General features: G+C 44.2%; 7 protein-coding genes across 7 annotated transcripts in view; 5 read left to right on the forward strand and 2 right to left on the reverse strand.

The window, feature by feature from the left end:
• The first annotated feature begins 8,788 nt into the window (after positions 1-8,788).
• On the forward strand, positions 8,789-41,008 carry LOC131293592 (receptor-type tyrosine-protein phosphatase kappa). The gene is made up of 16 exons (XM_058321670.1): positions 8,789-8,936; positions 8,995-9,088; positions 27,972-28,096; positions 29,355-29,378; positions 29,614-29,894; positions 30,010-30,144; positions 33,557-33,697; positions 34,681-34,847; positions 35,769-35,904; positions 37,127-37,376; positions 37,691-37,767; positions 37,992-38,123; positions 38,222-38,443; positions 38,544-38,638; positions 40,715-40,850; positions 40,928-41,008. Exons 1-16 carry the CDS (start codon positions 8,789-8,791, stop codon positions 41,006-41,008), a joined length of 2,244 nt encoding a protein of 747 aa, XP_058177653.1.
• A 439-nt stretch (positions 41,009-41,447) lies between these two features.
• LOC131281202 (uncharacterized) lies at positions 41,448-45,503 on the forward strand. Its single transcript, XM_058310462.1, has 2 exons — positions 41,448-44,711; positions 44,754-45,503. Exons 1-2 carry the CDS (start codon positions 41,448-41,450, stop codon positions 45,501-45,503), a joined length of 4,014 nt encoding a protein of 1,337 aa, XP_058166445.1.
• A 7,623-nt stretch (positions 45,504-53,126) lies between these two features.
• Positions 53,127-57,374, forward strand: LOC131281203 (CCHC-type zinc finger nucleic acid binding protein). The gene is made up of 3 exons (XM_058310463.1): positions 53,127-53,262; positions 54,556-54,905; positions 56,978-57,374. Exons 2-3 carry the CDS (start codon positions 54,689-54,691, stop codon positions 57,226-57,228), a joined length of 468 nt encoding a protein of 155 aa, XP_058166446.1. The 5' UTR covers positions 53,127-53,262; positions 54,556-54,688; the 3' UTR covers positions 57,229-57,374.
• Positions 57,229-58,657, forward strand: LOC131293593 (GATA zinc finger domain-containing protein 10-like; the record flags this gene model as incomplete). Its single annotated transcript, XM_058321671.1, has 1 exon — positions 57,229-58,657. A coding segment is annotated over one exon (681 nt), but the record flags the coding sequence as incomplete, so codon positions are not given.
• A 4,926-nt stretch (positions 58,658-63,583) lies between these two features.
• LOC131291144 (phosphatidylinositol glycan anchor biosynthesis class U protein) lies at positions 63,584-65,466 on the reverse strand. Its single transcript, XM_058320339.1, has 5 exons — positions 65,177-65,466; positions 64,460-65,108; positions 64,121-64,392; positions 63,909-64,051; positions 63,584-63,842 (listed from the first exon to the last, which is right to left on the reverse strand). The coding sequence occupies exons 1-5, from the start codon at positions 65,298-65,300 to the stop codon at positions 63,729-63,731; spliced, it is 1,302 nt and encodes a 433-aa protein (XP_058176322.1). The 5' UTR covers positions 65,301-65,466; the 3' UTR covers positions 63,584-63,728.
• A 250-nt stretch (positions 65,467-65,716) lies between these two features.
• LOC131281343 (uncharacterized) lies at positions 65,717-66,209 on the forward strand. The gene has a single exon (XM_058310669.1). The coding sequence runs from the start codon at positions 65,742-65,744 to the stop codon at positions 66,102-66,104; it is 363 nt and encodes a 120-aa protein (XP_058166652.1). The 5' UTR covers positions 65,717-65,741; the 3' UTR covers positions 66,105-66,209.
• A 606-nt stretch (positions 66,210-66,815) lies between these two features.
• The window catches only part of LOC131287225 (uncharacterized), an 88,898-nt gene continuing 84,897 nt past the window's right edge, over positions 66,816-70,816 (reverse strand). The window contains exons 12-15 of the mRNA XM_058316261.1: positions 70,010-70,203; positions 69,775-69,896; positions 67,891-68,829; positions 66,816-67,821 (exon numbers count right to left, since the gene is read on the reverse strand). Of these exons, the coding sequence (XP_058172244.1) occupies positions 66,816-67,821; positions 67,891-68,829; positions 69,775-69,896; positions 70,010-70,203 (2,261 nt within the window). The remainder of the gene's footprint in view (positions 67,822-67,890; positions 68,830-69,774; positions 69,897-70,009; positions 70,204-70,816) is intronic.

Genomic DNA, 70,816 nt, shown 5'->3' on the forward strand with positions numbered 1-70,816 from the left:
TTTTATAATTGAAACTCAGTTTTGCTTGCACAAAAAATCAAGCAAGTACACTTGCATTACTTCTTGAAAAAAAACAGCACATCATACATAGTCACAAAATTTGCGTTATTTGTGTTGCACAAACCAGAGTATGTCTCCAACTTTCTTTATTTTTCAAGTAAAAGAATAATAATTTGCATCAATTTGTAGAGTTTTCATTAATATTGATCCAAACGTAGATTAATACACGGTTCTCATAAAAATAACCTTCAATTCGCGTATGTATGCTTCACTGGCCGCTACTGTAATCCAATGACAGGGACATATGTCAAGGTGTATTCCTCAAAGATTATACAGCAGGGCTCATACAGCCCCGGAAAGTTGACAAAATATCAATAATTTTGAATATGGTAAAATTGTAACTATTAACAATTTTATTATACGTGGACCTTTACTGTCATCTTTGTCCAGCTATTTAATTCTTGAATGGAACAACTGAATCAAATGTAACATTTGAGGGTATTATGATCCAGTTCCGCGTTATTGCTCGAAAGTTTCCGCATATTTGCTCGAATAGCAACCTGGGTATTTATACAAGTATTTCAAGGTATATAAATATATAGTTTTTAACAAGTTTCGAGCACTTTGATTTTTAATCAATTTTCAAAACGATCGAGTTATTGGTGTGTTTTATACTATGGCTAAATGGCTAAATAAATCAAAGTGACTTGTCTAAACACAACGTTGATATGAAAAGTGCATCCCGAATTATCATGTTCTTGGTAAATACCAAGATCCATAGAACCCACATATGCTTCGGACACATACGGTCTATAGAGATCCATCGACCAGGAGGTGCTTGAAACTGCTCGACGATAACGACGCGCGTCGTTTCGTATCCGCGCATCGTCTCGACACGCAGGTGGCGTCGTTTTGGATCGTCGAGACGCCCAGCCATTTTTTCGCTTTTTTCAAAGTGTTGTTTACCTTTTGTATGGGCCAGCGTCGAGAAGTTTATCGTTTCCGCGCTCCCAATCATAATACCCTCAATTTTCAAAATTATTTTTAAATGGGCTCAAGCATTGGGTAATTAAACTTTCTTTAGTTTTCTAATCTACCATGGAATGCTGTAGTTGTATCTTATAACTTCAGTTTAAATGTGATTCTTTTGATTGTATTTAAGTAAGTCCAATCAAGACCAACCCTTTATTTTGAACCTTAAGAAAGGAATTTTTTTTTATTTCACAAAAGGCATTGCATATGCATTTAAATTGAACAAACTCTTCGACAAATCAAACTCTCCCCATTATTTTCCAACTTTTTCTCTATTTTATCAACACTCTTCCGCCCCTGGTGACCTCAAGCAAAACGAAACCCCTCAAGCCGTTAGCACGGAAAACAAATAACCACTCCGACTGGGTGGCTTTCAACTAGTCTTACTTCAGTACGGGCAACATAACTCGCTGGGCGTGACTCTGGACGAATGGATCCTGTTGACGGATGGGGCGTTGGACTGCGAACATCTGCGAGGAATAAGCGCCTCGGAAGACCTCACGGAATTGGTAAATAAATGCACATTCCCGAGACAAGCTTTACGTGATCATGCGGACGAACGACGATCCGTACACGGCCTTGTTCGTCATTGGTGGTGATAAGGAATGCTTTCAACGAACGTGGAACTCTCGTCGTGCGGATTGATAAGATAGGAGTTTGAGAAGGTGGTTGGGACGCAGAATGCTCGGAATCAGAGAGTTCCACTGTCGTTTGCTTTTCCATTTGACTTTCTTTCCAAAGTCGGGCTTCAACGTCTTCGCTGTTCAGTTACGAACGCTTGCAAGGGAACACCAGAAGACGAAGTTTAATGCCGCTCGACAATCAGTTGTACGCGAGACGTGGAAACACCCTGGGGTGATACCTGCTCGATTCTCCATTTAAATGGCGACTGGAAGACAGAAACATCGATGTAGGACGAATTTGATCTGTACTACAAACGCCGTTTCGGTGATGAAGTTTCGTACTTGAGGGTATGGAATCCACCACGGAAGCAGCAGTCTTCTGTTTCCGGTGTGAGGCGACAGCGTGCAGATATTTCACCACAACAGACACACACCTACACGCAGCACTGCGGTGCAAAGTAGCTTCGAGGATCATGAAGCGTCGATGAAGGACGACAATTCCTACGGGTGTTACTGCGGTCAATAAAACCTCCCGTGGACCTTGCTTCATAATTTTGTTGGTGGAAAAATTGCTCCAAAACTTCCACCAGCCGTCCGTTAAATACGTCCGTTCCAGCGTGTGATAGGAAAGTTCACCGATTCAACCCTTGCAAGCAGTTCAAGCAGTTGCACACGCTGTCATGTTTTCACGGCGAAAGCCCATCGGGAATGAAAAGTTTTCCTTATCCAGCATTCGAGAAGAACTTCGGCAGCGGCCTCTCCAGCGTAAAATCAGAAGTCGCGTTGGGAATGAGAAAGTTCTACCGCGAAGCAGTTGGACACCTCTTTCACTCCACCCGTTGGCCAATGCCATTCATTCGTGCACCGACTTGCGGAGTACGGATCCTTATCCCTGTGTCGAACATCGTCGAATCAAAGGTGAGAGCTTATGGATTGCAGCTTCGGAAGATAAGTTGATAAACATTCCCTCACAGAACAGGGATGGAGCACGGAGAGAACTTCTCGCTCGTAAACTGGGTCAAATCAATATTCACACGACGTGTAAACGATACCCTCATTTGCCGACATTAAAGTCCAAGTCTTCCCCCCCAAAATGCTAAAAAAGCATTCCTCTCCTTTTGCGCACACAAAGTGAGGATCACCGGGAGGGATTCGCAATTGGCGTGATTGCTTTGCATTTTTATTATTTTATCATACACGCCAACCGTCTGAGACTGTTGGCCTGCGTCGGTATGCAAATGAATCCAATATACATTTACACACCTGCCCGTGTAAGCGTGCGCCCGGCGCCAGTCCGGTCTGCCTGTGCGAAGTTTATGTTCGGTGTGCCATTGGAAAGAGATTTATCAGAATACCTGCAGGAATAAAATGGTACCAGCTTCGTTGGTACTGTTCGCTTCAGGAGGTAACGAATGGAAGAGGGCTGGATGCTTGGATGGAAGAGGCTCGTCGGTTTCCTCTTTTTTGTGCTGTGTGTGTTTAAATGTAAGCTTTCGAACGAGAACGGGTCCCGCTTCTGTAAAACTGTCAGCTACAAAATGCACCCCCGCCGACAAAGGGTTTGGGACACGAAGGCGCTAGGCGACACGAAGAGGGCTGCCCGTGTGGTTACGCAATAAAACACTGAACACAGAATGATATACACACAGCATCGAACGGTTTTAAAGGACCTTCCGCTGGTGGACCATGTTTCCATCTCACCAAAAAAAAAAAAAAAGAAAAATCCGACCGACGCGTCCGCCCACAGACGAAACTGGCAGAATGATAAAGTGGTAACTGGCAGGACCGTTTCCATCATCGCGCCCGAAACGGGAAGGGTGGATCGGTACGTTATCCTACCGTAACCGGGCGCGTGTGTGCCGCCATTTGAAACATAATAACCGTACGGAAGCACTCGGCGCGTGAGTTGAGCCGGTCGTGGGTGGTTTTATGCTTTTGGCGAGTCTTTTGCATGCATACATTGATTCTTCGGTAATTGGACAATCGTGTGCGGTTTCATATTACCAGCTAGCACTCGTAGTTACGCTCTCAACAGCGTTATCATGGACAGTAATTTGTATCGTTGTTGCAGTTACTAATGAGTTGATAAACTAACTTATATAAATTATTTCGCATCACAGAGAGTTTATAATATTATTGTCAAACAATTATACAGTTTACTCGTTGATTCATCTACCTTTTTTTGATATATGATGATTCCCACGAACATCATCCTGCTCTGCTTTTTTCCTCATCAATGCCAACAATCGCGTTAGCTCCGATGGATTAAGTATACTTTGCATCGTATGAAACGGCGTGCAAACTTCGACACGGCGACACGCTGCCGATCAATTAAACAGTGCTCGGGCGTCATTTCCCCACGGATTACAACACTTTTCGTCGTGGTGGGTCGATAAATTTCCCAACGCCATAAGCATCCTCGAGGGAACAAAAAGCGCGTTGGAAATAAAAACACGGGACCATTAACCGATAAATGTTGAACCCGTTTTACCGCATGCTCTTGTTGTCCTATTTTTAACATAATTTTCACAGCGATAAGCCGCTACTCTATTGCGGAAGCTAAAATCCAAACCAACATTATCCCGGTGCTCATGCAAGCATTTCAAACCAAATCTGATTTTTAAAGTGTTTATCCTATAGTACTACTTTAAACTCGAGTTCTAATTGGTTTAGGTTTAGCTTTATTCAGTATCGCGAACGAGGGCAGGTTGTATAAGTTTCATATATTATTTTAAAAATACATGCAAGCTATATCAAAATATATGAGCTAAGCAAAAGAAGTTATAAATATTTGAAACTTTTCTTAGAACCAAGCTAAAGGTATATAAATTGGATTTTTGGATCCCATAAACTATAAATACTCTAGCACTATATAAACTCATCAGATAAGCAAAAATAAATAAATTTTATGTATCTTCTTAATTCAACGCTGTTGGTTATACAAATTGGTGCTAGAAACTGTGAATACTTTTAAACGCATGAAATTATCAAAAAGAAATATATGTTATGTTACATTCAATTCAACGCTATTGGTTATTTTTCTTAGGAACAGATTTAGTTTTCTATGTTTTGTCACAGTACGTTTTTTCGAACAATATTTTCTCAAAACAGAACTTACATAAACTACCCCTTTCGACTTTAAATCCACACTAAATTGTACTTTTACGACCACCGTTTCCTGCATCCGGGTTCAACATCGTTCACCATTTGGCAATTGGTCGAGCGTCAGCATGCACAACATTATAATGACGACATTGGGAAAATGTGTAAACAAAAATCCGCTTTCCGACTGTCGCTGATGGGGCGGGTGTAAACCGATGGTGGGGTGCGTACAAACGCCCGTCATCGGACCACAGTACACGCATCACACTTGGAAGTGATTTGAAGCACACTTGAACCCCAATGCGGGATGTTGGAAATTGAATCGAGCCGAGCGGATGGTCACAGCATCCACCCGAACCAGCAACCTTGGCTCCGAGCTGGTCGATGTTCGATTTATGACCTCCCATGGGGGGGGAGAAGTGAATCAGAATTTTGCTTCGGCTAATACCAGGCGAACGAACTGACCCGGGGCCGACGGTGGAGGAGGTGAGTAAATGTTTTATTTTACACCGAACACGTGTCGCGCTGTCGAACTGCGCAAAACCGCGCGTGCGAGGGAAATGGGGATGTTGCCCTGGTCCGTGTTTTCCACGGGGTCAGTTTGCTGATTTCCAGCGCTCAGCCAGCGCGAACGGTTGGCAGCGACGTGTAAACAACGGGCTCGTGCTTGAACCCGGATCTGCTTTAAGTAAACGCTTTCACCATCGACTCGTTTTCCAGCGTAGATCGGGTTCAGGGCCGACACTTGGTGTTCATTTTGAAAGAAGAAAATCATCCGCACCTAACAGCGCGTGTAGGAAAATTCCAGAAACATCATTTGCAAGAGAGTTACGGCATTATTATTTTACAATTTTGAATGGTGTTTATGACACACAGGTTCCAAACAATTTGGGCAAACAATAATCAATTCCCACAGAGAAACGATTCCGAGAAGGTCGAATGGATCTAATATTTGCTGCTAATGGTTTTGGGATCAAATATGAATGAATTGATTTTAAGAATGTCAAACAGATTTACAATGGTTTCATTGCAAAAAAAATGAAAAAGTTTCTTAAAAGTAAATTTCTTGGCTGAACAGCGTTGTTAGTTTTGTAAAATGAAGTCTCTGTACATAATACGAGAACAAATTAGTATTTAAATCTTCGACTCATCACGTTTTCAGACGTAAATATTCTTATTAATAAGCAAAAAATTTGCTAACTAAATAATAATTCGAAAATTGAATCTTCAGCAAAATCATTGTTTTAGTGATGTGAAATCATATAATTATCAAAAAAAAAAAAAAATAAATAAACTGGAGCAATACATATTGAGCTTTAAGGAAACAATTCTTAAATACTAACTAATGTTATCACACCATTGTTTGCTTCCTGACAAATCTTCGCTCATGCTCTACTGGACCATATTCTAATCGAGGAACATACCAGAATCCTAGAACAGGTTTCTAATTATGCCTAAGCCACGCATGATGCTTTATTACCTATTCAAATCCTAATACAATCGCTGGTCAATTGTTTACAGTTGTCCTTTGATCTGTGCCGATTAAACAAAGACCAATTAAGCTTTAGAGGTATCAATCGATTACAGACTTATGACCGATGTTGCTGTTTGCCCGTCGTAAATTACTCCGAGGAAATTAATGCCCAACAGCAAAACGTTAAAGGCCATTCCGGCGGTTCGGCGGTTTTCGCAATAGTTCTTGGCCACAGCTACCGCAAGGATTACATTCGGAACCCTTAACCCTAACCACTTCTAGCGCTTTCAAGCGTTCGTCCGCTCGCCCTAAACTGAGGTGACGGCGGTTGGCGTGGTTTTGACACCATCAATCATGGTTGTGAACAATAAAAATACGCCTTCCACTCAATCTACCCGCCTCTTTTCCATTTCACCTCTCCGTTGAAGAAGAATAACGCACTCTACGTTTGCATTTCTATTTCAATTCTCAATTGGAGTGTGAATCGAATTCGTAGCGTGTCACCAATTCTCCAGCCCAACTTGTCACCTCAGCTAGTGGCGTTTGCGTGTAGGAGTTCTGCGCCTTTTCTCTTCCTCTCACTTTCTCTCTCTTTCTCTCTCTCTCTCTGACCTTCTAAATGGACACTCTCGGTCAATCAATACAGCGATAAATCATTCACATCGTTTGTCTCGCGAAACCAGAAGGATTTCTCGGAGGGATTCGCACCACCTCCCCGTGGCGCCATCTGTAGGAAGTGGTACAAATCGTACCGCAAAACCAACTCATTTCCGTTCCGCCTCTTTCAGCCAGCCACCTCAAGCGGATCGTTGAGAAACTCTGACATTTATGGCAGTCGATGCCTCTTCCCAGAGCCTAATGCTAATTAACCACAATGGAATGCATTTTTCTTCCGGCGAAATTGCGAACGTAGGCGTAAGAAGGCGTATTCCGTCTGCATAGTTCCCTCGGTTCTTAGACTACTGAACCGGTGCACGAACGTCCTCCATGGCGCAGTGGGTTGAGTGATTTAATTGGGACGTTCCATTTAATGTGTGGACAATCACGAGCACAAGCCGCGACGAAGGTGGTGGGTGTGCTGTGTACGTGTGATGGATGTCAAATAAATGTCAACCGTGGGGCCAGACAACGGAAATGGACGGCCGGGGCACACCACTATCGGCAGCCATCTCCAAAGAGCTGCGACTGGGTTTGAAAAAAAGTAATAACTCAACCATGTGAGCCCTGTTTACATCGGACTGAGCTTGAGGAAGTGGGCACACCCAGCGACCCGGAATAAGGAGGCCAGAGTGCCGGAGCGGGTACAAAGGGGGATAACAATTGCCAGTTGAGTAGTGAACGCATGTGCATGCACCATTACGAGTGTAAAAGTAGGTCACCGTTCGTTCACTCGTCCGTTCGTTCGTTCGTTCGTTGGTTTGGCGCGAGAAGCCGGCGACCGGATGGCCCAAGTTGGCCAGTGGAAGTCTGGTGTTCTTCCTCAATCCCAGCCCTCACTGGTGGCTCTAGTGTTCTCTCTATCCTTCCCCCGTTGATGCCATATAACCCTGCTACTGCCGCCTGGTGCTGCTGATGATGATGAAATTTATCACGAAAGGAACAGAACAGCAGGAACCTTCCACCAAAAGCTCGCGATGGCAGGCTGCAGTTTTTGGGGGCACGAGATACTCAATCCACCCTGCGAGGCAGTCATACATTGTACACCGTTGGCAGGAATAGAGACTCCAACAGCTCCACCGCCACCATGTGTTGCCTTGCACCGATCGTTCAACATCGTGGTGTTAGTTGAAGTTTTCCAAAGTTTTTAAAAATTCATCACCCATCCAACACCGGGCTCGGGATCCGTTCCGGCCGTCGTTGTCCTCTCCGCATAACCAACCTCCCTTATCCCGGTTCCACTGTCACTGGAAAGTGGATTATAGTTAGATGAATATTTTATTGACCGATTTTTGGGGTGCGCTTTGCAAAAACACGATATTGGCTTGTTTGGAGAGGACTTTCCGGGTGAGAGGAGTGCCGGAGGCAGTGAAGAAGGGTACATGTTGGTGGTTGATGGAATGGAAAATTACTTCACAATGACATCGTCGTTATGTAACTTTAGGGATGGAGTGAAGTACGGCTGGCATTCAAACATTTATATAATGTGCTTCAGATTATTTAATGAATTTTGTATTAATCTTAGTTTAAAAAAACTATGTTTATCTCGAATCTACAAATTTCCTTTAATTTTCAATTTTTGGAAGAGTAGTATACGTTTCTCGCGTACGTCTATGTGTCTTTTTCGATCGCGGACAGACAAACGCTGGACGCAGGCTGGAAGAAACTAATGACAAGAAAAGCCGTTTTGGCACACCTTCGAGCCCTTTGCAATTCTTTGCACGTGTTCGCCACTTTTCCCGGCCGGCCATCCGCCTAATTGCTGTCCATAATTGAATCACATTGCTGTATCTTTCGTACGCAAAAAAGCCTCACCAGTATCGTCAACCAAGCAGGACTTCAGTGGGCCCCGGAACCGGATGGTCCAATTTGGATGAGTTTCAATTGCACACACTGTCCAATGGCGCTGGTGGAAGAAACGGTATCGACACTCGACACACCCAACGCAGCCTGGTGGCAGATGATGGCCGACGAGCTCACTTCCGGGCTGAGGATATTAAAGAGCACCGGGAAGCGGTCCAAGAATTTTGCGTCGCAGGAAATTGCAGGTGTGTGCGATGGGATGGGAGATTCGACGCTTTAATTCATTTATGTGACACTCGCTAGCAAACAAGCACGCGCCGACGTTTATTGGAGGTGTGGAAATTGTGGCTTCGTTTTCCCGCTTAAAGCCAATGGAGAAGCCGATCCTGCACGGCAGGTTTGGCTTGTTGCTTGGGAAACAACATTTTAAAGGGATGCTATTCCATGTTCTTCCGGAGTACAGTTACGACTGGTTGTGTTTGCATTGACTATTTTGATTGTTCCTAATATTTAGATGTTTCAGTTTCCTATTTAGATTTATAGATTGTAATATTTCGGTAGAAGTTTATATCGCTTTAAGTTTATTCATTTATTGAACAAAGAGATTATTAAAACATATTAAACATGTGGTTAAAATAATCGAGCAGTCTTGGTCACATTAATAACTTGACTTAGATAACAAGAACAAACATTAATTAATATAAAATGCAACAAAATTCTTTCAATTCATTATGCTTTTAAACCTATGATAAATTAAAAGAGTATGTTTAAAATTTTAATTATTATAAATCTTCCACTCGCGATAATAATTTTGCAATCAAATAGAAAGAATGTATTATACTGTGGATGCTTGCACACATCACTTTTTGTTTGCGGAATTATTCAACCTAGTTGTAGCTAGTTCCGGACGATGAAAGAACGTTTGGCAGATAAATCTTACCGGCTACATCAGCGGCTTCTCAATGCTCAATGCTCCACCTCCCCTTTTGAGTCCTTTTCTCCCCGTCCCCTCGGCTTATCGTTTGCTTCCACTAAGTTGACATCCTAATGCGATCACTTTACGACCGACCGACTGTGTACTCTGGGCCAAGAAGACTGCGTCGTAGGCGTTGCTCTAAACCCTGCCATTTCCAGCCTCACCTCTTCCATCGCTGTGCCACAACCCTTCGCGTAGTCGTTGTCCTTGGCAGACACAGCTGTAAAGTGGCCATCCTTGCGCAAAGTGCAAGTGCATCGTGCCTTCGCTCGATTTCAATCCCCTTCTTCAAGGGGAACGTGCTCGGCAAGCCTGAAGCTTTAATCACCCACGTCCATAACCATCACTCGTGGGAGGAGCTGTCCCTTCCAGTTGGCGCATCCGGCGGTGCGCAATCGGAAGGAAAAGATGGGCTGCCTGTGTGGTGGATTTCCCTTTCTTTCTTCGCTGCCGGACCATCAAACGATCGAATTCCTTTCAGGGGGGGAAACGTACAAGCACGCTTGTAATACCGACACACGAACAGGGACAACAACGTCGCATCGTACCGTACCCAGCCTTTCCCAGCGTTGTTCAATCGGTATCATTATTATGCGAATATATTTCCCGTGCCGGGGAATGGTCCGAGATGAAAAACGCCCACCGTGGAGCATGGAGCTCGTGGGGAAACCACCGGGCTACATGAACACAAGATTATCTTCTTAACCTACATTTTCTGCCCAGTGCTCCACTTGTCCCTACATCAGTCACCAGTACATCACCCTCCCGCCCTACAAGCGATTCCGTTTCGTGGACGATGATGTAACACACCGAGTGGTTGCACATACTTAAAATTACATTAGGGGTTTTGACAGAGAACTTGGAGCGTCGGCTCGGCTGTGGTGGTTTTGCGCCAAGAACTGTGACCTTGCACCAGCAAGCCCTCGTTCGGCACGTTAAAGGTCGGCGGCTGTTTGTGCGGAAGAATCGATTAAAAACCAGCTTACTTGGCGAATATCTATGCAAAGTGAGCTCCCATTAAATCCTGGCTTATCCCTTAAGCGGCTACCGGAGGTGAAAGGAACCGCAATTTCTTTTTACATAAAAGAGAAACGTTTTTCGTTGATTGATTTACTTTGTAAGCTCAGGCTGAGGAGAAACATTTCAAACGAGTGGTGTAGAATGCGATACAAAACTTGCCGTTAAAATTACTACTTCACAAGCGTCTGAATTTTAATGACGTTTGTATCTATTTCATAGCCTTGCTATTCACAATCATCCGTAAATCGCTGCGTCTCTGGCCCCGGAATCATTGCTCGACATTTACATTCGCTATTTATTTATCCAACTGGACGATATACCGCGCTGAGCGCGCGAAATGTGCCATTTATCGGTCGTAACTGCCTTTTGCTGCACTCTAACGTTGTCCCCGCTGAGTGCATGCGTAATTGGGAATGTGATGCTGCGGCGGTAGTATTGCAAAAAAAACATCACGCATATACACACATACACCCTCACGGAGTTGTGCAGTGCCTAGGATGGAAGAGCACGAGTTTCGATGCAATTTCAGCGTCATTTGCAATTCTATGCATGCCATAACGCGAACGCGCGAATGAACGAGCTTCTCGCCGGCGGAAACCCTCCACCCGCGTCGTGCTCCGTCGGTCGGTCGGTTTCGGTAAGTTTTCCCCCGAGGGAAACTACACCGCCACCGCGTGTCTCGTAGCCCGTTGAAGCATACATACAATGTAGCGGCGCATAGTGTTTACTATCCCTTTTCCTCGGAGTTAAAATATTTTTCCTCCATCACGGATCCACACGAAGCCGGTGGAAATCCAGCTCCCAGCAGAAACGGCACGTGTCAATAGCTTCTTTCTGTCCTGCGTCGACGTGCCGCTTCATTTTGCCCTACCCTAGGGATGGAAAATATGTACCGCACTCTGATTACATGCATAGGGTCACAGCTTTGCCACCAGATTTCCCGTGCACATCGAATGCGAAACCGATGGCTTCTGGTGCGGTCCCCGAAACACCAAGAAGACGGTTTCGGGCTAGTTTATTTTCCTTTTCGGAAAACTTTCCCCCCGTAACGAAATCGCTCGACTGATGGCATGCTTTCAATGCTGTTCGATACATACATAAAAAAAACCCCAAAACGACTAAAGTGGACCGGCCAGCGTTTCGGCGAACGAGTGCTTTTCATACGCCATACGGTTCGGCGAAATGGTTGCAACATTTTCGAGGTTACCGGATTTCGTAGCGGTAAAGTCAACCATAGGAAGTAAAACACCAGCACGTTGTTGGATGCACTTGCAGCGGGCGGTTAGTTCGAAAAATGCATTTACATCCAGTTTGTTCGGTTTGAAGCAAATCTCTTCTGTTTTCCAGCTGCAGCTTTCAGATTACTTATTCATGGGAAAATTGGGAGCAGTTCGATGAGGTGTGCATGATTGAATTTTCAAATCACATTAACTTCACGTTTTCGGTGGAAACAGTATTTTGTAGTTTTCATTTTGCCTAAAAGGCGAATTCATTTTTCCGGTCATATTCGTTGCGTGTTTTTTAACGAACAATATCGACAAACTGGTTTATGTGGATGCTTTTTTGAGCAAATTATGTTTTCTAGTATTTTGTTCGTCTAATACGGCTGCTGGTTTGCTTAGTTGTTCGGAACAATACCGACTGGTATTTTCTATCCACCTTGTATTTAGCACCTACCGCATGAAAAAGACAGCTGCCAAAGCGAGTTGAAAAAAATTAGATATCGAATTCGACTTTGTACAACGGTAATGTTGCCTACATTGCGAATTATTAGCCAGAACAAGGCGTTTGTAAGATACTTGATGGAATTAAGGTATTAAACGATGGAAAAGCTGTATATTAAGCGTTCACGATTTTATAGTACTGGTACAATATTGTTTGCGCATTTCTTGTGATTGTATCAACTTTTCATCGTCATCCACCTTGAAAAGCAATTAACATTCTTTCATACCCAAACGTATTAGATTTGAGGTACAATGTTTGAATAGAAATTCATAGATTTTTTTTCTATGTTCAATATAATACAAACAAGTTTTCCTAAATTTTTGGTAAGTGTTAGCATACATCTTTACCATCAACCACAAAACTAAGATTTGTTTAGTTTTTACGTTTTTTTACAATAACAAAATTGGGCTAGACAAAACGACTGGTTTGGCTAGTTAAAAAATATTTTCAATATCGAAAGAGAAATAGAAATGAACAATTCAATGTACAAACAAAACAAACTTTTTATAGAAATGAACAATTCAATATACAAAGAAAAGTTGCGCATAAACATTGGTAGAAGCGATTCACCGAAAAAATAATTGCGGTTGCCAGCCAGTAAGGCCAGTCAAAATAGCACGCCAACCAAGACCAGTTAAATGTCCGCTAGTTTTAAGGTTAGTGCAATATTGCGTTCTGAACGCTTCAGTTACAAATTAGGTTCCTTATCGATTTACCGATTTCAAGAAGAAAAAAGTTACATAAAATAATGTTCGCAGTCCATCTTATCTCAACGCAACTTTCGTTTATTTACGGTCAACCTTGGAACTCTAAACGACCATGAATAACTTTATCAGCGCGTTGGGGCAGATCGAAATCGATCTCGTGTTCTTTCTTGATGTTTTTTGACCTATTTTTACTGAACTCTCTACGCATTCGAAAAATCATACACGCTGAAGAAACCGATCTGAAATGATCCCCAGAACTTGGCTCAACATTTCTTTCTTCATTTTACGATTCCATCCATAGACATCACTCCCCCGAAATCAATCGTTTCCGAGCGAGTTTTGGAAATAATTTCTGTCCAGTTGTACCAGCGACGGTATATTTTTGTTTTCATTTTTTGTGTGCTTTTTTCTCTCTTCTTCTTTCGAGACGTATTTGTCTTTTATTTAACAACTTTACCAGCTTCAGGAGATGATTTTGAATCATGTTGGACAACAACTTAAGTAGAACGGATGCTTTCACTTCCTGCTAGCGAAGTTCGCCCAAGTAGTTAACCTTGGCGCTTCATCACCCGGACTTGGTGATTATGTTTTTATTTTCATCATTTTCAAAAACTAAACAAGGACCGGTGGAATGTTGAAAGAAGAAAATCCTTTAAGCAACGTACACCGTGTCATCGGTGGAAAATTTTCCTGCACTGTGTTTATTGTGTACCGGCTTGTTTGACTCTCTTTTCGCCTCGTTTCTGACCAGCTTGCTTGTTTTCTTGTCTTGTTTGTGTGCCTTTAAACAAAACCCGAGACAAACCGTCTCGAGACTGCACGGCGGATCCGAACAATCCGACGAGCATCAGACGGCCGTCCTTTGTTTCCATTTAGAAGTTCAAAACCAAATAGAATGGGTCAAGAAAAAGAAAGCACACCAAGGAAACCCCGCAAAATCTCGGAGTCGAATCTTGGCGTCTTGACAAGTGCCAGGCTATAGGAAGGAAGCAAAGTAAACAACGCTACAGCCGGAGCAAGGAGCTGATAACAATTTTTTGCTCCTGTTCTGCTCCTAACCGGTAGACATCAGTCACTCAGTCAGACCGTCAGCCTTTCCGGGCCCAGCTCAACGTTATACCCGCCCCACATCTACATCATCTTTGCCGGCACGTTGTTTTTCGCGTGGCACCGGGAAGAGTTATATCTCGGCGCAGATTGACTTCAGCAGGTTTGCGTGGCACTCCAGATGCCAAGAATTTTTTTTTTTTAAATTTTTGCCCCGGCATGACCCATCTATTTCTTTTTCAGAAAGCCACCTACCGTTTGTAATTTTTATTTCACTGTTTTTTTCGTACACTTATTTCAAGGCGGAAGTTCTCCGTTCTAACTGAAATGGAAAACATCACTTTAATGTACAAACAATAACGAAAGAGTAAGTGTTTCGAAATTGTACTCATGTATGTAAAAAAGCAGAGTTTATTCATTTTGTGTGAATACATTGTTCAGAATTTGTAAACAGAATCGAATACATTTTGGGTAAGAATTACGAAAGCATTATCCCTCAACATTTATTATAGCGAGAATTAAATGTTAGAAACATCACCATACCTTGGGAAAAATTATGTAATAATCACCAACATGTTTTAACCATTTCATTACCTAACGGTATGTTCCGCTCCCCCTGGAGGCTTTGCTAAATGGCAGTAATCGTAGATTGAGTTCCAAGTACCCTTTCACCTCCAATTGGGTAGAAATAAACTCCGTTATATAATTAAAATAGTTTAATTTCCCCCGGCTTGTATAAAAAAATGGCTCACTGATCGTGTCCATCCTGCTAACGATCCTTGTTTTACAGGCTGGTTTTTGAAACCTTCGAGTCCAACATTGCATAGCGTAAGCGTTCTCATCGATTGCCAACGCAATGTTATTGCAGATTATTTTACTTTTTTACGTTTTACTCAAGTGTAAGGCGCGGGAAAAGCAATTTAGCACGTTTGCACGATTTCGATTTGTGGGATTTACCGAAAAAAGAAAACGAGAAAGCGCGAAACCGCTGACTACATGCAAAAATGCGCTTCACGTGCCAGTTTCAACGGACGAACCTCGAGCCGCGTTGATTGGATGTAAAATGTGCCAAAATGTAGCGCGCTACACCGCTGACGACGTTCGTGCGATTAGCAATGCAGAGATAATTCGCAACGAAACCCACAAACTGCCAGCGAGAAAGAAAGAAAAGCAAACGCCAGGAAAATAGATACCGAAATTTTAATCCATGTGCCTTTTGCAACGGCCGGAGCGAAAGTTGCTGCCATTTGCAATCCGTTCGCGTGAAAGCGTCCGTTCGGTTCGTCCTAGGGAAAGGGGAGTGGGTAAACAGGTGCCCATTTGAGAAGGGGGAAAAAGGGGGTCGTTGAAGCCAGTGCTCAGCGTTGGGTCTCTAGTGCCACGAAGACAAATGAAAATGCATTTTCGCACACGCTGGTCTTGTTGAATGGATGGATGGATAGATGGATGCTTTCAGTAGATGGTTTATTCTCAGCTTAATTACGCCACGTCCATCCACTTGTCTCGCGAGTCTAAAATATCTCGAACTTCCGCCCAAGGCCTGTTGTGTAGATGAGCGAACAAGAAATACCAGACCGACGAAAGAGTGGCGAGTGCTTAAGGCCAGGCGCCATTTCGCAAGCATACTGCGTAACTTGTCTCCGTGGCTAGATGTGTGTACGACGCAATGGCGCATTTCGTCGTTCATCTGAACGGTGGAAGATTACCGTTTTCATTCGTCACTTTGATATAATGAGTTCAAATGATCACAATAGTGTGAATTGCAAATGCGAAGGATTTATGTGTACTTTTATTATTTTTAATTAAAAAATGTGGCGGATACAGTACCATCGCAATTAACTATGCTTGGCTGGTACTGATCATAAAGTATGTGCTCAATTACATCGCCCAGACGATAACATTACTCAATCAGGTCAAGTGATTTGATGTTGCTGTTCCTTGCCACTTGGTTTTATTGTCCCGTCATGCCGCCATCCCTTGGCGGTGCGGAGGACATTGCAAAAAAGCATCCCGTGCAAATAAACATTTAACACACACCACTTAACCTGTAAGCGTGATCGTAGATTGTTCCGCTCCCATTGCTCGCGTTTCAGCACCAGTTTCGTGCATTCGTCCCATCACGAGAGGATCATTCGAACTACGACGAATCCGCATAAAATTGCCGCTCGGTCAATCTTCCGTGACCCGGATCCATTTTCCCTCCTGTTTCCTGTTTTTTATTCTCTCCACTTTCCGCTCTTCTTCCATAGATTTGCACTTATTGTATCGATGAAATTGAGACGGTGCAAACAAGGAAAAATCGAGTAAGAGGATAGTTTCGCTGCAGCAAAACCAAACCGAACGGAACGACGTCCAAGCGTTTGCTTTGAGAAAACCGGGTGAATTGTTTCCATACAGAGCACCGCCCAACCGAGCGCGGATCCAAGAACAAAAACCATTAAGAAGCAAACCAGTTGAAAAAGGAACCCGGCAAGCTCTCGTTGAGTGTTGCGTACTGCTTTCACAAAAGGAAACCTGGTCGGGAAAAGGTGTAGCACACAATATAATTGTGCCTCGTGAACTTGCTAACAAGTGGTAGCAAAACATTTGAATAACTTTCAAAGTCGAGAGTCACATTTGTTTTCGTTGAAACCATAAACATCCCTTGGTGCTTTAATTAATGAACATTTCGTTTACCATTTTCGTTTCGAGAGCACTGCGAAGCCCAACTACGAACCATCTCCTTGAGTTTCCTTTCGGTTGAAAATTCCTCCAAATAATCATAGACATTCATTGAGGTTCCAGTATGCTCGAACATGAGAAACTAGTAAACTACCTGTTCCAAGCCGTGGACTGATTTGCCTTTGTGCTGCAGAAGATGAGGCAAAAGTTGTCCCACTCCAGCCTGACTGGTAAGCGAAAATATTTCCCCAAATTATCTCCACTCTGCCGAGACGCTAGACTCGAGACCGAAAGCGTCGTCAGGTTGCTGCACTGCAGCGATGGCAACGGTGGAAAATTGTTTGAAGTATTGGACCCAATTCTTTGAGGAAAACTTCGTCGAGACTGCATCGGCCACTTGGCTCTGTCGCTGTTTTTTTTTCGTTTCTTTGTCTCTTTTTCCCCTTATCGGAACAAGTGGTCATTTGTTGGGTTGGTGATATGCATCAGAACCGGTAGAATTTTCATTTCGTTTAAATTAACGTACTCTACTCTGGCTTCCGGCCGTGACCGAGATGGAGTTGAAGATTAATTTTGAGATTCCTTCGACCGTTCGAGGCAAACTATTCAAACTAGTATTATTTTTCGAAACTTTCGTTGTACGCTTTTCCTTACAAACATAACTTTCTTCCTGACCCAGTTGAACTATGTACAAAGTTTTGGAAAACGTTTACCCATACTTCCGCACGCTGTACACTGTGGTTCACAGAGTGGAATTAGAAGGATGAAGAGTTGTTTTGGCAAAACGTGTGTATTACATATTCCACAAATAATAAATAAATAGTTATTCATAACTTTTATAGATACGTTATTAAATTATAAAAGATTTTTCTATGTACTTTAAATGATATTTTATGTATTTGACCGTTTTTCAGTGATTGTTTTTGTACATTCTACAATAAAATTACTTCCACTGCTTTTGAAATTTTTGCAGATATATCTGATCCGTAGAACATATTGAAGATCTTTTTAGAACGCCCATTTTTTATTTTATACGACAAAATTAAATTTGAAACGTACCTGAAGTTAATAAAATTTATCATCAATCATGTGTGCTAAAACTAAAATATTACCTACTATTTATTGAAGTGTTTTCCTTCTATGCTTTTTGATGATACTAAAAAAGAACCTTCCAACACAATAAATTCAGCCCTTCAGATGTTGTTGAAGATTCCATAATTGTTTTTATTCATTAATAAAACCATCTAAATTTTACATTTGAAACTCAGTTTAACAAATACAAACAAAACAAGCCTAAACGCTCTCTAAAATTCTTTACAAAAAACATCACACCATAGAAATCGTTATTTGTGTTGCACAAACCAAACATTGTCTACAATTGTTTGTAGTGTTTATGTTAAACAGTGAACATTTGGTACAACTTCAATTTATTAATTACTATTTAACTAAATATAGACTAATACATAATTCTAATAAAAAAAAACATTTAGTTTCAATTTATTTTTTTCAATGAAATATCCATCGGAGCCTTTGCCAATGATAAAATATGATATTTAAAAAAAACTGTTTTGAGCTTTTATTCAACTTGAATGTTATGAAATTGTCGTGACAATTAATATATTGTAGACATAGATTCAAAAGAACAATCCATCAGCGAAATGTTTTCACCTTCTCTATGCACACGATAAACCAAATCGAATTGAACGTATATAAAGAACAGGACGATCAGAAGCAAATCATCGGTCTTATAACTTTTCTTCAACCATGTGCAATAAAAAAAAAGCTAAACCCAGCCGTTAAACTGCATGTAAGCTTGACTGCTTTTAAACAAATTTTGTTCTTTATCCAAAACAAACAAGACCATTGCTCCGTGAACCATTGTGTGCTGTTGTAAAAAAAGACGTTGACCACGTACATTCCAGACGTGAGAACCACAGTGTTCCTCGGCTCTTTTGTGCAGCTTTCTAACAGTGACGTTTTCTTTGCCTACCTTTCTGTCAAAAATTCCTCCAAATTTTTGCGATCCTTATCGGCAAACTTTATGGGGATGTTCCTTTTTATCCATTCTTCAACTTTCACCCTTTCGCAGTACACCCGGGAGCTTCACCCATGGCCATACTTTGGATACACTGTTTTCCTTCTCTTTTTCTCCTTCGCCGGTATGTTTTCGTGCCCCGTCCGAAGCGTGCACCGATTGGGTGGGAACAGCTTCGGCTCGGCTTTGGAAAATTGCCAATCATATCTCATGACTAATAGGGTCGTTGCTCGTTACGAAAGTACCCGTTTTGGCACGGGATACGTTGAGTTAGATGCACGAGTGAGAGGGTGGCAAGGAAGCATGGAGGAGGAGGCTGCGACCCGTTGCCCCCCTACGGTAAGTTGCCGGTGAATGGCAGCGCTTTCAAAAAAAAAAAAAAATGCGCGATCCATTGACTGCTCGGCTTCTCGGTTCGTTTCTAATGATGATAAAATGTTTTCACTCCAAAATGATACTCTCAGGACATTCCAAGCCCGATTGCGGTGGCGATTTGACGGAGGAAAGGGAAAGAAAAAACACGTACAAACACACATACATAGGCGTATCGCATACGACGTGAAGCTTTTTGAGTTATTGAATAATGGATTTTTGCGTCGGATCCGATGGGAAATTGAATTGATAAAAGAGCACAGGTGAATTTAGCTGAGTTTTTTTCTTGTTCCGCTAAAATCTTTGCATGGGTAGGTAAAGGTAAAAGGGCGAATTTGGCTTTGTTGAAAGCCATCAATGTAATGCATCTTTTGAATTAGCCTTCGCGCGTACCCCAAAGGTCAAAGGTGGTGGTAAAATTTGTGTGGATCCACTATTCCAATGGTCTTTGCATGCTGGTTTCTATTCTTGGAACATGTTTCTGGAAATAAAAAGCACCGCCATGCAGTGCCTTGCTGTCCACCGGAAATTTGGAAAATTAAATTTCCTTCTACACTCAGCCACATTCCGGTGGTGCATAACAAATAGGAAACCTCTCGGATACGAACGTTCGTACGTGGTTTCTGCAGTGTCACCGCCAGAGTATGATGCTGATGATGGTGATGGCCAAACCCGCTCGCCTTTCGCGTCATTGGCTGTAGAGCAGGGAAGGAAGGGGTCTAACAAATTAACTTCAACTACAAATCTACTTTCTCCCTCCGGCGGAAAACTACATTCGCCTCCGGTCGCAACCGGGAGATCATTCCCGATTCCCGTCAGTAATTAAGCATCAGCATGGTCCATATTTCATAAAAATCATAATCATTAGCAACAGTGGCCGGAGTCCGCCCGAGCGCGCCCGCAGGATGCCAGCAGGATGCTTTGTTTTTCCGGTTCTCATTTTTCTTCGCTTCACCTGACGATTCCGACTTCATGGTTCACGCTGTAGAAATACCACGATGCAGCATCCTGCTCGCTGCTGGAGGCGAAAATGTGTGACTACTTTGCTCCTTCTCCCCTTTAGGCCACCCCCTCTACTTCAGCTCACTTTTGCGTTTTTACCGCCATGTCGATGTCCTTGTTTCTTCATTTACAATCCTTACGGGCATTACGTTGGAATAAGAAATAACCACCCTCGTGTGGAGTGCAAGTCACCGGAGATGGGAGTGCACTGGACGGTGTGGGAGTGTACGACACAACGGGTTGGGGAAACAGGAACAGCAAACTAAAAAGCTTCCACAAAATAAAAAAAAAGCAGCTTGAGCGAAACACCCAAACAAACACCGGCCAACAACATCCGGCGCTCGGGGTGGACGGCCAGCATGAAATTAAAAATTAAAACGTGCAACGCCATCCATCTTTCCTGTGGCTACGAAACGAGCCAAGGCAAGGGAAAGCAGCCACCCCATTTTCATCCCGTTCTTAAGTTAGGATTGCCGCTTGCAAGCCGATGTACTATGGTAAAACATGGAGCTTTATGGAAAGAGCGTCACTACGGAAACTGGTGCCATCTGTGGCTAATAACTTGCTCGGGTCAAAATGATGACAGGGAGAGAATGAGCGATGTGTGTTTTGCTTCTGTCTAAATTAGCTCCTGATGATTCCTCCATCTATGTGGAACAGATCAGTCTATCCAGCTAAATAACCTTCACAACCCTACCGATGGCAATAAAACAACGTCACATACAAAACGAGCATGATACGGTGCATATTCAACGTAGATGGGAAAGTGATTCTGACCAGCCTAGTTCATTCAAAACAAATACACTGCTATGAATGGAACAACAGATAAGAGAGAAACGTGTTGAGCGTGTCTTAATGCCATGCGAATGGCTGATTAGGATGGAAAAACTATTCCAATCTCGACTGGCATGGCCTTTGTGATCGTTCCTCTCATTCTCCCTTGACTCTGTAATAGCATGAAGCCGGCAATAGGGCAAAGGGCATTATTTTAATCATGCGCCACCAGGCGTCTCCATCGGAGCGCACTGAAAATAATTTCGAACTCCACGCCAGCCATCCTTTTCACTCCAGTAAATTCCTTTACGAGTGATGCAATGCAAAAATTCCGTCTTGGAAGTCGAGTATCTTCACCACGAGTCTTCAATAAATTCGTGGCTAAGATCAACACGTTAGATCAAGAGTATTTGTGTAAAAATTTAAAACGCACTTAAAGCAGGTTATACAAATCCGACTCATTTATTCATGGCTTACCGGTTTCGAATCACGTACTCACCGTGTGCGCATCTAATGAATGTGTTTTCTTGACAAGAAACAAAAGAACGCCCAACCATTCCCACACATTACAGGCTGCCGGAGTCGGAGAGGCTTTCCCGGATCGTGCAGTTTGAACGTTCCGTCGCCGATTAAATCTTCCACCTAAGCCTGCGGTAAGCGCCGAAGCTCTGATGTTGAAGTAATTGTATAGCAGGACTTACGATAACGGCCCATGTGTGTGCTGACAAAGTGCAGGCGCACCGGTTTGTTGCCGGGCGCCTTTGTTGCTTCCATTTTGGAGCCCCTGTCCAATGTACGGCTTCCGTGGGGTGAGAGAAGTGAGCTTCAAAGCGGGCCACTGAGCGACCCCTTTTTGGCAGCAGGACACGGAAAGCTGGCGGAAAATGTCTGGGCTAGATGACGACTGTCCGATTGTCGCTAGCAGAAGCCGAAACTGGCAAAATATCCTCCATGCGTTTGTTGGCGGGGTAGAAAGAGGAGAAATGGGTTCAAGTTATGCCTTTTTGGTTTTTAGGATTGTCGTTTTGCCGTATGAAGAGGAAAAACGTTTAAAATAAGAATATTTTTAATCCATGGAATGGCGACCAAGAAAATGGGCTTTAGAGAAACGTTTTACGCAAAAAATGGTCAAGTAGTTTAATTTAACAAAGAGAGTTGTAACATTTACCTTCTGTGAAATTCGGGAAAACAAATTATGTGTTTATATAACATTTATTATCGGTAACTATTTATTCATTTTTCTTTGACACTAAGTTTCTTTAACTATTTATTATGTTTTTCTAACTTTAACTATTTATTATGTTCGCTGCCTGTTTGATTATTTTATGGTAACCCAAAGTATATTCGAAAAACTATTTGAAACACTTTAATTGTATGCATAGACTGCATTACGAAGATCCAAATGACATTTTATTTTTCGATGATCATTTAATATATCTCTTCACCGATATGAAGACAAATCATTTTGTTGGAAGTCTGAAAGAAAATACCTGGAAATCAATACCACAGTAAACTCTACAATCACACCAACTGAAGAAAATATTTTAAAAACTTTAAGTTCTGGTTCGGTATGAGTAGATAAATTAATATGTACGTCTATAAAACACAAACATACTCACAAAATTCCATTGAAAATCTTGTCGACTTGCCGGGTCTCCACTGTGGTAAGGAGGAAAATTTTAAACCCACCTCTAACAACAAATCGACCGACCGAACGAGCTGACAGAAACAGATACGATCCGTATACAAGACGTTACCATGGCGCAGAGCGTTTAATGTGCCGTCCATAAAAAGCCAACTACCCCCACACGCGCGCTCTCGCTTGAACCTCCCACAAGGGTGAGAAAGTGCCCACACCAACCAAAAGGCTGAGAGTCGAGAGTCATTTTGAAGTCGCCTGTAAAAAGGCTCCAGAGCAACGACATCATTAGTTTTAATGCGGTTAAATGCAGCATCAAAAACGGCGCTCGCGTCCAAGGTTGCACCTTGGAATGTACGAGACTATCGGGACACGGGTGGTATGTGTATTGGGAGCCATAGACAACGTGGGCCAGTTAAAACCATTAACTACAGCCACTACAATATCATCAATCAAGCTTTCCAACGAGGAAGGTGTTTGCAATGGAACGTGTGCTGTTTTCGATCCCATTTTCCTGTGCAACGAAAAGCTGCTGCATTTTTGTTGGCAGAGTTGGGTGGAAAAATATGGGTAACAACTTGTTCGAAAAGCAGCAACTCAACAACTGAATTATCAACGAACCGATTGTAAAAGGGTTTATTGATTCTAATGTCTTGCGCATTGATTGCTTAAGGGGGAAAGTTAAGAGGCGTTAATTACATTTTACTATCGATGTTTAATGTTAATGGATCCTCACCATCACTTTCTTTCTTTTAGCACTCCAAACGGAGTATGGCTTTGATTCTGGTCCCTTTTCTTGCTTGGTCCATCTTAATGATCGTCATAAATACGTTAGAGAAAAGGGCATTTAGCAGATAATTGCATCGGTGCAATAAAAAATCCATAATAACTTGTTGAACGACTTTTTCCCGGCAGGGCGTGTCGGGAGACGGAACGGGAGTCACGCTTCGCCATTGTTTTCCAATCGATTCCACACTCACGCCATCCGGTTCGAACAATCATCAGGGGCATAAACCATTCCGTTCCGAAAAGCGAGCCGAAAATGTGCTCTAACCATGATAGCAATCAAAGTACGGAGAGCGGAGTAATGATGGCTCGGAGCACGTAACCCGAAGAAGCTTCTGGCAATTAACACGCTCCACCCCACCGGTCCCGTCTTCGGAACTGCTCGACGGTTCCGTGCTCGAGCCTTCTCTCATCGTCACGTCAACCGATCAAAACCCTCGGGGTTGCGATGTTTTCCCAATCGAAAAGGGCGCTCAAATGCGCGTTAACCAAACGCCGATCGGAGATTTTCGACCCCTCGACAAGCACGCCAGGCGATGTTTGTTGAACCGAAAGTCCATGCTCGAAGGATTGTTATGCTTTCCCTTTCGCCTATTTGCGTGCCTCGCAGGGGATACTTGGGAGGATAGATTTCGGCCGAGCGCTTGGCAGCACTTGACCTGATTATCCGGGCGTAAACACTAGCATTAAGTGAAGTAGGTGAGAGCTGGCGCTCTACAGCAGAGTCGGTGTGCGAAGTTCATTGAATTACCCGCCAACACTTCCATTACTCTTTTCTCGTGCTCTGTCACTGTCCAAAGTACCGGAGCACGGCCAGAGGTCAGTAGGGAAAAAGTTTTGGGTTAAAGAAAAGCGAGCAAAATGCTACCGTCGAATGTTTACTAAAGCGTCAAGCTGAATGGATTCGTATGATGAGAAAAGTTTCCTTTCGCCACACACCCAAACCCGTGCAAGAGTGTGTACACTTTGCGGTGTGCAACAACGTCTCAATGGTGGAATCGATCGCCGGGAAAGTGGAGAGAAAATAGTCCCTGGATAACGGTGCAATCGAAATGGCTGTAGATTGCGGACTTGGCTTTGGATCGTGGTTCGTGGAGTCGCTTTCTTTCTCTCCTTTCCGACTACCTTTCTAAGGTCACTTCCGTCGGGACACACTCTGCTGCGTTCGGAGAGGGGAGTGTATTTGTGCTGTGTGCTACTCACCAACACGGGAAAAAATCACCCACAATTCCCTGTACTCAATCACTTTATTTCGAAAACTAAATTGATTCGTTTCGCTTCCGCTCCCTCGAGAAACTGGGCGATTGCTTTCTGAATATTGCATGCCCTCGTAGAGACAAAACCAGGCACGACGAAAAACGTTCCCTTTGCTGCTGGTTGAACGTCAATTCAAGTGGAAATAAAAATCGAATGAACACCGGAGAACAAAGAATGTTGAAGAAAGTAAAAACAAAACAGGCCCTAAAATACCTCACATCAATCGATGGATTGTGGTGCTGCAATCCTATTAGTGGCGTGCCATCGTTTGCACCTCGTCAACCATTCGTCAACGGTATTTCACGGCTCATTAGTGATCGGGGTTTTGCGGGGAAAATGGTTTCAGTCGTTGCGTTAATTTGTAAATTTCCCACACCCAGCTTGGAACGGCAGGTGGGAGAAGCCCAAGATCAAAAGCTAGCTACTTTTCTTGCCGATCGGAGGTCCAAGGAGTGTCCGAATTGTTTATGAACTTTGAAAGTTCCTTCGTTGTTTTTCGCCTTTCGCGATGATGGGAAAGTTTGTCGATGCTACTGAGATGTTGTTCGTCTTGTCTCATGATTTTCTGTTGATCTGCTTTCGCTTCAGCTCGCCCGGCTCCTCGATGGACTCGCCGAGTGGCTTGAGCTTTACAAAAGTCTCCGCCTGAAAGGCTATTAATAATAATGAAGAAAGTATTAAGCAGCTGAAGAGTTGCGCTTGCAGCGGTTCGTGCCTGTCGACAGTATCGGGAGGCAAAACAATGACGACACAATTGCGGAAAGGCAGGGCAAATGTCCGGTGCCAGGGATTTTTGCGCACGACCGAGGGTTTGCACGAGGATTTTCTTTCCCGTTCCCGTCCCCAATGCTGAACATTCGAGTCAGCGATTTTATTTTCCTCGTTCCGCACCTCAGATTGGACGCACTTGAAATAAGCTGCTTTATGTATAACGCTGAACGACGAATGGAAAAGAGCTGCTAACTCTGGCAAAGGGCTCTCATTTCCATTATCGGTCGTGCAAATCTCTCCCTCCAGCTCTTGCCAGCTGGAAAAATGGCTCCGTGTCGCGTGGGTCAATTGGCGCCGCCTTTCGGGCACTCCGTAAGGAAATCGGCCCCGATGATAAACGTACCCGCCGGAGGAGATGAACTTTGAATAAATTAGAAAATTTCTGCAAACTCCTTTAATAGAGCAGAACGGAGGTGTTATCAGGGACCTTTTATCCCAAGTTTCTCATCGAGGGGATGCACAACCGAAGGAGGCTATGACTGATGGAGGGAAAATTAAATACCGACTGACTCGTTTCATCCGACTTGCCGACGGGAAAGCTTTTCGCGATGAATGAAGAAGTGAGTGTCAATAGCAACATTAAGCCCATTATCATATTTCCCAATCCAAACCGCATGCCGCGCGCGGTGGGTGAATATATATTCCCACCCCAACCGCCACCGAGCAGCGCCATTTTGAAGCCTCTTAAAAACTGTCCTCAGGTGCAAACGGTAGAACTTTCGAGAGGCCAACATTTCCCAAAGTGCCGGAAGAAAGTTCCGCTCGCCTCGCGTGTCGCACTTTCATCTCTTTCGTTCGTCGCTTAGAAAGTCAGTCCCTTTTCCTGTCCGCCTGGCAACGTACCGGTGGAAACCGGATACTTTCGTGCCGAGGAAACGGATGGGGTCGCCCTGGTGGCGCGTGTACCGTTTGCTTCAGTCGTGCAAATGGTACAACTAATTAATTGTCGCCACCGTACGCGTGCTGCGGAAGATCGGTCGATGATTTACCGTCCAGCTGCCGCGTGTGGAGCTGCCCCGAAACTATTTACGACTCACAGACGCAGGCCGTAGGCGTTAACGAGCGGCGAGCGGGAAAAACAAACGGGCCGGGAAATGGACGAGACCGGACCAGAAATGAATTAACTAAACCGACGAAAGTAAACACCACGGAAGGCAGGAAATTTTTATTCCTCACGAAATGGATAGTTTGCCAGTTGAAGGAGTTGCTTAAAGCCGCCACGGGTAAGGGACGTTCTCCGATTGTCTCGGCGCTTGCTCGCCGGGGAACCCGGGTCGGGGGCGAGCGGTGGCTCTCAGCATACATTAGCATAAGTTGAAGGCGAAGCATAATTTTATGCAAGCCGCTACGTGGTACTTGAATGTTTGCGAAGGAGTTGTGGGCGAGTGCGAAAGCGTGTTTCCTTCACGAGTGGTCGTGGAAGCTTCGCAAAGCAATTTTAATGACTTTTAGGATAACAACCGTGGCGTTTGCTTTGACGGGATATATTGATGAGTGTGCACCGATTGCTCGGTGGAATTCAAAGCAAGGGCACGGCTGAAGAGTGGCGTTCATCTCAAGATGACTTGGAGAATCCGTCCATCTCATCTCAAGACGACTTGGAGAAAGGATAGTGCGATATCGATTATTCGGAACAGTATCTGTTGCTTAACTTCTGGAGAGTTCCTCCACTGTTTGTCTTTCTCTCCCTCTCCACCTCCAGTGAAAGATGCCTGTTTGGCAATAATCAATCAAGCATTTCAGATCTAAACCCAATCATCATCATCACCAGCACCATCATCGTCTTCGGCCTTCCTTTCGCCACAATTGTAATCGGGATGGTTCACGCTTGTCTTCTGAGGCAGCGGGGGGAGGAAAACCAGCCAGATAGATAATGGCGGCGTGTTTGGTATCGTTGCAAACTTCCCCGCCTCCAGCTGCATCCTAGGACACACCCAACGAACGCTGGATATTTATTCGATGTCATGCCAAGTAATGACTTCGGTTATAAATTGTTTGCCAAGCCCCCGGCGGCGATGCGGTTTGGCGACGTTTGCCTTGCAATGTTGCCCCCGTGACGTCAATTTGTTGCCAGCGCCGTCCATCCATCATGTGCGCGCAAACCGCCCGGCCGTGGCCCGTGCAGATGGACGGTTGACAAAATAATAAACATTTACCGGGTGCAAACTAATTTCGCTCCACGCCACGATAAAGCGGTGTTTATCTCGTGCGCAAATGTAACGAGTTTGTTTGCGAAACGATGGGACAGAGCGGGAGGGAAAACATTAAATTATATTGCAAGATTTTGTCGATCTTGGCCGCTGCCTTCAACATCAGCTCGGAGATAAGCCATCAATCATCGCGGGATTTAGTTTTCGCATCATGCCACGGCTGTGGGAGACTTTAATGACTTCATTTAAATTAATTTTTCACTTGCTCCGGGTGCAACTAATAGCTGAAAATTTTCGCCGCTTAAATCGCTCCATACGGCGTAATTAATCTTTTCGTTTTGTTTCCCCCTTTCCGCAGGTCCACCACACGCTATGCCGACCTCGAGAAGCCCAAGAAGAAAAAGACACTCAGTTCCACGAGTTTAGTTTCGATACCAAACACTATAAAGTTAAGCATGTTAAATAGCGGTTTGCTGTCATTAGGTAGGTGCACACCTTTTCCTTCCCGCTGCTTCCACACGCTCCACAGGCCAATCCTTCACTACCTCCAGAGCATTTTATTTCTCTATTCTTTAGTGGACGGAAGGAATTTGCTTTCTCCTCAACCTGCAATAAAGCTAACCGCAATAACGAGTCTTATAGCTTTCCCGAGCTATTCTACTCCAGTTTTTTTCCCTGGCCACAAAAAAGAAATGGTGACAAAACCATTCAAGTCGCTGTGCACATAGTATAGAGCAGGGGTCGGCAAAGTCCGGCCAGCATGCCAAATCCGACTCAAACATTTTTTTTAAATAACATACAAAAAACCATTTGAATTCATATCGTATTTTGTCACGATATCGTTCTTTTTTCTTATTTAAAAAGGTACTTTGAAATTATTTAACGAATCGATGTATTGACCACTGCATCGGCAACTTTATTACACTTTTTTCAGATGGTCCCATTGATCGTTCTAAAATTCCTAACTCTCGTGAATCTCGCCCAAAACCAACCGGCAAGATAACATGTTAACTTTGCATCCACAATAACTACACACAATGAATACAAATGTTGACACCATTACCTAACAGAATATTGTTTATAATATTCAAAAGAATAGCATATTCTAGAAGCATATTTATGTCAAAAAAATCAAATATAGTGGATACATGTCAAACTTTGAAACATTTTATATTAACATTATGTTACTTTGCGGTTTACATAATTGATACCCTAATTAAACAACGCTTAGTATCACTTTCTAAACATTCATACATCGTTTGACGTATCTGGCCCGCGGTTTCTGGTTTTCTTTCATCATTTGACCCTTTTCAAGAAACGTGTGCCGATCCCTGGTATGTGTTAAAAAAATGGAAACCCCGCGTAGTCCATGGAAAATGGAAGTCCGCGATATCGCATCCATCGTCGCCTCAAGCTCACTCTCAATCCAATTAATGTTCTCTGCCGGAGGTCCTTTTGGCGTGGAGGGGTGTCATAGTTTTATTGCGCTGCAAACTTTACGCCCACTACACTAGCGCAAGTTGATGCAACAAATCGTGAAAAATTGCAGAGCCAACCTAATGGAGTGGGAGGGAGGAAAAATGATGGAAAAGTACCGAAGAAACTTCAGTTCATTCTGTAATGAAGAGATCTGCTCTGCTGGGATGTTGTGAGGGATTGGAAGAAGGAGAAACGGAACAGAATAATTCTACTAATTTAATTCCTTCACTTGATTCTACCACCATTCTTCTCTTATTTATAGATAAAGTTAAACTGTCAGCGCGAGGTAAGTACTTCCAATCTGGGAAAAAGAAAGAAAACTCCCTTCGTGAAGGGAACGCTCCGTGGATTCATAACAGATTGAGACTTTTTTCACCATTCCTGAGATGCAAGCCCGAAACCGGGGAACGGCTGAAAAACTTTCCACGCGCGGTTCCGAAACCACAACCACAAATCGAATCTTTTTTAGAAAGCATGCGAAGAAATCGTTTTAATTTCTTTTGTTTCAACCCATATTGCAGATGAGAAAAATCCCCTATCGCAGACGATGCCCGACAAACCGACCGAACTGCGACACTTTGCGAAGCTATGCGAGCTGCGGCGCAAGTTCCCAATACTCTACAAGCTCGAATTCCAGACGGCTGTGAAGGTTGAAACCAACTCGTGCAAGCACGCCCTGCGCAAAGCCAATGCACTCAAGAACCAGAATCCCAAATGCATTCCATACGATTACAATAGGGTTGTTTTAGACAAGTACGATAACACGCCGGACTCGGACTACATCAATGCGTCGTATGTGGATGTGAGTAGGGCCCGGGGGGAGAGTCAAAAGCGGGAAGAGGTGGTTTGGTGGTGGTCACTAATGCATATAATATAATTTATTCCGTTCCGCCACGACGGGCGTCTTTATTTCGCAGAGTTTACTTAAGCCAAACGCGTATATCGTAACGCAGGGACCAACGGAGGACACGGTGCTAGATTTTTGGAGGATGGTTTGGCAAGAAAACTGTAGCTGTATTGTTATGCTCACGAAGACGTTCGACTTTACAAAGGTAGGTGCGGCGGGTAGTATTGGTTTGTTTTTAAATTCACTCCGCAAATCCTTCTAGCTCACGAATTGTGATTTTCATTTTGAGTAACATAAATGGGGAGGTTTATAATTTGGGGAAAAAGCGCACTGGTTTTCCTTTTTATTCCCCCCTTGAAGCCATACATCATACAGCTTATCGTCCCGCAATCAGCGTCCAACCTTGTGGGAAGCTATCAGGATTCACATTGCAACCATCCCCACCCCAACATCCGCACCCGGTTTGACCTCTCGAAAAACATTTCCCGGAAAAGGTGAGCCTCGGCGGTCCAAACTTTCCCTACCTCGGTGACGACCGCGGAGTCGTTGACCGTCTTCAACCATTTTTATTGGTCACTTAGGCCGATGTGTTGCGGTCCGGACCATCCACGAAAGTTGATTCGATAAATTTGCACCATCCGCACCGTCGCGCGCTCTGGAAGGAGGGAGTCCTTTGCGGAGTTTCGGAGAAAAACCATGTTCGCCCGACGCCGTTCGTGCGAATCCCGCAAACGATTCTCGTTTAAACAAATGGCGCCCGCAGCGCCTCTTTTAAATTGCAATCCATCGTCCATCATGCGATGGATTTAGAATTTCTCCCGTTATTGGGTTTTCTTTTGTGACTGCAGCACGAGATTTTTCCTTCGCCATTTGGCTGTTCCACTTTTACCGTCTTCTTCGTTGTCCATCCCTATCCCAGCGCCTCGGAAACGCTTAATTTCGCATGTTATTTTTTGTTTTTATTTCTTTTCCCCCTGCGGACGTGTTCAGTGAATTCAAATCGAGCGGGAAAAACATGCTGCAAGCTTTTTGAATCGCGTCCTCAACTGACTGCTTCAATGGCCATTTTTCACGAAGCTCACCGGCTTTTCTTCTACTTTCACATTCGCGCTCACGTCAGGCGTCACAGTTCCGCGTAATGTTTTTCCTTTCGTGAATGATTGCAGTGAAAGAAAAACCCACCTTTTCCCCGAACCCAGGTCGCATTTTATTCGCATTTCTTTGCCTCGCTGGAAACTTGTCCCCGCTCAATCCATTGTCTTACTGTTCGCCCTCGAACAGTTTCCGTTTTCTCATTTCGGTATCGTCGAATACGAATCGAAACATTCGGGCTTACATTTTCCAAATGTCCTCCCGCTTGACGTGACACTCGCGATTCGTGACGAGGACGGGAATGGGTAGGGAAAATGAGAAGGCTTTACAGTTTACCACCAGCGTTTCAATCCCATCAAAAACCAAGCCGGTTGGTTGAGCCGAATGGCCACTTCGGTTGGCAAATATTTCCCATTTGTTCGCAGTCAAGTCGAGTCGATTCCATCGCTTTTAGGCCGGTGAAAACTGGTATACATTTTGCGTTCGTATTGCTTGGCAACGTGAAAAATCTGAACCCACACTAAAGCCTTTGGAAAAGAAAGCATAAGCTGTTGTCGATGGCAGAAAGCCTCTAAAGCCGCGATAGGATGATTGAGTTGCGTTTCTAAAGCCGTGAAAATGGAGCTCCTTCGTGATGCGTGCATTGGGTTTAGGATGTGGGAAATATATTTGGAATATTGTCGCGTATGATTGGTAAAAGGCTCAATAGTAAATGCTTATACCTTATGTCTACTGGAACGGGGCTGTTGAAAACAGACGAGCAGAATCATCAGCTTAGCGTAGATAAATGAGGCTATTATATCGAACCCGATGTAACCATCCTGACACGATTCTAAAACACATTCAACGCATAGTACATTGATGGGGAAAATAAATAAGTTTACCACTCTCGTTATTTCTCCCAATCCAACGTTCCCTAATGAACCTTTCACTTTGTTGGCATCGCCGCCATTAAGTTCATCGGACGCATTTCGGTTCTCCTTCTCGCGCCCAACTCCAGCACCGGCTTATCTGTAATTTCCCGACTAATGCGATTGTTGTGTAAATTAATGTATTCAGCACCCAATTGCAACACCGAAGCACTAGCCGGCCGGTCGTTTTCGCTGTCGTTTTCCATCGATCGGTTATCCGGCGCGTTGACGTGCCCTGATGGTGATGGTCCACCGTGTCTCTCAGACTCCCAACCAACTCGTTCGCCTCTATTTCCCCACCACCCTCGATAATGGACGCTTGCAAGGGCTAACAACTGCGTGCTTTTATTTGCCTGCCGTAAAACTGGCGCATTTTGGCGACTGGCCGGGTGGAAAAGGAATATCGACAGCCTTCCTAGAGAGGCGAGCGATTAAGTGACAGCGGGTGCTGGGACACGGAAAGGAGCGCGCCCGTGGTGGCCATGCGGACGCCATCAGCCCATTTTTCCATTGTCTCATCAGCGAATACAACTTTCCCGGTCAAAACTTTCCATTCAATTTCCATTAAATCCACCATAACTCACCTGCAACTGCTCTTTGGCTTTCGCGCAGCTTTTCCCAGCCCGAGCTTTTCCGCTTTTTCGCTGTTTTCTACTTCGTTGTTCCCATTTGGCTTTTCTCTCGTTTTTCATCGTTTAGGTTTCGTGTAATTTTTCATTTTTTAGTATCTTTATCACTACCCATGTGCGTGGGTACCTTCTCTATTGTCTTTTTTCTTTGCTGTATATTTCCCTATTTCACCACCCGTGAAAAAGCACCATTTGTTGGTGAAAAGCCCGGGAGAGTGATTACCTGTAGCCAGAAGTTTTTTTTTTTTCTTTACTGATGTTTTTGCTTTCTACCCCCTCGACGACCATCGTTTTGTTCCAAGGGAACGGTAGGAGCGAGATCGTTCCCTGCACGGAAAACTTTCCTACTTCCATCGCGACTATTTGCGTGGTTCCTATCGTGTGGTTTACTCCTGGAGAGATTCATCCCGAAGTTTTTTTTTTATTTTCACCTCCACTCCCAACCCTGGATGTAACGTTTCAAGACTGCCAGGATCACCATAATCATCGTCATAATCAATGTTCGAAGTTCGTTTATTTTCCTTTTTTCATTCCCGACACTAATAGAATAAACCGCACGCGAACAAACCATCGCCACCGTTTGGTGAGGTACATCCATTCCCGGGGTTTGGTCGTAAAACTGACGAGCAAACTTTGCGAGACACGCGCATCTTCGTTTAATGGCATAAGGAACGTTCGTTTTTTTTTCTGCCCTGGGATTCGCGGAAAATGGGAAACAATTTCGGTGCGATTGGGATAATAAATTGAAAACTTTTCTCACTCGCGCGAGTAAAAACGGAACTCCCTGCTGCAGTTAGGAGGTTCCCCGAACCGTCACGGTAGCGATTTGATTTGATTTGTTTTGGATCCAAGTAGCAGGTGTTTAGTTCGATTTGATTACTCCATTGAAAAGTTAACGATATGATCGATTGATTTTGGTGCAGGTAGCATTGAATGTTGCTGCCAGTACTAACCTATGCGTTTGTATTTTTTTTTTCCTTTGCAGGTTATGTGTGTCCAATACTGGCCACCGAACAAGGAGAAGGAGGAAATCTACGGCGACATGCACATCACGATACAGTCGGAGGAGGAGCTGGCGAATTTTCACATAAGAACGTTTAGGCTGTTTAAACTCAATAAAGACAATGTAAGTGGAACGTCGAGGCGTAAGAAACGTTAAAGAAAAAGTACTGAAGATCGTTGCAGAAGAGGTACATAAAACAATTCCATGGTTGTACCCATGAGTACAAGCATAGCAAAAGTCAGGTGGAGGAAATTAGTTCGGTCGATGACGACGAAACTGGCTTTCAGTTTCTTGCACTGTCGACGTGTGGAAGATTTTAGCCCCTGTTTCGGACACGCCAACGCTGTCCCGCCGACAGCAGAAGTGCTGTTAAACATGGCGTGTGGGTGTTATTTCTCGACTCACATAAACGGCGTCGAGAAAACATATGCAACCCGCACAGTTGTCGCCGAGCGATGTTTCGTGCCCGCACGCCATCCAATCCTTCCAACATCGTCCGGAGACGGAAGCACAGATGAAAGTTTACTGCCTGCCAGGGTTGTAAGGATAATGGAAACTAGTGCTACCGTGCCACAGCGGGTACAGCAGCGTAGCAGGTTCCCCGTGCGTACCTCCAGAATACACGTGGCGAAACACAGGAGAGCATAGACTTAAGAATACTCGCGAAACTAAACCAAACAAAAAAAAAAAAGAAAAAGAAATCGTCACCATGCTAGGAAACATGGGGGACACATTTTATTTTACACGTTTCGCTCATTAACCGTGAGATGAATGGGACAATTACACTAAGCAATGTTTACTTTTTACTACTGGTCCCGTCGCCACCCTCCCCTAGCGCCCGGTATCCCAACCCAACCGACACCACCCGTGACGCTAACGTGCAACAAAGCGCTTCCGTCTGGGCGAAGTTCCGGAAAATGTGCACTTTTACCATTTTTGTATGTTTTGCACCAACCATCCACAGCTGCTGCTGGCCCGGAGGGGTATCAACGGTGCACCATGGGTTTTTTTTTCATAACCGGGAACCACTTGCATCACCGCCGGCCGCTCCCTTGCGCTCACCCATTTTCTCATCGCGTCCCACCGATCTTATCTTCCCATTGCAGGCAGTGGCGGAGGAACGATTATTACTACAGTTTCACTACACCGAATGGCATTCACATACCTGCCCTTTTTCCAATGCAATTCTCGAGTTTCGCCGGCGGGTCCGGTCCGTCGTGGGGACAATCATCAAAGCGAACAGCCGGATCGGACCGATGCTGGTGCACTGCAAGTAAGTCGAATGATGAAGGGAAAAAATGCGTTTTCATCGAAAATGTTAGAATTAATGTAATTCGATTGATCAAAAACGATATCGAATACTATATTTTAAACAAACTTAGTGTACATGTTTGGTATGATAGTTAGGACAGAATGTTTTATATTTGATTATAATAATTTGTTTTTTAATCTTGTAGCATATAATTTATAGAATATAAAACAAAATATAAGCCTAGAACCTCGATAGCTAATGATATTTTCACCACCGTGCACCGTAAAAAACAAATATGTTTCATCCTTGTCTCAAAACACTTTTGGCCACAACGTTTTTAATATTCACCCCATGTTTGCAACTTTCCCACCACAGTGCAAAAATTTATTTAAATAAATTATATAAATCTTTCAAGTTATGTACTGCTCAAATAACTGTTTATTGAGTTCAAAATATAATAACAAAAATAGTTCAATTTTTAGAATCACTTATCATGAAGTTATTTAGATTCCAGTACAATTTTCATATTTCTGTAAAAATAATCGATCTCAATACATCAAAATATTGTATAGGTGTTGTTATTCGTAGCGATGATGATACATGATTTTTCATGTCCAAAAATGCCACCTATGGTGCATATATTGCCATACTTAGACTAGAGAAAATTTTAGACTTTTGGAACCCTACGTCATGCAGGCACATTCGTAGGAGCTTTAATTATTTATCACCTTCTTGAAACTTATCGTTATTTAAGAGTGGCTTTTGACGACGACAGAAACGTCAACATAAACCGCCTGTGGTTCTTTTCCATCATGTACGCACACTCACGTTGCTCTTAGCATAAACATATTTATTTTTCCTGCTCTCATACCGTACCGTCCGTTTTCTTTCGTACAACTTTTCTCCGTTCGTGTGCGACCCCCTGCTGCTTCCCGCCGACAGTGACGGTGGGGGCCGATCTGGCGTTTACCTCGCCATCGACGCCAACATGGAGCTGGCCGAGGAGGAGGACTCGTTTCACGTGTTCGGCTACCTGAAGAAGCTGCGCCAGTCGAGGAAAGGCCTTATAGAGAATGTGGTAAGTATCCCGGTGCAGGAAAGTGTTGAGTGGTGGACACACGTTCTTCCTACTCCACCCCCGGACCGCAACCAAAACATCCCTTACCTTTCCCTTCGCCGTGCCGTAGCAAGCGACTGGATGCATGGAAGGAATTTCTACCGGTTGTGCAGCCATTTTCATTTCCTGCCAAATAAATAACAAGTCTTGCGTGTGCACGGGAATGCATTCCTGTAAATTGCTAGCACCGTAGGGATTGTTGGGGAAGCGGTAGTACGTTTTAATATGTAAATTGATGTGCATGTAACATACCTTTCATCCAAGAGGCTTCTTCTCTTCACATCAGACTTCGCTCCGTTTGCATCTCTGCTGGAAAGTTTAAAATAAAAAAATATCACTAATTGATTCAATTCGGAACCAGTTGACATTTCCATTTTGACCCTCTCGAACCAGGATACGGATGATTTAAATATGTCATTTATTTCCTGCAGTTCTTCGGGGACAACAAATCAATTTGCATTATGCTGTGACTCTCTTTTATTGCCTCTTTTTTCCAACTCCGATCTGTTTGCCGGTTTATTGCGCTTGCATCTGTTTAAGTACTGCATCAGAAATTACTTTTTTTTCTGTTCCGTTACGGATGGTTCCGCATTCCCGGCTCATTGCTGGTGCCATTTGCTGATTTGATCGAACCTCTCAGTACGCCTCCGCTATTTATATTCCTGTTTTGATTACAGCCCTTTCTGGAAAATTAATATGCCTCTTTCTATGTTCGTATGTAAGGTGTATTTATTGTTGAATCATTTTCTAACGGATTCATTATATGCGTTTTTATCTTATTTATGGGTTCAACAAGATTGTTTCCTCTTCGTTTATCGATCTATCTACGTCTACAAATTGTGTATTCAATTGCACCAGCGCGTCTTTGCCTTGCAAAGGCATGAGAACGTTCTTCATAAATCATTATAACGAAGCATTTCGTATGAGGTGTTGGTCTGATTTGTTGTAGAATTTATGGCTACCATTCTGCACCAACTCAGCGCGCATACAAATCATTCCACGAAGAAGTGCCATCGAACAGCCGACACATTTCCCTACGCCCGTGCTCGTTTGCTTATCGCTCTTGTTGGGCCGAAGGGATGGAAATAAATTTATGCTGATGTAAAACACTGCCGAAAGACAACCAAAGCAAAAACAACACTCTTATCTTTCCTCACTTTCTCTCTCTGTTGCCGTCCTCCAGGAGCAATACAAGTTTGTATACGACACGCTGGAGGAGTTCATTATCTGCGGCAATTCGTGGTTTCCGGTGACGGAGCTGTCGCAGCGGCTGAAGGAGAAGAGCCTCAAGGATCCGGTCAGCAAGATGAACTCGTACCAGCGCGAATACGCCCAGATCTGCAAGCAGACACCTCGGTTCACCATCGGCGACTGTGCCGGTGGCCACCGCGGGGACAATCGGGAGAAGAACCGCGACGTCCTCTGTGTACCACGTAAGTACCTTCGCGCCCCCCGTGCGCGGTGTCGGTAAAGTGAAAATTTCACTTACCCAGCACCTGATGAAGGATGCTGAAAAGTTAAAAAGGCAAAAAAGAAACTACTAGTTTAATTCAATTACGAACAACGACACAAACATCGACTACGGCAGAGTGTTACTAATGATTTTCTTTTGTTCTCTCCTTCTCCCTAATGATCTTCTGCTTCCGGTGATCTGACTCGTCGTTGGACGCGTCTCCAAAAATCACACACGAAATTGCGGTCGTTTGCATATACGGGGGGTGTTACCGTACCACGCGCACACCAACAGCTGACAACTTCCGTCCTTACCTTAGCTCGTTTCAGGGAAATTCATTTACCGACTACATTAACGCCGTGTTCGTTGACGTAAGTACCGCGCAATCTTCCACCGAAAGCGACTGTCTTTCAAGTCTTTCAAGACATGTTTTCCCTTGCCCCGTGCTGTGCATACGTTTTCTTGCTCCATACAATTTCCGCGGATATGTTTTTCCCAGGCCCTCCTCGTCATGCGCGTTTTTTTCTTTTTTTGTTACTACGTTACATTACTTACCTTTCTCCCCTTTCGCTTCAATTCGTCCAACCTCGAACAGGGCTACACGAAACCGCGGGAATATATCGTCACGGAATGGCCCCTCCAGAAGACGTGCGGTGAATTCTGGTCCCTCGTTTACGACCACGAATGCTCTGCCGTCGTCGTGCTCTGCCAGCCGCCGCACAATTCGGTAAGTACGACGGAACCGTGCACCTTTGCCTTCTTTTCCTACTTTGGAACGTTCTCCTTAATATTTCACTAAATCCGGTTTGGCCTCCCCTCCAACAGCAACAATATCCTGCCTTCTGGCCCGAGGGTCGTCACTCGAAAAAGTACGGACCGGTGTTCACCATCGATCATATTTCGCACCAGCACTATTCCAACATCAAGTCGTGGATCTTCCGGATCAACAAAAAGGTCATCTCGCTGACGGAATTGATGGCGGGCGTAAAGGCACCGCCGAGAACGGTGCAGCTCTTCCAGCTCACCTGCTGGCCGATGGGTCACAAGGTAAGAGAACGCGGGCCAAAGGACCCATGTCGACGATGTAGGGTGAAGCACCTTATCGCCGATAACAATCGTACACGGTATGTGATGATTTTTCTTGCAGGTTCCCACGTCCACCAACTCGCTGGTCGAGCTGATGAATATGGTTGAGCGATGGAGACAGAAAACCGACTACGGTCCCGTTTGCGTCGTGTCACCGTACGTATTTCAATCAAGTCCCTTTTCCCGCCACGAACTTCCGAATTTCATTTGTTACATCCTCCGATTTTGTCTGCTCGCCCCTTGGCCTATTGTTTTTTCTTTTTTTTCAATTAAACCGTTTTCGCTTTAAATCAATTTCCATCCGCCATTTCTGTCGGATTTTCACCTGGAATTCAATGGTGGGGAAGAATACACGGGGCTGGTAAATGAAGTGGTGCGGAATATCCGTACCCTCCGGATAGTCGGTACAGCCCGGGGGCCATGTGCTTCACATTAATTGAAATCGATCACTACCTTTCCGCTAGCAAGTACATCGTACTTCCTGGCCAAGAGCTTTTTATTCGTGCGACCACTTGAATTGAGTCCGATGTCCGATGCTGTAATCAACTGTTAGCCAGGTTTTTGCCCAAATGTGCCATTACAGATTTTCAATAGCTTAAGCAAAATGAAATCTACATTTGTAATTTGATATCATAATTAGTGTTGGGTCAAGTAACACTTTTTGATGTGCCGTACTGTGGTACCACACACAGTTTACTGTGCTGTTCATTTGTGGTAGCACAGTAAAGTGTCATACGGTCATACAACGTCTCTATTTATTCAGCAACACCCATTCGATTCAAAATGGTCAATGTGTCCAAAGTGATCGATTCAATAAGTGTATGTAGATTATTATAACTCTGCGTGCAAAAAAAACACACAAGGATGCAAAAGTAACTCAGAATTGAACAATACTAAATTGGAACACAGTTTTTAAGGAACAATTTGGATAAGGTGCATAATTTGCGTTGATATTATGTTTGCTAGATAAGGGTTTTAGGCCTTCACACTTCCATTCAACACTTTAATATATAATATGCAATTCGAGCCAGTGTTTAAAATGTGTTCCTTATACGAAATGATTAGTCGCTAAAAGCTAATCTGTTCAAAAAACTTTGCATTTTTATTTCAAGAACATGCGTTACATTTGAATTGCTTTTCTACTTGGATTTGTTCCTATCGCGCATCAATCATAGCCTTTTTCATATGGCAGTTTTTTATGAAAATAATAATGTAAAGATTGTGTGATAAAGATGTTCAACATTCGAAAGACTGGTTTATACTTTTTATTCCTACGCTGTGGTAGCAATGGTATTCGTGTACCAAGGAACCATAGAACGGTTCTTACAATTTGTAGGTATAAGGTATGAAACTTTACTGTGGTAACACAATTTTTTCTGTGTCGTGTGTGGTGCCACACTTTACTGTGCTGAGTGTGTTGGGTAGCACAGTAGCACATGACCCAACACTAATCATAATTAATTAATTTACAATCCCTTCTTTCCGGTAAGTCGAATTTTTCCTTACATTTTTCTTTTTTTTCTCTTTTTGTGTCAAACAAAATTAATTGAATTAACCAGGAGTAGGCTCATTTTTCCAGAAAGGAGACGATACAAACGATATTTTAATATTTTTACACTGATATTGAACCATTTTGAAATCAATTTTCGGAATTCTGATTCGGAAAGTATCATACACCAGCTAGAAACATTTCAGAGTTTTCATTAATTTATACACTGATTCTATAATCTTTTATCCTTTTTAAATACTACAGTTTTTGTATTTTCTTCTTCTAATTAACACACTTTTTAATTAGACTTCTTATTGTTTTATTATAGCAAATCTATGTTGGCGTTACTTAGCAGTTAAAATTGTTTATTGTTAGAATTTTATTGAACGCATTAAAACTGCGTAGTTCTGGGAACTTTTGAGTATTGTGAACGCTTTAGCTATCGTGTAAAAAGCAATAGGTAAAATTTGATCACGGGCCAAATTGTTCTTCATTTATTTCATTTCATACCTCTTAGATAAATTATACAAATCTCTAACATATTAACATGTACAACATATAAAACACGAAAAATTTACATATAAACTCCCTGTGTTTATTTTCAACTACGTTTTTCGTCTTGAGGCCTTCGATTGTATTTTTTTTTTACTTTTAAACGCTCTTTTCCCTCGCTGAAACCATTTGGAGCTATTTTAATTCTGTTTTATGTTGGATTATTTGGACTATTTTTCTTTTCTTTACAGCGATGGCCGCAGTCGAGCCGGTGTGTACTGTGCTGCCAACGCCTGCATAGAGCAAGTTATACAACATGGCGAGGTGGACGTATTCCAGGCTGTCAAAACCGTACGAAGGCATCGGCCGCAACTCGTAGATAATATGGTAAGCTCCCAGACTAGCTCGGGGTCGATGTATACCGTTGTAATGCTATCCTTTTACTTTCCCGTCCTACTCCACAGACTGAATACAAATACTGCTACGATCTAGTGCTGCACTACGTGTTGCATTATCTAAATAAAGACTTGAAAGAAAAGAAGTGAGAAAGCGATTTACACGATGATCTGTGGTGAGTAGTAATGGATCGTCTCGTGTGCAATCAGTTTCGTAGATTGAACATTTTCCCATTCTTCTTCCCCTAGGTTTATTGAATTTGGACGAGGGAAAAGCATCCCGCTTACGCCCGAGTACTCAAATTCCGAACTCTCCAAAGAACTATCGAACGCAGGTCGTGTAATCGTGGAAAAGAACATCCGAAAGCTACAGAAAGGAGAGTCCTACGAGCACTGTCAATCGTTTGACGACAAAAAGTTTGTAATCGATAAGAACGGGCGCATCTGCGAGCGCAAGAAGAAGGGCCGCCTGTACAGCCTGGGCGGCAACGATCCACCGAAACGTACCGCCCGCGGTCGCCTCGATCGCCTCAAAACGGTCGGCACGTTCGACATCACGAACGAGATCTCGCGCCTCAGCCAGAAGACGATGAACATGAACGAGCGCATCATCAACACGCAGCTGTTTGCACAGACGATCGACGAAACGGCCACTACCACCACCTCGATCGGGAGCAGTGTAGGCCTCAGTGTGGGCTTTGCCCCGTTCGTTGCCGCTACCATGGCTGGGTTGGCGGGATCCACTGGCGGCGCACCGCCTCCGAGCACGACGGTAATGCTTCCAATCGGTTCACCACCCGGTCGTGATCTCATTAGTAGCGGTCCTGGTGCCCTCTCGGCATCGCCATCGTCGGGCCTTACGAAACAACCGGGTCTATCATCGCCCCATCATCTACACCCGCTTCACAGCAACAATAGCTTCGTCCTTCCGGGCCACTCTGGGACGCCCGTCGCACAGCCATCACCTCCACCGACCACCAGCAAAGCGCACACCACCGCCAAAAGCCGCAGCCTCAGCACGGGTTCATATATTACCAAGGACTCCAGTGCAAACTCGAGCGTCGAACGACTTACCAAGTCCACCAGCCATACGGAGGTGCACGTGAGCCATCCTACGACGTCCACCACCACCACCACCAACGAGCCAAACGCCGGTGGCATCATGCCCCAGAACAAATCTCTCGAAGAGGGTCGTTCGATGATTCCCTCCGCGAAAGCGTCACCACCGGTGCGCAAACCGATACTGCGCAAATCGAAGAAAATTGTACGCACAGACTCGGAGTTCCTGAAGGGCAACATCTACGAGAAAGAATCGAGCGTCTCGAGCTCCCAGTACACGCCGACACGCGATCGCCGGCGGGAACAGTTTGCCGAGTACCGCAGCAGCAATCCGTCGTCCGAGACGCACAAGTCCACCGACGAAAGCTCGAAGAATATCTCCACCGACGAGATCGATACCGTGTTCTCGGACACGATGGACTTGGAGCAGATGGAACAGGACTATCGGATGCACCTGCGAAACAATCTGCAGCGGGAATACAAGAGCGACAGTGACACGCTCGACGAGGTGGGGAAAAAGCGTGCACCGGACTATAATGCATGGAAAAATCAGAGCTACGAGAACACGTTCGATATGGTGTTCCCGGCAGGATCTACGGAAGATGCACCGGCCAATGGCAAACCCCAAACCGGAGAACATGGCACAGAACAACGGGTGAAGGGTAGCACCAGCAGTGCACCTCCGATGAGTTCTTCTGCATCGAAAGCCGATCGTCCAACGGACCTCGAGTTGGGATCCGCATCCGATGGGGCCGGAGGAGGAAAATCGTCCGCGTCATCCACTACCGGTGATGGACCGTTCGGGCATTTGTTCGAGAAGAATATTGGTCGGTTTAAGCGCATGAACAAACTGCTCAAATGCAAGCGCTTCAGTACGTCAGCGCTGTACGAGAAGAAACCTGGTCCACCCGGTCCCCCCGAGGGGAGCAAACCGACCTTTACCTCTCCGACCAAGAGCATCCCGAACGCGACCCGTTCGCCGGTCAAATCAATCCACTCTCAGTCGAAGGCATCGATCAGCTCGTCAAAGTCGTCACTGTTCGGTAGTAAAAAGTCCTCGGGGTCTGGTTTTACCTTCAAGGGCAAGAAGTTCCTGTTCACCGGCAAAAGTTCCCCCAACAAGTCAAAATCGAACAACGAGATCAGCTACTATCGGACTAAGTCGACCAAGAGCTCGAAGAAGGGCTCGCTGAAAAACAATAGTACCGCCTGTCTGAACCTCGAAACGACCTGCACCTCACCGCTCTCAGAAGCATTCTACAATCCGACCGGTAGCGTGCGACTCAGTGCGATGGAGCTGTATGAAAAGTTCTGCTCGCAGGACTTTAGCGGCCTGTACAAGCACGAAACGGTACGCACGGACACGGACAGCCACGGGAGCGGTACCGACTCGAGCCATAACGACTCCCAGCGTCATCTGGGTGCGATCCGGAAGTACCGGAGGCGTAACTTTAAGCTACTGCGGCAGAAGAGCGAACCCAAGTTTTCATTCCGTACGGACACCCTGTACGAGGATAGCTACGATGGGGTGTGCTACCACGACGAGAAGGACGAGGAAGTCGAGTACGTTAACGAAGAGTACAATCAATTCCTGTACGAGGACGAGCAGTACTACGAGGAGGACATCGAGCACTACAGCATCGAAAATATCTACTATCAGAGAAACGGGCTGATGGCGCTGCCGGATGGTACGTTCGTACAGCGGTATCCGTACCGGATGGAGGACGAAGAGGACGAGGAAGAGGAGGAAGAGGAGGGCGAAGAGGGAGAGGAAGAGGAAGACGAGGAGCTGGGCGAGGAAGAAGAGGAAGAGGGAGACTACCAGGGCGAGGAGGAGGAGGAAGCGGAAGAGGAGGAAATCGAAGAGAACGAGTTCGACGAAGAGGACGAAGATGAGCTGGAGGAGCAGGAGGCTGAGGCCGAGAGGAGAAGATTGCAACGGCTTCAGTTGCCACCGCCGATGGAGTTGGTGTCATCGATGGACTCGGACTGTGATGAGATCTACCTGATGCCACAGAACGAGTCCGAAAGCAAGAAGATGATCATTCAGGACTTCCTGTTCCACCACAGCAACAACGAGTTCGATAACAGTGTCAGTGGGGATGACTACGACATCGCCGAAGTTGATGAGGAGATTGAGCAACAGCAAGAGGAACGGAAAGAGGAGCTGCTGGATCGGATCGGGGAATCCGGGGAAGACTATGAACAAGAGTTCCACCTGGAGCGGTATGCTCTGCCGGACAAGGAGACGCTAACGATCTATAAGATCTGCTCGAAGGAAAGCATCCTGGAGTCTATGAAAGGGTCGACCCCTGAGCGGGACGCTCTGCCGCACAGTGCCTCAATGGAGCAGTACTTCCTGAAGTCGGACTGCGTGACGACCCTGGAACGGACGGCTTCGTTGGATCTGCTAAGCAACTCTAGTGGGACGCTGAACAAGTCCACGCTGACGGACTATGCCTTCGACACGGTGCGCAACATGAACCTGGACAGTTGTAGTACATCCCGCTTAAGTCTGTCGCTGAAGAGTGAAATCTTCGAGGAAACGGCCAACGGTAGCTCGGGAGGTGGTGCTCCGGTGGTGGCTGATTCCGCCACTGCAGGACCTCCGTTGGTAGCCGAAGCGAATTCCGATGGTCCTCGGATTAAAAGTTGGAACATCGAAGACTTCACACTAACGCCGGAGGAATCCTTCTCCGACGAGCAACTTCCACTGGACGAACCATCCGCTTCCGGCAACGGTGATATTGTGCGCATTGCTGAGCTGCTTCAGGAACGATGCGAAGAAACCCTGGCGACACCGACGGGCGATGGTGGACCACTGGTGGCCGCGCAGTTGAGCAACGATGAGCTGGGGCAAGATCAGCAAGGAGGTACCAACGCACAGTACACGATTGTCGATCTGGATGAGGAACCGTACCTGCTCGATCCGGCAATATCCGAGTTTACTTCGGAAATAACCAAAGAGTTTGACTTACTGTTTTCGCGTGCGGAAACGGAGTCGCTCCAAGCAGCTGCCTCGTCGGCGGGTTCGGCGGCAGATCAACCGCAGTCCATATCGCCACACGCTGCTCCAACGGAGGATCCAACGCAACTCGGCAACGTCCTGAAGCTATTGAGCGATCTTCCGACACGCTACTCGATGCAAATGTTAGAGCACATCAATCTCGACGCCGATGATATCTGCATACCGACGAAAGAGGACGCAGGTGAGGGCAATGGGCAAGTTCATCCCCCTTCGTCGGTTCCAGCCCCACCACCAACAACAGGAGTCTCTTCGCAAGATCGACAACCTTCCTCGAATCCATCCACAGCCCACCAGAATCCGCCAGAAAGTGCCAAACCGCGGACACTAGAACCGAGCGGAAGCGGACGCTTCGTGAAGGTGAAACTGAAGGGAACGCGCTCGACTGGTGCCGCCAAAACCGCCTCCACCACCCCGACCGCGCTGACCGCTCCCTCGGTTATAACGGACGTAGCCGAACCCGGCGCGAAAGGTCCGGCCAGCAGCAGTGATTTGCTGAAGAAGGCACGCAGCCAGTCGTTAGGTAACTTGCGTAACAAAACCAAATGTTTTCCATTATAGAATTTAAGTAATACTGTAACAATAATCCTAACACTATGGGTGCTGCCAGTAGTAGTGTAAGAGGCAGCGCAAAGCGAGGTTACGCCAAGGTTCTTCATCCCCACACTAGACACACCGCCACCGGCCGAGCCGGTCAGATGCCGGAAGTGGACCCGCAGCTTTTGGCGCGGCATTCCTGCACGGTGTCGCTCTGTGTGTGTGTGTCGGTGCGGTATTTTAGCCATTTGTAGATTGTTGCGTAGAAACGAAACGGTGAGAAGAAAGATGACCGCGATAGAAAGCGAGACGATGCGGAACGCACAAGCGAGCGACTTTTTTCCTGCAAACCATTTTTTATACGATTCGCTCCGTTCGTAGGATTAACAACCTGTTGTAGTTTTGTAAGATGTCATCCAATACCCTTTTATCACACTCTACCGACTCTTCTCATCTCATCTCTTCACCCGACATACACCACCCATGTAAATACGCACGTTTATACCGAGCCTAAGATATAGATTTATAGAGTATAAATTGCATCTACGAGCGGAAGGAGGTGCGCCCTAAGATGGCTACCACGACGGCATAATGGGTTTTTCCTTCCAGCCTACTTAGTTCCAAACAACTATGGACGCATTTACCCGAATCGTCCATTTGCTCTGTTTCTGGTGTTGGTTTTTGCCAACTGCTTGGCCTTTTCCTATCGAAGAAACAATTCATTAAGGAAACGAAGTTGTTGGTTTTATTTTTTGTTGTACTACCAAATAACAAACACAAAGACGAAGAAACTTAAGATAGCGAGAAATATAGTCAGCCCCACCCCTCGATAAACAAAAGCGGGAGAGACCGTTAGCCCAGGTTAGGTTCTGACGATTTTTCGATTCCGATGGGACCACGAATGGAGGGGATAGTTTTGTTTTTTGTTACATGAAGAGATATTAGAAGAAAACATACATAAATAACATACAAGAGCTAGATATTATAGTTAACTTTCCCATAACGTGACCTTGTTCACAGTCCGCTATCCAATTTCATCCCACTAGACTCGCATATTGTTAACCCATTTGAGTTTTCCATGAGCTGGAAAAAGGTGTCTGTACCGGTCGATCGAATGTCACAAAAAAGGGAAAAAATTGTTTACCCTTTCTTTCCCGGTCTACCTTCCATGTGTAGTATATGGGATATGTATCTACGATTCAAGTTTCATCCCTATTCATCATCACGTGTTAGCAAAATCGTATATAGACAAAAGCGGAATTTATTAACGCATCAACAGTGGGCAACCCTTTGGTGGCAAAACGGAACGGGCGTAGATAAATTTAACCAAAAACACAAAACAAAAACACAACAAAAAACCAAAACCTTGTAAATCGCAAACCGAGCAAAAGATGAAACGTTCTAAATCTTCAATAGGATAATTCTAGGAACTACAATTGGCACCGTGTAGAACACTAGCCATTGTGTAATTAAAAAAAAACAACATTAAAAGTTAATATTTAGAAGAAAAGAATGATGGAACGGGGAAATAATTTAAATCGGACTTTAGGCAAAGTAAGTTTGTAAATTTGAAAACAGAAATCCCTTATTGTTGTTATTCCATGCAGCGTTTGTACTGTTGTGTAAAATTATTTTTGGAATTTATTTTGGCTGGCCAAGACGACTCTTGATCTCGAGAAGCCTTCGGGAGGGCCGGAAAGCTTTGTGGAGAAAGTTTTAGAATAAAATTGTGCAAAGTTAACATCCTGCCCCGCACGGACGGAGAATTTTGTATTGTTTAGTTTTTATTTCTGATTTGTAGCATAACAAAGAGGATTAAATTCTCAGGTCGGCAGCACGTTTAGTTTTCATTAGAAATTGAACCATTTTTATGGAACGCCAGCGGTGCGATTGAAATTAGGAAAATGCTATAACCATTGTCTCGAGTGGTACCAGTTTCAATAATGTTACAATTTATTTTCTATATTATAGCGTTAGAATAACGGGAAAACTGAAATCTAAATACGGCAAAACGTGATACAGTTTAAATGTTTGATGGAATGTATGTGAAACATACACGAAACACACACGCACACCCAGAATATCTCGCCGATTGTTTGTAAGAGTATAGCCAAGCGAATAGGACTGTTGGAGTGGTTGGAGTTTAGATGTAATCAAAAACTATCATTTGATGTCGTCCTTGCCGTGCACCCAGAAGCTACCCGAAATGTGCGACAATGAAAGTGTAATGTCCGTTAACAATCAGAAATTGTTTTGTTTGTTCCTCTCGAACCCCGCATAAATTGTGGGATGATTGTCCCCGGATGTCATTTTCCTCCACCGGTGACTCGTTCTGCTTTTCTAAACATATTTAACGACGATTAAGGTACGGAAACAAAAACGTGAGACTATTAAGAAAGACTCCAGAGGTCCGGACGGAAACGTAAAATGAAAGTTAACTGAATGCTGACGACTTAACAAAAAAAGTCTGGCTGCCAAACCAACCAACAGGGCACATGAGGCTAAAGTGATAGCTTTTTGGAGACGATTTACTTTTAAACTCTACCAGATGGTGGACAATTTTCGATAGCTTTTCCCCTGTTTGGCTGTTGCTTGTTGCTGAATCCTTCTGTGTCCTTCTAGCGCGACTATCAAACAAATATCTTTGCTAGCTTTTTTGAGCGAGGAAACGGGTAGTAGTAATTTTCAAACGTACTGCCCGTCTGTAGACTAGTCTGAAACGCACAACATTTATACGCATTAAGTCTCAGGAGAGAATGGAAGGATAACTGGGCATACATAGCCCACGCAAAGGGCGGAGTAGGGACTTTTAGAGCTGTTTTTTTTTACATTCACGCACTTAGCACAATCGAATGGCCTTAACAATAATGTATAGCAGCGTTTGTCTCCGTTTTTCTCTTAGCAAAAAAATATCCTAGACTAGATTCGTTTTGCGCAACCACATCTGCAAAGCAGGAAAATCAAAGACCTACTCTTGGAGTTCTCATTATCTAGTACACCTGCATCTTTTTGTACTTGTTGATCGGATTTGGCTTTTAATCCCTGCTTTGCCGAGCGAAAGAAAGGCATGTTATCGCCAAGCATTTTAAAGAGGTGCCCCATAGGGAGGAAAATGACACTCGTGGTGACGCCATGGGGCGGGTATTATTCGTTGTTGATGTCGTCGTTATAAACCTATATCGTACCCATTGTAATAATGTATTTGTTCGTCGTATTGGTTTCGTTGTTAACTGAACAGATTTTAAATAAAAAAAGATATATATATATATATTGAAAAACTGTGAAAAAAACACAACATTGGTATGTGTGTGCGAAAGAGATAGTTTATAACGGACAAAAGAAAAACAAGGTGAAACCTAAATGTTGGTGCCGGATGTGGAAGGAAGAAATTAACTATTACACATAAAACATGGTAAAATAATAGCAAGTAAACCTGTAAATCCAAGATTCAAGTGATACGCGTACAGGAAACGCTCGCATCGATAATATCGATCATGTTGGCATTATTGGATGTATTTATTAACCCTTGACGGAACAGTCTCTCGATGTTCGAATGGTGTGTGGCTATGTTTTATGGTGTTTTCTCACGAAACGTACCATTCGATCAGCAACAACCACCCCTTCCTCTCTCTCCTTTCCTGTTCCCTTCGCCATTTAGAGAAAAACGTTATTGTTGCTGAAATGAGTGGTGTGTCATTCTCGTTTCCAACGGGCGCCATGCAGAAATAAAAACAAGACCTCTTTGAGGCTAAGTGGAAAAATAAAAGATCGTTAAGTCCAACATTAAACAACTCAAACGTAAGGCAGCACACCTAAATCCCAACACATTTAGATGGATTATAAACGTAGGGAAAATAAAATGAACATTAGAGGGAATTGTTGACATGCGCAAAATGTGTCTAGTTTATATTTTTATACAGATTCGTTTCACCTTAAAAGGCAATCGATGCCAAAGAGGATGTGACACAAGAGAATGAAATAAAGATTGCAAATTCATGCCAACAAATATAATACGAGGAGGAACATTAGCACATAAATAAGGGAAACAGGATGACAGCTGAGCAGTTGAGGAAGGATGCTGTCGTTATCTGAATTAAATGCAGGTTACTATCCAAACCTGATCCCGGAAGATCAGCAGTGTACAGAGGAGGGTTCCGTATGCGCCTCGAACGGTACATTTTACAGTCACCTAGGCAATAATAGAACAATATCAAATTGTACACCGTATCATGACGACAATTAAAAGTGAAGTTGTTGTGCCATGTGATTTGCCGTTCGTTCAATCCATGTGTCTAGATAAAATTCATAGGAAAAGTGTAGTACGCCGCAACTCGACCGCAACAGTTAATCATACCTTAGGAGAATCCGTGTTGAATATAGCCGGGCAGCGTGCCGAGCACTGGGACCCGATGATCTGACAGGTGTACATGGATAGGTGTTTGAAACAAGCGTTTCTGAACACCTGCATTCTGACGATCGTGTTGTCCTTGCAATATATTTGTTCCATGCATTGCAAATGTTAAATGTTATGTATTGTGTTTCCATGCGCCGGTCATTTAAGAGTATAGGAAAGTTTAATCTTTTCAGTAAAAAAATACAAGCTATCTTGAATATATTCTTTTTTTTGCCATATTGATTGCGGCACGAGAGTGCTGGGAGATATACCCTAAGTGTATCGGGATAAGTTAGTATTTATTTGAAATTGTACGTTGAATGTTTCTTTTTTGTTGGAACTGTGTCTCTGTAATTTATTTTTATAACCGATGAAACAAAATAAATTTTTCTTTTAATTAAAACATCGTTGGAATATATCCTGGAGCGTACATTTTTTGATTATTTTTCAAATTTAATAACGGCTGAACGTTTTTCTCATGTTAGTGAAATATTTCAATATGGCTGAAATATTTTAAACTCTATACAGTGAAACGTCGATTATCCGGGGGTGCGAATTTGGCAAATTGAAAACTAGACTATTTATACCAAGGTGGGTTCTAAGGGAGGTAAGCTCAAAGGCCTGGTCGTGGCAGCCATTTTCCCGCCAGGCAGCTCGAAATATCGTTCTCAAAACGTCCTCCGCGCGAACAAACGTCCTCCATTTTTGTATGGGGATGAAACAAAAGGAGGACGTTTTTCGAGCAATCGTCCTCCTTGTCCTCCTCACCATACAAAACTGCTCGATGTTTGTGTCATGGAGGACGTTTTTGAGGACGATTTGCTCGAAATTGCCTAGCGGGTTGAAATTAATTTTTGACAATCGTTCCTGGTTTTGTTTACCAACAAAAGGATAACGACGCGTTAGCAAGTAGCTGGTTCCAGTTGATACGGTTACCGGAAGCTTCTGCCCTCATTAGCCACAACTTTACTGAGGACGCAGTTCCATATACGATATGTTGCAAAGTCATCTAGTAAATGAGGTTGGACGAGATGGGTAAAGCGGTTTGGTCATCCAAAGGCACATATGTTTGGCACAACACTTTGTTGCTACAATGCTACACGAAACGTGTTTGTTAAAATGAGGGTATCTTCTTCATATCGCATTTTTTCACATTCCATGAGTTATTTTGATCGTTGAACTGATCGCAATGTGTACTTTGATTTTATTCGTTAAACCTACCCAGCGAACGGCGGTACCCTGAAAATCGAGCAGTTTTTTGCCTTTTTCTTTCGGACCCCCCGATATCCGCTTAACTAAGGGTCGGATTACACGCACACAACGTTGATTCAGAGGTGACACGCACACCAAGCGCGCCAGAAAAAAAAGAGCAAAAACATAGTTGCTCTCTTATTCCGCTCTCTACTATGTCCAGCCACCACTCTTTCTCCCAGCTCGTCTTCAATTCTCACCAATGCGTCTTTTTCTATTATTTAGTCGTCATGTTGTCTCGATAGGATAAGTCAGTGCTATAATCACTCTGGGCTATTTGTCAGTTGGCGATGCTCGAGGTTTAACATCCAATATTAACCTAGGAGGAGTGGACATCGTTTTCCATGACGTTCCATTCTCTCTCCCATCATGGCGCACTACTTTGCTCCGCTCAGGTGTAAGCACGAATGGTTTCGCAAACAGCTGTTCGTAGTCAATGATATGAATGGTGTATGTGTTCGATGCATGCATGGGGATTGTTTTTATTGCGGAATGAAATTGCGTCAAGCTAATGGAATGAAATTGCATGCATGAAACTAAGTTATTTTTTTATTTGTCGTTTTGCTTCTTCATTTTCTTTGTTCTTCATACGTTTTACTATAGAATTGAATGAATGAAAGAACAACATTAAAATAACGATTAAAAATAATGTATTGCTATGGGCTGAAATACGGTAGTAATGCGTCTTCACATTAACGCAACCACCGCAATAATGCCGTTAATCGCTCTATGCACGTGTCAGCATGAGTAAAGGTCCATTGGATTTCGGTTCATGGAAATGAGCCAGAGCCTTTGCGTTAATTTTCGCCATTCACATTATTGAAACAAACAGAACCGTACAGCGATTGCTACTAATTTCAAACTTGATATTTGAAATCGAATTTAAATCTGGAGACCTCTACATTGCTCAGCAATCAGCTGTGCCAATAACATAGAAAACTCAGAGCACATGACAAAGAAACATAGGTCCAATAAGAATGAAGGAGATAGCACATTTGAGGCATGCTCTTTTTGCACACAGCAGAAAGCATTGAAAGAGAATCCTAAACACGCATACAATGCATATGCCTTCCGCTTCACGCACACCATCAACCGGTTTTTTTTCCGCGTTAACCACAAATGCATGACCCAATGAGGAAGACAGAGTCAGGGCATAGCATCAATAGCAGCTATCTTGTTCTTGTCCACAGTAGAGGGTCGCGGAGGAGGGATTCTCCCTACCCCTCGCCTGTAAAATGAACTGATTCGAGCAAAACCGTTCGCAGGGAAACGTCCTACTTTTTTGTATGGTGGTGAAACAAATGCAGGACGTTTTCGAGCAGTCGCTCTACTTCGTCCCACTCACCATACAAAACTGCTCGATGTTTGTGTCACGTACGACGTTTTTAAGGACTATTTGCTCAAAATCTACTGGAATTCGATTTGCCGGCAACTATTAGATGTTGTCTACTCCCGATAATTGACGTTCTACTGTATTTTCAAAACAACAAGTAGTGGTGGTAGTCGAATCTTTACGTCGAGTAGCTACTCGAATTGGGATTAATTCCGAAAGTGAACCTCATTTAGCGTACTGGAACTGTAACGGAATGGTAACGAAAAGATTTGTTTGAAATAAACCGATGATTTCATTTTTGTAAAAAGTATAGAGAATCAAAAATATGTTTCTTAATCGTCAAATATTTCATCCGATAACTTCAATTCCATTGTATTTGAACAGCTTTATTTTAACGATTCAAAACTCAAGTCCGGAACGTTCCCTTAAAAAAAGACTCACTCTCCTGGGAACGACAGCGAAACTCAAAAGAGCAGTCATTCTAACGGAGCGCAGTTTGACTAGCGCAGTCACCGGTAGACGACGGCTGGACTCAATAGCACCTCCATCATGGACCACTGCGTAGAAAAGCGATGCAGCTATATTGAACGCTCGAAGGAGAAAGTAAGAGGTACGTATACTTTTCTTCATTTTCGGTTGGCAATTGTAGCTCAAAGCTGGTTGCTGTGCAAATCGTGCTACCAAAGCTAGTGGAGCAGCAGTCGTGGAAGCAGTCTTGAGTCCGCAGTTGGAGAATTCTGGTGGAAAGTTAAGTCGGTGGAAGATTGGATCAGCAGAGTTGGCGTGAGGAAGACGAGAGAGAGAAGGTATGGATGAGGAGTGGGACGTTGTATTAATTGTGGGTGCGAGACCGCCGTGAAAAAGCCTGTTTGTCGGTAACGACACTCTTTGCCGATACAAAAGCGATGAAAAATCCGTGACGGTAACCGCTCGAGACGGACACACACATACACACGAGAACCGGAATTCAAAGCCACGACGGAACAAATCGGTAGCGAAAACGAGTGTGATTGGCACAACCGGAAATGGTGGTGACGATGGCACACTCCTGTTAGCAATGCGCCCAGCACTGCCATATCGAAGCTGGCAATGGCGGAGAAAAGCGTCAGAGGGCGTTTTTTCAAAAGCCACATTGCAATTACGCATTTCATGTCCGAGGAAAAAAAATTGCGTTCAGAAAGAGGCCGTTAGATGCGAGGAGGTTGAGGGTGAGATAATGAGCAAGCGTGAGGAAGGTGAGGAGGAGGGTTATGGAAAAAAAAGAAGTCGAATGAGAAGGATTGTCGAAGGACTATGAGGAGGGGGAGAAAAAGAGAGAGGAAAGAGTGAAGGGAAAGGAGGCCATCACACATCGGTTGGTGGCAGTATATGCTAATCGCAATCGACGAGGAAAATTTTTCATCATGGAAATCATGATGAAGGTCACGAGTTTCTTCGACGCGAGCAGCATCTGCAGCAGGCCAGCCGCTACGAAAAAGACACGTGAAACACGCGAGGCAGGCAGAAGGTATCCATGAGCAAAATGAAAAGCGCTCGAGCTGAATCGCAGTTACCGTGGCATGTGACAACGGCGGCCATGTGTAAAAGTGGAACTTTACTTCTAATTCAGTCCTTTCGCGTCACTCCTGGAAATGGGTAGACACAAGCGTATATCGCATGGTTCTATTTTGTGTAACATGCGGTGTAAAGGGAGAGGGAGCGTAAGCAACGGAAAAACGAGCGAGCGACATCTTGGATTCGTCAGTTTCAGCAGTTAACCTTACAATTCTTCGAGCCGCCTAGGCAAGACCGGAATTTTCTATCATCCAGGGAAAGAAAACCCCCCGCACGAGAAAAGAAGGAAGGATTTGCACTATACATTTGGCTGCGCACAACATAATCGTGTTCCTGGTTTCGTGTCTGTTCCGCTCCGCGTGTTTGGTTTAGTCCCCGAGTGTGCCGAGTTTCCCAATATCCACACAAAAAAAAGAAACTGTCTTACCCGGATCCTGCTTCCTGGCTCAGTACACGTTTTGGTCAACGCAAACTAAATCGCCCCGCCGCAGACCGAGACGACGAGAAAATCATCTTCAAAATGGTACCTAATCTTTATTCCGCAGAGTGTGCGAAAGAGAGAGAGAGAAAGTGTAAGAAGTTGAGCAGCCAAAGAAAAGGTGCGAGAAAGAGCGGGGAGAGACGACAGTTAATTTCCATTTGAAACAGTCAGCATCCTACACTACAAGAGTCAGCAAGATGATGTCCTCGAATACTTGCTTCAAGTGTGACCGTCCCGGCCACTACGCCAGGGACTGCCAGAACGTCGGCGGTGGTGGTGGTGGTGGCCGCGGAGTCGGTGGACCGCGCGACCGTCGGGACTTCGGACGCCGGGAGAAGTGCTATAAGTGCAACCAGATGGGTCACTTTGCACGCGACTGCAAGGAGGATCTGGACCGGTGCTACCGTTGCAATGGTAAGTAAAACGTGTAAATTGCATTACTTAATGTTTTATTTTGATGTTTTGAACATTGCCGAAGAAATCAGATTTTGTTGGTTATGTTAAACCACGCCATGCGATGGCGGCCGCATATCCACCATTTCATCGTCCTTCCCTTTGTTCAATGAGCGTTTCCCATAGGTCCAACAAGCTCTAGGAAACTGTCTGCATAAACATGGTAACTTTGATCGAATCTCCCTTTCATAACCGGCTTCTTCGTTTTGCCGTGCAATCCTCTGGCAGCCGGTCGCCGGGCTCGAAGAAGATAGCACAATTACCACGACGCAATCGCTGCACTTCCGCGTGTTGAGATGTGTTCTATCGAATAGCTGTGTGCGTTTTCTAGTCGCTGGCAGCAAATGCCACGAACACTTCGACCATAGCAACATGGTGGTGGTGTGGTGTTTGTTCGCGGCGCCACATGTACGAAGAAGACCAACGAACCACCGGCTTCCGTCGGTTGGTGGCCCCTCATCAATGTCCGGGTAGTTTTTGCGGCATAAAAATATTGCGCGTTTGCGTTTACTCTTGCTGATTTCTTCTTCCTTCGTGTCGTTTCCTAACATAGGTGCTTCGATTCGAAAAAAAAGCAGGCTTTTCCACTAGCAAAAGCAAGACGAATAACCGGCAGTTGAAGAAGATAATTTATAACCGTAGGAAGGAGCCGCCATCTCAATTCTCGGTACAGACGAAGATACAAAAGGAACCGCTCCACACACCTAGCATATGAATGATGTTTTTCTCAACATTATGGTTTACGATATTCTTTTTGTAAATGAAATTCGTATGGAACTCATTCAATTTTCGTTATTGGGTGGAGTATTGATTATGCATGCGGACATTTAAATTGTTGTGTGTTAAACTTTCCTCTTTCGACGCCAACTCTAGTAAGCGTTTTGCTTAACTAAACTGTAATCGCAATTAATTGATCCGTCGGTTTTCATTCTCTGTTACGGTCGAAAAACACGACGTAGGTTTTATTCAAACAGCAAACTGGTGGCTGCATCGGTGTATAATCATTGCGGATAACACCAAACGGGCGTAGATTAGAAAAGATCGTCGATGGTGTTTTTGATTTCTCATGGAAAAATAATCATCGAAGTCAGCCATCGTATCGTAAAAAAATCGTGGGCACCATCACACTCCACTGGCCTTCCCCCTAAGAGGTGCTCCACCGGTCGCCAGTGAATGGTGGTGTTGGTTGAACAGAAAGGAACATGCGCGCAAATAGCACCAGTTGGTGCGAGCAGTAGCAACACCAATGTACATATTCTATTGTGTGAGTATGTGCGTGTGAATGAGGGAATTTTCACATTGATGGAAAGTGTCGGTGGATTGCACGTAGTAGGCGCTGCTGCATGCATAACCTCCCTAAAATGCTGAAGGCTAAAATTAACTTCTTTTGGTCCCTTTTTTGTACGAAGTTACTCTCTACTGTACTCGTGGCAAGCGTCAGTAGTATTGAAAATGAATTGCATTATTTACTAATTAAAAAATAATCAAATTGCGATATGATGGTCAGTTCTTCGATTAAAAAGCGATAAGCGAGTGGAGACTTCATCGCATACATGAGACCTGCCGTTCACTTTTTCCGCTCTATACAGCTCTATGATGGAGGGGCCTATAGCGAAGAATTTGTGTGTGGGTTTCTATTCCCTCTATTATTATCTTCGGTCTACTGCATTCCGGTGACGTTAATGGCCGCCCTGAGCCGAGGTGCTGATGTGTAACTTGCTTTATCAGCAAACCAACTACCAACACTCTCGGAGCAGTACTCTACTACATGCCCCCCGTCAATTCGCGATTCCTGGCATTTGCTGACCTTCCGACCTTCTGCGATTTTTTTTTATGGTTACAAAGTTAGCTATAATTGATAATGAATGCTGGTAAAATGGAAAAAATTAGATTTTGCGAAACTTCTTCGTTCAATTGATAAAATTAACTGAACACCTTTAACGACCCCAATGTTAGTCAATTTTCTAACAAATGTTTTTCCTGTTACATCGATCTGTGATCGTTTCGTTTTTACTCTGTCTGATCGTTTTTAGGAAGCGGTCACATTGCCCGTGACTGCAGCCTGTCGCCCGACGATTCGTGCTGCTACAACTGCAACCAGAGCGGACATCTGGCACGCAACTGCCCGGAGAAGAACGACCGCGACATGAACGTGTCCTGCTACAACTGCAACAAGAGTGGCCACATTTCGCGCAACTGCCCATCGGGCGACAAGTCGTGCTATAGCTGTGGCAAGATTGGCCACTTGAGTCGCGACTGCACAGAGAACAAGGGTCGCGATTAGAAGTCGGGTTACTCGTCGTGGTGTGGCAGTAACAACAACACTGCGGCGTATTTCCGCTTGCCACATCAGTCGTCCTCCGCAGTCGCCAACGCATCAGTATCCCCTCATCAGCAGCAGCAGCAGCAGCAACAGCAGCAGCACCACCAACTCCAGCCGCAAACGCAAATGAACCATCAGCAACAGCAGCAGCAGCAGCAACCACCGCATCATCATCCCCATCATCATGCGCATCATCCGGGTGCGGCAGTTGCAACTGGGACGCTCCACGGTCACCCGCACGGACCGCCCCATATGCACGCCCCCCATCCGCATCATCAGCAGAACCACCACCTGCCGCAGCAGCAGCAGCAGCAGCAGCCGCCGCAGCAACAGCAGGCCCAACACTATCCGCATCATCCTCAGCAGCAGCAGCAACAGCAGCAGCTAACATTTGCGGACACCACCAAATCGACCATGCTGAAGGCAGCAGCGGCCGCAAGTGGTGGTGGAGCGGGTGCCGGCGGTGGCTATGTGATGCAGGAAAACTATTACAACTCGGCGGCGGCCGCCTCCTCGGCAGCAATGATTGGCCATTCGCCGTATGGCGTTGGAGCCGTCGTGCCGCCGATTGGAGCGGGAGCTGCGGCGTGTGCGGCAGCGGCGGCGGCGATTTCGGCAAGCAAACCCCGATTCAAACTTTAGGCATGAGAGAAGAGGGAAGACAAAAACAAGATAAGATGAGATGGACATGAGGGAACGGTTTAATGATTTTTTTCATTTAATAATTAAAACACTATTCTTAAACATTATTGATTAAAGAAAAGTAACAAAAAAATGAGGAAGCCACGAACACAAGGATACAAATCAATATATACATTATATTATACACCAACAACACAATGGGGTACAATAAGTACACAGCTGAGTGGAAATTCATTCTAAATGATGGCAAACAACAAATATTCAGACAAAAATACAACAGGGTCCACACAACCGACTGCTTTGGACAACTCTCAATTCCAGCCCCACCCGCGGAAAACATTCGGAAAATGAAAAGTAATCGCGTAGGAAATGAGAGAACAAAAAGAACGTGTGTTGAATGCAAGGAAACAAGGAGTCGATCAGCCTTGCACCGAGAGCGCGAGCAGCATTTTATTTAGTCCCAGAACAAGTTAAAAGCCTTACCAAAAGATATCTAGCTAACAAGATCGAAGAGGTTGACAAATTGTGGTACTTCTCGTCCAGGATGATAGGATTCGTGGATTTTCCACTACACTACACTAAACTAAAGTGCGATATGAAATATTGCCTCGCTTGTTCGGACGCTGTTGTTTTGATGTTCAAAATTAAACAGTTTGTAGTTGTAGAGCCAGGGCTAGTATTGATAAATGATTTTTTTTTATTGGTCCTCAAACTTGGACCGGTCGTTACAATATTCGCTACTCTCGGTTTTCACCTTTGTTTGACACTAGTTTTCTTGATTAGAATTTTCCAATTCAACAGATTAGCGACAGGGATACTGCCTCTGATCGGAGTATCTGGCCCTAGAGAGGCTTCTAAAATGTTACAATAAAGGGGCCCGTTAGCTCTTGCGCTTTGTATGTTCTCCAGCGATGATCTCTCAACAAGCTTAGCAACCACAGCACACACCCACATACGGCCTTGGGTGGGGGCCGGGTGTGTGATTAACAGAAGGAATAAAAGGGCGCAAGAAATAGGTATCCAAATTTTGCAAATTTTGATAATGGTTTATCTGTTGTATGCCACCATTTGTTGTAGAACGGAAACTAGGAACGTAGAAACATACTGACACACTTCCACACATACACAGGACACAGAAACACACTCCCCCTTTATCTATTGTAACACAGTTATTGGCGATGGACGTTTTTAGTGAGTACACACACGGCGTTGAGTACGTCTTATCGTAGGACAGCAGAAACAGTAGCAGCAGCAACATCCAGAATGCTAGAAGCTAGCTATAAATAGCTATTATAGGCTGATTATTGGCGAGGCAAAACCGAGGACGTTTTGTTCGCGGGTTTGCGGAGAAGCGAAGAGTAGCAGCAGCAGCAGCAGCAGCATAAGCCTATAAGTGTGGACGTACATAAGTTTATGCTAGAAAGAAGGGGGAGAGAGAGCTGAGCCGAAGTACGTGGGTGGAATCATGAGTGCAACCGTTGCAGCGCACCGAATTGCAGTTGATTGAATTACGCAAACGATGCAAAGAAGATTGAAGTATAATACAAACACGATTGGAGAACTTTGTAGTAGTGGTTAATTTGAAATTATTGATGGAGCTGAAGAAAAAAAAACTATCCTAACACAAAACAAACAATTCCCCCGTCCTTCTTCGTTATTGGTTTTTAGTTTGGTACGAGAATGAAGAGAAATTGGGGAAAGGAAAACGACGATCTATCTGGCCGGTAGAGGAGTAAATGGTGAGTGGTGGTAATGTGTGTTGGTGGTGGAGATTGGATGAAAGAATTGATCGAGTTTGACTTGAGATGGTTGATTTTCGGATTTTGATTTCGATCAGCCGTTGTTACTTCTGCTTGTATTATCCTCTGGTTCAATTTTAATTCAAACAAATTGCTTTCGGGATAGAGATGAAACGAAAAGGGATGCTTATGTTGGTATATTTCGGTGCAACTGATGTTCTTCTAGTTTTTCACCATTTCATCCCGCTTCATGGCGCCTACTTTATTTGTCGTAGATTAAAATACCTGTTGCAATTCCTAGTGTGGAAACACAATGTGTGTATTGAGTGTAAATCACGGAAGGAACACACAACACGTTCGATAAAATAATCTCGCAAATGTTTGTCACAATCTTGAATCACACAAGAACACTGTAGCAAAACTCCCTTCCCCAACAAATATTATAGATGAACACTTGGGTGGAAGCGCAGTTTTAGTATCCAATAAACGTCTAGAAAGAGTAACCTCTATCCTTAATCGGAATAACGATAAAATTACAAAATTAAAAACACTACGAATGCCAACGGCGCGGGTGGAAGAGAGTGTCATTCGAGTGACGGCAAAAAGCGAAAGTGAGAGCGCAAAGTACAGTTTCGCAATCATCGTTGCATTGTCGGTGGCTTAGTGACCCCAAATCGAACCGGAAAATTTGAATTCATCGGCGTGGTGTGAACCCTGGCAAACGAGACAATATAGTAGTAGAACCGAAATGCATCCGCGCACGGCAGGTCGGGGTATGTCGAATCCGGAAGGGAGTTTCCTATTATATCGCGGTGCAGCTGTGTTGTCCAGGAATGAGGTGGAACATTTAATCTCCAAGTAAAGATGAGAAAAAGGAGCCACGTGTTCGAGAGATGTATCTCGATCCACACTTAAAGCCAACTTAATGTAACCAGGTAAACGAATGGACGAAAGGCAACGGTGCGCAACATTCTGCTTTAAGAAATGAAGACGCTCGGGTTTATTTTCTTTTTCCATCTGTGATAACAGCCAGCAAACAAAAACTGATGAAGAAGAGACGGGAGGGTCGGCGTTTAACGAGACCACGTGGCAGGCGAAACCCGTTTTGTAGAGATGATTGATAACCTAACGCCAAATGGTCAAGGTGATGGAAGCATATTGGTTAATAAACTGGCGAAAAGGTGAGGGAAATGGTGTTAAAGGGCGATAATGGTTATAATTTTACAATGGATTCAGCGGTTGATACTGATGAAAAATGGTTAAATTATTTTAGAAGCATCTGAATGCATCTTATTTTTGTAATTCGTATTGCGATAATGAAAAAGAAGCAAAAACAAATTTTACTCGAGTGAATTAAAAAATCGAATTATTTAGTTCAAAAATATTGTAAACGGTGTGAGGTAAACTTAAAGTAAATTCGGATGTATACATTCACGAATGCGAAATATTAAGTACAAGACTATTTCGTTCAAAATTGCCTGCGGTAAATATTCGGTTGGTATTTTATCTTTACAAATACATCGATATGAACTCTATAATAACTTACAACTATATTGAACTTCCCTTCGTAGCCCGTCCGGAAAAGGAAAAGAAAAACACAAGGAGAAGATAACCAGCGATAACCTTCATCGAAGGAAGATCTAGAATGTTTATGTATTCGAAGTAGGCGATACTAAGGCACAAACGCGAAACCCGATTGATGCGAGTGAGCGGGAATCGTATTTTTAGGGTAAAACCGATCTCAGAACGTAGAAAACGGGATTTAAATGATACTCATCTTAAGAATAACCACGCTTTAAGGGTGGCCGCGATCACGCCGGTAATAGCTGTATGCAGATGTACGTATTATGTACATTCCAATGCCCTCGGCATTGGAAGGTGGCCGATCTCGAGTTGTTGATGGAGACGACAAAGCAAGACCGAACGACAAGAGCCAGTTGCAATTGATCATCGTGGCGCGCGCACACAACCGTTGTTTGACCCGGGGACGAGAAGGGTGTTGGGCGAGAAGATGTAACAGGAGGACAAACAACAATATGAACCTGAATTTAAAAAAATATAACTAATCACACACACTTTTACACGAAATAGTCTGCACAAAAAGAGTATGGTGGAGAAAGGATGTGTACGAAGAGGATCCTGGAGGAATATTCGAACCAATGCATTTGGGAACGGAGCTACATTATAAACAGTTTTTGATGGTAATTAGATGATGTTGTGGGACACGGTCGTCCCCTTCTTCGGAAAAAGAAGGAAAGAAGTCAACGCATTTAACACCCAGGCACAGAGAGAAGGCCATCACATTTATGGCACAGCCTTGAGAGGCGATGTAACGGAAGCGAACAACACAAAGTATTAGAAGCAGTTTTCGGAATCCTGACGGAGGAGGCGTTATCGGAAGAATTGGTCAAAACGGAGAAGAGCATTGGATTATCGTTTTATGATAATCTCGAATTATTTTTCGTACCATTTGCCTGGCGGTGACGGAAAAAGATGTACTCTTGTGGAAGAAAAGTAGCTACTGGCGAGGCGAGTTGGCCACTAATAGACAGGGTGGTCTATAGTATCGATCAATGTGAAATTTTAAGGAGCAGAAAACGAGTTAAACAGTATTTTCAGTCAGTGCGAGGCCGGTCTTAAAGCAATTTTTTTTTAAACCTTGTCAATATTGTCTTTCCCCATCACTCTTGAATCATATCTTGACGCTCGAAATCAACACAACTGATGATCTTAAACCATTCTAAGTTGGCATAGTCTTCTTTACAAGCATAACTTCTTCATAGCATTGTCATGGAGCATGCGATTAACATAAATTAAGGTGATCGCTCACCTTGTGCCTCAAGCTTATTACAAAATAAAACACTTTTCCGAAATGTGATGTAGCGCAGCTGTTAGCTGCAGAACGGGCAATTGCCTTAACGTTTAACGTTTACTTCAACTCCGTTGATCCTTCCTTCCTTTATAGAATCTGATCCGGAAAAAAGGTGTGAAACGATTGCAGCCGCAAATATGGGGCCAAGGTCTGGATTTCGATGGTTGGATGGTGAGGCATAATTGCATTTACCATTTGTGTAAAAACCGGGTAGATTTGTTTGGGATTTACATATTTCGATGAAAGCGTTTATCGTTTACCCTTGGCGTATTAGGTCAATCCAATTTATCCAGTCCTGAATTCAAAGAAATTGCAACGGAGATAAAATGACCGATTCTTGGGATATAGACGGAAATAAAATGGAACACTTTTTTTGTTTGATAAGTTAAAAATACATAGATTCTTTACGGGAATGCACAGATAACAGAGTGTTAAAATTGGGACCTGGACATGAAGCAAAAAAACAGCAAAAGAATTTACTGAATAGCTGTTCATTTGCGTTGAATGGTGCGAAGCAGAGCAAATATGGTAAACTAAAAACAAAATCATAAGCTAAGGTTGAGATTGGACCTGCCTCAGAACATCCTTTTGAAATATGTAGCACAAAAAGATACGGTAAACGGTATCGACGTGCTTATTGTGCCGGGATTCGTATTCCATTGCATAAACCAAGCCACAACTGAAGTATAAGGTTAAGGCGCGGCAAGGTGTGTGTGTGTGTGTGTGTTGCTGGTGTAGAAAGGAAGAAATATACTATTTGAAGCATAGAAACACTATGAACGACAATTAACTTGTATCGATTGAATTATTGCAAACCACGAATAGCCACAACGGAAGCGTTTGGAGGAGGTAGCGAGCGGCAATGAAAAAGGGAAAAATCAGATAAAAGGCGACAACAAAAGTGTATAAAATTATGCAAAAATGCAAAACTTTTTATTGAAATCAATAAACAAGAATTGTGAGCAAAAAAATAAAGACATGGAATGGTGCTTTACCTAGTTTAGCTTCAGCATGGCCAAAGAAAATGAACGTGGGTTAACAACAACCAATCTATTTGATCGACTCTTCGAAATTCAGTTTGGCGTTCGAAAGGTGATATTAGTTTAATTTTATTCTAGATTTGTCTTCAGCTTATCTATCCTATTTTTGTTAAAGAACTTTTACACGTTCCGCAAAGGGCCGCGTTGATGTGACTTGTTTCTTTGCCGCTAATACTCCAGCGTAATTCGTGCTTCCTTACCGTCGACTAGCACACGGATTCCGTGCTTCAGGCAAAACTCTCGCTTGATGTAACCGAAGAAGAGGTCGGTGATGAGGAAAATCTACGCAAATGAATAGAAAGTTTCAGCGACCGTAATGGAAGGACAACGTCGTTAAAGGGAGTTTACCTGTGCGGTGCAGAAAATGAGCGTAACACCAAAGTAAAAGTTGGCATTGGCGGAATTGTTGTAGATCCAAAGGTGCCACACGGTCGGTGCTAGTACGCTCGTGACCAGAATCGTTGCGCCGACGATGAAGTTGTTCTTCATAACTGTAATGGCAATTGGAGAAAGAATGGGTAAGATAAATTGTGATTTTTTGCTCAAGACCCATTCCTTACACAAAGAAATCGATTTCCAGAGAGGGATTAGGGCAAGATAGAAACTGACGTCCCCAACGCAAGGATACGATCGGAAAACGGACGCCAGCCCGATTAGCATCGTTGCCAGCATGATCGGTTCCTTGTGCAGTTTGAACGTGAGCGGAAATAAATACAATAGCGTCGCGTTGATCTGGAACGAGTACAGGAACAGTGTCCGGAAGTGATCGAACATTTCGGTAAAAAAGTACCAGAAGAGACCGATGTTAGGCTGCAGACTTCGGCAGTTGATTCTGTCAATGAAAACGGGGGTGTTTTCTTTATGAATTGTGACCCTTCGAATATATCTGACAAACTCACATAAACCCGTAGGTGGCATCGAGAAAACTCCAATCTCCTCCCATCAGCCAACTGCTGACATAGTTTACACCTAAAAATATGATCACAAACATCACGCAGCATCCAGCCAAACTGCGAAACCGGCTCTGACCCTCCGCTGTTCCTCGGTTGGCTATATGCAGTGCTCCGGGAGCCAATAGCACAAATGGATACAGATTGACCTGCGTTTCCAGCGCCAGAGCAACGAACGTCAGCAACCGATTTTGCCGCGAGAGACCGTAGAAAAAGACGGACAGTAGGAAATTACTCCACACGGTCGTTGTCTGTCCGACACAGTTCATGATGGCGTAGGGATTGAACAGGTAGGCAAAAGCCACCGACATTGGCACGGAATATAGGTCCGCCTCGACTAGATGCAGTTCTTCAGTATCCTTTGCGTAGGTAGCCATTTCTTTGCGTTGTTTTTCGTACATTTCGCGAATAAACACTCGAGCGGCCAATAGGAGCAGTATCCCGCTCAACACGTCGAGCAGGATGAAGAGAGATGGAATGGCACCAGGCACGTTTGCTAGTAACCACCTGGTGGACAGCAGGATCAACGGATTGCTGTGATAAACGTCGCCATCGTACGGGTTGATGTCGTTCGCGTGAAGATAAGCTCCTTCTTCAACTGTCGGTCAAGATAGAAAATAGATGGTTTAATTGCTAACACTTGAACGAAGATCTGTGTCAGGTTACCTCTTTTCCATGCATTTATTGGCGTCGAAACTTCGACCCGATTCTGTATCGCCTGGGAATAGCGCGAGTTCATAAGCAGAAAACGAACTGTCGCGCCGATTGCTATGCTTACAGCTACCTTCATAGTGATGTGCGAATAAATTTGATACTTAACAATGCTCTAATTTAATGAAGACACTAGGACAATTGTCTAAGTAGATTGATAAAGCTAAACAAAACAACATAGAATACTTTTCACGCCCGAAAATGCCACATTTCGATACGTTTAATCACTGATTAGAAGGAAACTAGCCTTCTGAGGGGTGATTTGTTTACATTCTTCCTCCGGTACGTTTGACAGTTGAGAGCAAATGACAGCTGTGCAACCGAACGTCAAATTATCTAACCGTGCCGGAGCAGCACATCGGCGGGTTGTTTACAAAAGAATCCTGGGAACTAGTTTCGGTGATTTGTGGGATATTTCCTGTTATTAAATTGAGGTAAGCATGATAGATTAGTAATAAACACTGCACAATTACTACTCAATTCCTTTGTAGCCGATATCCATCATCACCGGCCATTCAAAATGCGTATGGCAAGCGCGTTACTGCGATCCCGTGTACCACAGAACGAAGCGGATGTTCCCTTCCAGGAAGTTCTGCCGCTGCGATTAAAAAACCATGTGAGTGGCAAGACAGACAAAACGAGTGATGTTGCCTGCCTGCAGGAGATGGCAGTCCTGTTTTCCTGCCTCAAAACGAACGACTTCAACGAGAGTCTTTGTGCCAAGGAGGTGGGCAATTTTCAGCGATGCTATAAGGTGTTCCTCGACAAGAAGACGGCCAAAAAAGAAACCTCCAGCAAAGGTGTGCTGGTCGCCGGCAAGGATCTTAATTACAAGCAGCTAAACAAAGTGCTTAAAAAGTATCCAACATCTGCGCAGCATTAGAACATGTTTGCAGGATTGCGAAAGGTTGTTAAATAAGATGTTAAAAGTAGTAAATTGGTGAAATGTCGCTAATTTTAGTATTGTAAAATAATTCCTTAAATTGAACGAAAAACAATATCAAAATCGATGGTGTGAATCGGCTAATAATTTTGTGTAGTGAAATATTTTTTTGCAAATTTCCCTCCGTGTGACAAAGTCTAGAGCTGAGCGGCGTCTATGAATCAGTGTTGAAATCTTCAGCGATGGTTTTGAAATGCGCAATCGACACGTGCTCATTACATTACATTTCGGAAGTTTGTATGCACAAATCGCAAGCAGAACATATTCAGGGGCTTATGCTCATGGAATAGATTCGTTTTATTCTAACGGAATAAATATACTTGTTTAAGACAATCTAGTGTCGGCAGTTTTACATTGTTGTGCGTTGTTTACGGTTCTACAGTTGTGTACGTTTGTGTGTGATTTACAGCGATGCAAAAAAGTACAATAAATTAACGTTTTGTTTAACGACTACAAAAATGTCCACAGCGCACTAGGGCGTAATACAGTTGACTCCACGGCTGTAGATGCCGTTCGATACAGCTGGCAAGTTAAATAAAATTCGTACAAAATAAACTTTAATGTTCAACGAAAACGATAAAAACAGATAACGATGAGCCCAGGTGCTCGGTTGGTGTGGCAGTGTCTTTGCAGGATATGGGAACCGTTCGTCTAGAACACCTCCTTGCGGAACTGAAACCCAAACTGATCGCACTTGTACCGGAGGGTTTTGGCGAGCTGCGGCGGTCCACAATAGAACACCGTCACCTTGCCCTTTTTCTGATCCTGTATCTGCTTGAATACTTTATCCCAGTTCGGGCGTCCGGCGTTAGTGCGCGTTTTGAGTCCCGTGATAAGATCGCGCTTTTCCTTCTCATGCAGCAGATCGAGTGCCAGCTGCAGCCCGACTGCTTTCATGTCCGTTTTCTGCAGCGCACTGGTGATGTACATGTGCATTTCGAGGAAGCGTTCCATGGCGCCGCCCAGTTCTGCCTGTTCGATCTCAAGCTGCGACAGCAGATTTACGAACCACTCGAAAGAGCGCTGATCTCGGTTGATCCAGAAGAAATCCACCTTGCGTAGGTTCATAATCGTCGGTGGGATTTCGCTGGACCACTCGAACGAACAACGTGGGCAACAGTGTCGGGCCTTCCAGTACCGGTGCATGATGGACTGCAGGATCGAGGCGAACGGCGTTACACCGATACCGGTCGCAATGAGGACCGCGTGCTGTGCTTGGAAGATGTGACTCGAGGGTGCCCCATAAGGTCCGTCAATGTAGATCTCCAGTGGCTTCCCGACGGGATAGTTCACGGGTCGCGAACCATCACCCGAAGGCGATGAGATTGATGCCGAAGGTGTGACTGTTCCTATTGCCACAATGGAACTGCTGGTGCCCGTTGGTACCCCGACGGTGCGACCCTCTTCGGCGTCCTTCTGTGTGAAGACCCCGGGCGATACGACGATCGAGTTGGTAGAGTCTCGCGGTTCACAGTTCTCGAGGCTTGGTGTCTTGAACGCGATGATTGTGGGCTTATTGCGCATGTAGCGGAAGCTCTGGGCGAGCGATTTGTTCTGCGGGCTCAGGTATGCCAACCCGAGTGACTGTAGGCGTGCCTTGCGGATCTGCACTTCATCGAACGATCGCTCGGATTCAGAGCGCATATATTCGCGAAGACTGGAATACATAGAAAAGGTTATTTATAAGAAAATGTTCTTAAGGCAAAGACCGAGAGAATACACTTACACCATCATCCGTTCACGCTTTTTAAACTTGTTCTGCATATCCGGCATGGATAGTGACTTTTCCAGTGGAACCTTCTGCTGAAAGATCAGCTTGTGAAGGCTCTGTTCGGGTGTTACCTTACGCTTCGCATCCTTCAGTTCGGACCCATGGCCACCGTCCACTCCATCCACCCCATCTCCGGTGAATCCTTCGTTCGAAATGCCTCCTACACCGGGTCCCACCGCGGACTTCGGTATGAGTTGATCGCGTCGTGAGAAAGTTCGCTGGAGCGTTGCCTGTATCTTCTTGAAGGCACGATTTTCCGACATCTGCCGGTCGATCTTGGGTTGCGCCGTAGCTGCCGGACCTGGTGCACTGTACCCTTCCATGGCCAGCTTCGAGGTGCCCGGTGGATGCCGTGCCTTCATGATGCCGGCCGGCGATGTTGGATCGTTTCGGGTGTTGCCAGCGGCAATGACGGTTTTCGGCTTGTTCAGTGCCGACTCGAAGCTGGAACTCTTGTGGATCGCACCGTGAGCCGGTATCGTTCCACCGGTTGTCAATGGCTTCATCTTCTCCTGGGTCAACTCAACCGAGGCGCCCGAAGTGATGGCAGCCATTGGTTGCGAACCACCTCCGGATGTGCCGGCAACGATGGCCGGAATTTCGCCGTTGTGAAGCCGCTCTTGTTCGCGCTCGAAGAAATTGTGCAGTCGGTTCGTCCATTCGCCAACGCCGCGTATGTGCAGCCAGATGTAGTCCTCCTGTTCCGGTGCGCTGCTCAGCGTGAACGGGTGCCACTCGTACTGCGCGATCGCCGGAATGTTGACGAACACATAATCGCCAGGCCGGAAGCAAAAGTGTAGTGGACGCTTGATAACCAGGTGAGTTACCTTGGAAGGGAGCAATAATCCGGACGAGATGTACGTCTTGCCGTGCTCGGTGCGCATCCAGACTAATCTTTGGAAGGAAGTGTAGCAACCAGGATTATTAGGGGAGACTTTTTTGCATAAAGCTGAATGTTTTCAATCTATGGATAATTTTTGTAAGCAATTCGCCTTATACAGTTTAAATGCAATAAGGAATTTGTCATTGTGGATTATAGGTTGGTCGTACGGTAAGCAATCGCCGTACTTTCGAGGGGTTTCGTAATTTTTACCCATATTTAATTAATTACTAAGTTTGCATATTTTTGAAACATTTTGCCAAGCAATTACGTGTCTTATCCAAAAGCGATTAGTTTGTGGATCTACTTTCAAATAAATAAATGTCCGAAACGATGGATCAATTTTAGAATCTTTTCTTGCTTTGTGTTTTCAAGAAAAGACAATTTCGCAAACTGGTTTAAGGATAATGGAAATATTTGGATTGGCAAGAGAAATGTCTGCACAATCCCAAATGTGTAAATAATTCTAATAGTATTATTAACTTTACGAAGTTCCAACTAAGAATATGGAGGCAATAAGCTTGTCGAAAGTTAAAAGAAATGCAATAAAGTAAAATAATAAGGGTTATTTGTTATAAATTTATTGTGTGATCCTAATTTCAATTGTATGTAAATGAAATTAAATAACTATTAGTCGAATTGTGTTTTAGGACCTCAAACTACGACCAAGGGACCCTTAGAAGTCTTAATCCTACCATAGTGAGGACAATTAACCACGCAATTATTTTTAAATTTATGTTTTTATATGTAACGTCCTCGAAATAACTCATTCAACGAGGTGGAGTGCATTTCATGTAATTTGAATAAAATTAAAACTTTCACTTGATCATGATTTAGCAAAAAGTGTATGCTTAAATAGTGAACCTCGTGAAATATTTCTCGGAAATAGCAGCATTGATATAAATATATAAATACATCTTTCAAATGGCAAATAACAGTACAATAGTTGTCCAACTAACCTTATCGTACGTTCAACCAGATAAATCAACCCCGGCACGATGAACCACTTCCAAAAGTTTGGGCCATGAAACAGAACCAGTATCCAGAACGGCACGTACAGGAGATGCGTCCAGTAGAAAACCTGCACAGAAATGGGCGAAAGGGAACAAAATTCATCATGAATTTATCGTGCGTCTTCTGATATGATTGATTTAAAGTGTTAGCTTTCTAGTATTCTAGTTTCTTTCGATATACTTCGAAGCTACCACCGCGTCGCACGAACGGCTGCGAGCAGACGAACATGATCAGCAGGATCACCACCAGGACGACACCGGTCGGATTGGCGCAACCACCGATCAGGCCGAACAGACCGGGCCTTGCCGTGAACAGCCACTCGGCCGTAGTGTAGTTGTTGGCATTGAGCACCGGATCGTTCACGACGATCGTGGCTGAAGAGGCGCGGTGTCGAGGCGTATGTATTTGCATTAAGGTTCAATATTTACAACGGACCATTGCCGGGTTCCATCCAGTATCAATATTTACAGGCACAGACACACACACACAGATTGGGTTGTAGGTTGTGACAGGTTGTAGGTGGCCCCCATCAGGAAGGACATGGAACGGGACAGAACGGGTTGTATGTATACGGGATCGTGAACGGGCGGGAGATAAATATTTAGTTAAAATAGAAGAAATACATTCATAAATATAGAAAGAAAGAGAGAGAGAGAGAGAGAGAGAGAGAGAGACAGAAAAAGAGAAAGGGGGAGAGAAAGAAAGATTATGAAAAGGTTAATACGATCAAATTCATGCACAACGATCAACCGTTTGTACGATCGAACTAGTTTGTGAAGCAGGTTTAGATCAACGTTTGACGTGGTCGGTTACGGTGATCCAGCATGATTTCTTCTGTTTCATCTTCGTTTTCTGGTCGGCCGTCGCGTCACAATGCTGTCAGGATCGGTCAGGGAGAGATCTGGCGGATGTGCAGAATCTTACAATGTAGCGCAAAAATGGTGCCGCAAATGGCGATGGCGAAGCGAAAGGTAAATTAATTTTTAA

This window comes from Anopheles ziemanni, chromosome 2 (genome assembly GCF_943734765.1).
Source record: "Anopheles ziemanni chromosome 2, idAnoZiCoDA_A2_x.2, whole genome shotgun sequence".
NCBI classification, from domain to species: domain Eukaryota; kingdom Metazoa; phylum Arthropoda; class Insecta; order Diptera; family Culicidae; genus Anopheles; species Anopheles ziemanni.

Bases quoted from the DNA above. Each gene is read 5' to 3' on its own strand.
- LOC131281202 (XM_058310462.1), top strand. From the start codon at position 41,448: ATGAACATGAACGAGCGCATCATCAACACGCAGCTGTTTGCACAGACG. The intron at 44,712-44,753 runs GCGACACCGACG...GTGGCCGCGCAG, and splicing joins AACGATGCGAAGAAACCCTG to TTGAGCAACGATGAGCTGGG.
- LOC131281203 (XM_058310463.1), top strand. From the start codon at position 54,689: ATGATGTCCTCGAATACTTGCTTCAAGTGTGACCGTCCCGGCCACTAC. The intron at 54,906-56,977 runs GTAAGTAAAACG...GATCGTTTTTAG, and splicing joins CCGGTGCTACCGTTGCAATG to GAAGCGGTCACATTGCCCGT.
- LOC131293592 (XM_058321670.1), top strand. From the start codon at position 8,789: ATGGCGCTGGTGGAAGAAACGGTATCGACACTCGACACACCCAACGCA. The intron at 9,089-27,971 runs GTTTGGCTTGTT...CCCTTTCCGCAG, and splicing joins AAGCCGATCCTGCACGGCAG to GTCCACCACACGCTATGCCG. The intron at 29,895-30,009 runs GTGAGTAGGGCC...TTTATTTCGCAG, and splicing joins TCAATGCGTCGTATGTGGAT to AGTTTACTTAAGCCAAACGC.
- LOC131281343 (XM_058310669.1), top strand. From the start codon at position 65,742: ATGCGTATGGCAAGCGCGTTACTGCGATCCCGTGTACCACAGAACGAA.
- LOC131291144 (XM_058320339.1), bottom strand. From the start codon at position 65,300: ATGAAGGTAGCTGTAAGCATAGCAATCGGCGCGACAGTTCGTTTTCTG. The intron at 65,109-65,176 runs GTAACCTGACAC...CTTGACCGACAG, and splicing joins AATAAATGCATGGAAAAGAG to TTGAAGAAGGAGCTTATCTT. The intron at 63,843-63,908 runs GTAAACTCCCTT...TCATTTGCGTAG, and splicing joins TCATTTTCTGCACCGCACAG to ATTTTCCTCATCACCGACCT.